A 72,089-nucleotide genomic window follows, 5' to 3' on the forward strand; every position below is an offset into this window, starting at 1 on the left:
ATAATAATAACAATAACAACAACAACAATAATAATAATGGCTTCTCCCAAAACTGTCAGTGTAATTGATCAAATTTTATCTGATTTTTTTTTTCTGTAATAAGCATTTGGGGAGATGTTTTAAAGTCAAGCAAACTGTAGATTTTTTTTTTCTGAGAGGGTAATTTTTAAAACCTTCTGAAATTTTGTTGACTGGGAAAGGAAACCCATCAGCTGTTATCTACTCTACAAAAAAAAAAAAAGAAAGAAAAAAAGACATTTTTTTCATCAATGTTGCTATTAAAGCCAACACTTGTTCCTCCCCCACACAGTTTAAAGGTCAGCATTTTTATGAGGTCTATAGCGCCTGAATCCTTTCTGGTTTGTGTGAAAGAAACCAGCTCAAACTCATTCATGGGAGAAAAGTGGCTCATTTCCCCCAAGAAATCAGAGTTTTGACTTAGAAGGCACAAACGGATCTGCACAGCAGTAAAATAGCTTGTCTTTGCCCCACGTAGTTCCATCAGGAAACCTGGCTTTCCCTTTCAGAGCTAGCTTAGGAAGGAAGTCCTGCTCTCAGCCAATCACAGGAGCAGACACAGAGTCTCACCCCCTAACCAAGAGGCTATTATACAATTGATACCTGAAGCACACCATGATTTAAATGTTCAGGAGGATGAATCCTCTTCGAGGATTCAGCCCAAGACAGGAAAAGCAGTAGAAAGAACGGTCAGGGACTTAGAATCCAAAGAGCGAGTGGGAAATTGCAAATCATTCTTTCAAGGGCAAACATTAGGAAAGCAAAAACTATTTAACTATTTAACGGGGACTGCCTATACGAGGACCCAGAAACTCATACAGGATGTTTGAAATGACGAAGGCAACGAACTCTAGACTTAAAGCAAGGAGGGGGCGTGTCACCATGAGTTAGATAATTCTAAACCCAAGAGAAAGACAGATTTGAGAGCGAGAAAACGCATGTAGATGTATTTTGAAATATATTAGGACAAATAAACTATCGGATTACTAGCAATTGCTCATATGTCTGCTTTTCCCACTTGGTTATCCACAACTCAAGAGTAGCACCAGTTAGTTTATCTCAGTTGCTCTTGGGAAGTTAACAAAGCAATGGAAAGAACTGGAGAGCCATTTATGAAATGAGTAAAATATTTTATTAAGTTAGGTCTCAAGAGAGAAGATAACACTGAGAATTCTGTTTCTGAAAACTGTCGCGAAACCATTCATGTTGATTCAGGTTGAGAAGCTTGAGAGTTGAAATCGATTGCTCCGGATCCAGTGTGAGATGCTGAAAGCAGAAATCGATTGCTCCGGAGCCAATTTGAGATGCTGAGAATTGAAATAGATGGCTCTCCATCCAGTAGGAGCTGTTGAAAGCTGAAATCAATTGTCCTGGAGCCTCCTAGAAAGAAGTTTTGCCAGTTTGAGGTATATCTTCAGAAAGAATCCTTCCAATTTGGTAGGTTTTCCTCTAGTTTATTTTATCAGACTCATGCCCTATACTGAGCTTTTCTGTCAATGACCAAGACGTGATTGCTTCCTTCATTTCGGACAAATGGTGTGTATTGTAGCCACGCAGCTCTGCCATGGTAGCACAAAAGCAGCTGTAGGGAATTCATAAGCACTGGGGTCTGGGTGTTCCAATAAGACTTTCCGTTTGGGCATTGAAATGTCATGTGTCACAAATAATTGTTTTTCTTTGTTCTTCTGCCAGCCATTTAAAACACACAAAGAATTTCTAGCTCACAGGACACATAAAGACAGGATGACAACAGGCCCAATCCAATCAACAGACCCCGATTTCCCTCTCCACAATCACTGAGAAACCAATTGTGCTACATCAATACCAAACACAAGTAAGCTGTGTTCTAATTACAGACTCACAGCCTAGTGCCATTCCTTTGCCAACTTTTTTTTTTAAGATTATATGCTTTTTTAAAAATCACAATACCATCTTTTTTTTTTTTTTTTACATTTGGAAACAAATATTCACTCCATTTTAACCTTTAAATGTAATGCATTTTAAAAATAAATTATTTATTCTACTGAGATTATAAAATCAAGAACTCAGCCACTTTTTAAATCTTCACACTTTTAATCATGATCTAATTCATTGGTTTGTTTTTTTGTTTTTGTTTTTTGGTTTTGGTTTTTTTTGAAAGAGGGTTTCTCTGTATAGCCCTGGCTGTCCTGGAACTCACTCTGTAGACCAGGCTGGCCTCAAACTCAGAAATCCGCCTGCCTCTGCCTCCCAGAGTGCTGGAATTACAGGCGTGCGCCACCACTGCCCGGCTAATTCATTGCTTTATTATAGTGAATCCTAAAATCTAATTATAGTTGCCTGTGCAGTGACTATGCACGTATTTATACTTATTCGCTCTCTGTTAGTCAACAAGTTATGGTTTCTCTTCTGAGTAAGTAGGTAGGAGGAAAATGTGATTTAGCAATGTGGAAAAGACTTCCTGTCACCAAATGCTTTCTTCTACCCTACCATGGGACAAAAACAGAAATCTATTTGTTTGAATCGTGTCAATGGCCAAGACAGCATGCCATGACCAAGGCAATTTATAAAAGAAAGTGTTTAATTTAGGGCTTGGTTCAGTCCCAGAGTGTAGGAGAGTCCCTGAACCATCACAGCAGGGAGCATGGCAGGAGGCGGGCAGGGTGAACTAACAGCTGAGATCTTAGAGGCTCAAAGAACAACCATGAGGCAGAGAGAGAGAGAGAAAGAGAGAGAGAGAGAGAGAGAGAGAGAGAGAGAGAGAATAAGCAGACTGGGAATGGGCTTTTGACACCTCAATGCCCACCCCCAGTGGCACACCTTTTTCAACACGGCTATACCTCCTCATCCTTCCTAAATAGATCCACCAATTAGGGACCCAGTATTCAAATATATGAGCCTATGGGAGCCACTCTCATTCCAACCACCCAAGCACAAGTGATTGTAATTAATCAAGTATTCATTTCTCTTTGTAAGGCCTTCTCTTTCATTTCCTAATTCTTGATAAAAAAAAAAAATAGTCATCAACTAAAAGGGAAAGGACTCACAATGTGGAAACACGTTTCAGGCCCAGCTGTGTCTACAGGGTAGGAAGAGGGTGGGAAGGTGATTCACAGTGAGTGGAGGACATCGGAAAAACTGTTACAACAGAAGGTAAAACAGAAAAAAGAGATTTCTGAGTTCCCAGTTACGTCCAAGATGATTTCCTTGTGTGAGTCAGAGCATGATGTTTCAATTCTTAAAAATATTGGCCTTCCTTTTATCTGACGCCACCCATTGATAAGATTATGCAGGGAATAAATGGAGTTATTCTTATTTCCTGAGCCTTTTATCCCCTTTCAAAGAGTCAGCGTTCTGCACGATGCTCTTAAATGAACCGTGGTGGGGTTAGTTTGTGGAAGGTTTCACTTGACCCGCAACCTAGCTTTATAAATAATTCTAAGCAGTCAGAAAGCCACTATGCTTGAAAGATAATTGCTCATCGAGGTAGCAAGTAAACTCTGTTTAGGAAACAGAGCTAGAGTATGAAACCCACACGGGAAGCGATCTTCTAAGGTTGTACCTTCTGGCTACAGCCTAAATGCACAAGTTTACGGATTCATTTATTTATTTACTGGTTCATTAGCAAAGAAAAAGGTTACATCTTCATTCAGACATGCCATCTCATTGTATTCTCAGTCACCCCTATCCTTCCTTTCCTTCCTGCTGGTCCCCTCCCCTCCCCTTCCCTCTTCCCTTCCTCCCTTCCCCGCCCCCCTCTGCCAAATAGCATCTCCTGCTGCTTTCAGGGTATGTTTGTCCCCTCCAGTCTTGTTCCCCGCCCCCACCCTCTCTCTCTCTCTCTCTCTCTCTCTCTCTCTCTCTCTCTCTCTCTCTCTCTCCTTAGGCTGCTCCTCCCTGCTCACAGTCACCTTCTGCTTTCATGCTTCACATCTATCTGTACACATATCGATAAATTAGGTGGATAATTTTATTATAGAAATTTGAGACAATTATGTGACTATATAAAGTTTAGAAAGCACTTAATGTATGCTCTTAAAAGAAAAAAATCCCTTAGTTTTTATTAGAGGACTTTTGGATGTTGATGTCATCGTTGTTGTTGTTGTTATTGTTGTTGTTATTGTTGTTGTTGTTGTTGTTGTTGTTGTTGGGACAATGAAGAGAAGGCATAGGGAAGAAACAAGTCAGGGTGCAAATCAAGAAAGATGAGTGCTACATTCCCAGGGAAGCTGAAGAATGCTTGGATGTATATTAACTGAAGGAAGGAATAAAAGCCACAGGACACCATAGCAAATCAAGGTTTTCTGCCCACCTCTGCCCTTGGTTATCAACGAGGTGGCCTTTCTAGTGTCTGTATTCCGTCTATGTTCTTAAAAACCCATTATTAACAACTCCACGCACAAGGCCAGGGGACCTCCAGGAGGTCGGGGTGGAAAGAGCATAGAGCCAGGGTGCTAGTGGATGTGTTTTGAGAATGTGTTACGGACCCTCGACAGTAGTGTCCTAGAACATCCTAATTTTAACAAGTATAACTTGGTAGCCATTGATCAGTTTTTTCCCCCATCTCTCCCTTTCTTATTAGGTTCACAGACGTTACCTTCTCAAGTCATCCACATCTGGCTTGATTCTCTTGCGTGTTAGGTTCTTAGATTACATAACAAGCACTTTCCTTTCTTCTCACGTGCTCTAACCTGCCTCCTAATGGTGTCCTTTTCTAATTCTCTAATGCTCTGATGACATCATCAGTATTGTGCAGGGCATGCACTTGTCAATAGGAATGTCTTAGGTCTTTGAACTTCTTAAGCACTTTAATTTTTCATCATTTTCCCCATTATTTTTCTTATGTTCTGGGGCTACTGTGTCTGAAGATTGTTGACTCCTCCTTCTGAGTTCACCTTTAGCAAGGGCATGAGATTTTTTTTTTCTTCTTGTGAATGTCTCTATGTATTTCAGTCTTGGATATTCTCCATAAGTAATACTAGCCAGGAACAAACTCTCACATGAACTTTGAGACTTGTATGCTTTCAGGCGATTCTGATGATGTAAGAGTCACGTGACAGCATTCCTTTCTAAGTGCAACTCCAGAATCTTACAGGAGAGATTTTTATGTACTTACATTTATATATTTATTTGTGCACATTTCTGCGTTTGTGTGCATGCATGTGTGTGCACACACGTACCAGTATATGCAGTTAAGTTAAAATCAGAAGAAAACTTACAGGTGTCAGTTCTTTTTTTTTTTCCCCATTATGTGACTCCTTGGGATTAAACTCAGGTCACCAAGCTTAATAGCAAGTGACTTTACCTGCTGAACCATCTCACTGACCCTCGAGGAAGGTTTCCCTTCCCGAATCCTACATGGAAACACCAAGCTCTTCTGCTGTATATCGAGATGGATGTATTTTACACACTGTATGTCTCAAAAAGCTGCCACGCGTGTCTAGGATCCAGACTGGGCAATAGCAACTAAATGAACGGAACCCAAAAGGAGAGAACGGATATTGACACCAAGAAACACGTCAGACATCTGAACTCCAGATGCCTTGATCCCAGAACAAAACCACAAACAGCGGCAGCCAAAACAATATGCCTCCACTGGAAGCCAGAAGCCCTCTTGAGATAGGCCCCAAGAAAAGCAACTTAGCTAAAGCACAAGACTTCCAAAATAGTGATTATGAATAAGTTAAAGGCACTTAGAGAGGATATGAATAGTTTAATGAAGCATTCTAAAATAAAAACTGTTGAAAAAACCCTTCAAGACATAATCACTAAGGAAGCAGACATAATAGTTCTTTGTGTATATATTTGTGTATTTTAATATACCTTCTAGGAATGTCTATAGATAACAGTATTGTTGGTCCTGTTTCCCTTAGGAATTCAATTTTCAGTAGTATACTACTTTTACTTTATTCACTGAATGTGTGTGTGTGCATGTACCTACACATCACATGTATGTGTATGTGCATAGACTCACTGAGAAGGCCCAAAGGATCATCCTGGCTCTGTCTCCCCAGTGCTGGATTAGTGGCACATGCGGTCAGGCCTAGCTTCTAGCCTGCCCTGGGAAATAGGGCTTTTATTCTTGCACAGCAATTTCCCCCTGAGCTGTTTTCTCCCTGGTCTCAACTTTTACTTTTGAGGTACATTTTTCTGAATTTTGTATAAAGTTGAGTTTCAGTGTCAACATATTTGAAATCAATGGCATGTTCAGCTGATTTCTTGAAATACAGTATATTTAATTAAAATATATATTTAAATATAGTATATTGTATATATAATACATAATATATAATTATATGGTATATTATATATTTATGTAATATTTATAAATATAACAATATTATATGTGTTATATAATATATGATATAAATATATAAATACTACTATATAATATATTATATAAAAATAATAATATATAAAATACTATATGTAATAAAGTATATATCATGCTGTATATTATATATTAAATATATTATGTATTGTATGTGATACATTGTACATAAATATTATATAATGTATACTATTGATGCATATTCCATATAATTAATATACATTATTATATAATATATAATTATATAATATATAACATAAAACATATATAATATTATATGTCATATATTAATATGATAACATTATTTCTATGGAAAAACATTTTTATCTAAATGTTATAGAAAAATTGTCTACAAGTTTTCTGCAAGTTTCACCAAATCTTCATACTACAAAATCACTAAAAATTTGATTCTGTCCTGTTACCAAATACAATTTTCCCAAGTTAGAACAGGAGTCCTATAAGAGGCATCTTCGTTCCAGGTAGAAAGGTTCTAAAATGTGTTGTAGAATTTAAAAATTATACATTCTGTGTCTGTGCATTGTCACCCCTGAACTTCTTTGAATCCTTGATTGAGTAGAGACAAACTTCAATGTTATTTGGTATGTACTATTTGTTGACAAAAGGATTTGCTAGTGGCTTGAAAACCAAAAGCTCTCCTGTACTCCACTGGTTAAATAATTTTATTAAATTCTTCAAAAAAATAAAAATAAAAATTAGATTACAAAAATCTCAGTTCAGTGCCCATTTAGGAGATTTAGGTTGCTTGAAATGATCCAAAGTTAAAAAAAATCAATTCATAAGCAAAATTATTCACTGTCAAACTAGAATATTCTCTATTAGGTATTAGCTTCCTAATGCAGATTTTAACATTTGGTTACTTCTAAATGTGAAACTCAGCTTTACTGATGGTCAAATACCATTGTTTTCAAATCATTCATCCATAGCTTTCTCAGAGGCTGCCAGCAGAGACTCCAGCCCTGCCTCGCGCTATGTGTCTTGCCAGAGTTTCCTCTCAAATCCTTAGGGGAAACTTCTATGGCTTTACAGCCCTTATATATTAGATGCCTACAAAATCATAATCATATGGAAAATGGCAAGGGAGGGTCCCACCAACTCGAGCAATTAACTGGTGGACCCTCTGATACCACAGATGCACAGTCTGTGTCTCTCGGGGATGGAACATAGGAAAATGGATTTGGAGAAAGTTTCCGGGGTAGCGTTGTTTAGACAGTGCACCTTGAAACTTTGTTCTTAACAGATCTCTGAGGCTGTGATGGGCAGGTCTTGCTGATTTATGCAGTAGCCTCAAGACCTTCTTCTTACTGTCCCAGAACAAAATACTTGCTTCTTTGTTTGTTTGGTCTGTTTTTCTACAAGGTCTGGTCATAACCTTGCAAAATATGAGTTTGTACCATCATACTGGGCTTATCCATTTTGTCCATTTACAAATAAAGTTCCTGTAAGCATTCCTATAAAAAGCACTAATTTCTACTAGCTATGTAGTGGGGGATGTAAGCTGTGCTATAGGGTATTCTAACATTTAGCTTTTTTTCTTAGTGTATCAGTTGTCCACAGAGAGTGTTTTGGTTGACATTCTCCGTAAGTATAAGAGCCATTCCACAGCTCACCAGACCTTACCTGTCAATGAAATCAACCCAGTGGTAAGTCAGCCTATCTCACTGTGACCTGTAGCTCTACGATGACTAGTAATGTGGACGGCGCAGTGGTGGTACACACCTTTAATTCCAGCACTTGGGAGGCAGAGGCAGGTGGATTTCTGAATATGAGGCCAGTCTGGCCTACAGAGTGAGTTTCAGGACAGCCAGGGCTACCTAGAGAAACTCTGTCTCGAAAAACCAAAATAATAATGATAATAATAATAATAATAATGACATCTTTATGCTTTTTGATAGTTTTCTTGTAGACTGTATTTTTAAGAATTTCCCATTTTTAAATTATGCTTCACTCTTCTTGATGATTTGAAGATCTTTTTTATCGATTCCAAACTTTATCTATAAGTCCTATGACTTGCGTTCTAATTGAACCAAGACTGACAGTATCTATGTCATAAATCGCCTATAGATCAGCGATGTTTTCAAAAATCTCTCATTTTGTCGTGTTTATAATTCAGTTATTTTCCTTCCATCACTTATATGTTTTAAAACTATTTTTTCCTGGTCTATCACTTGTCTTTTTGTACTTTTAGTAGTTAACCAATTACTTCCTACGAAATGAATATTCTTCTATCTATATAAGAAAATCTTTAGTCCAAAGTAATAAAGATATCCTATTGTGTTTTAGACGTTGAATTTCTTGCATCTATGGTCCATCTTGAATTAATGCTTATATGTGATTTGAAGTAGTGGTTAAAGTTTATTTTTTAAGAATTTGAAACATGTTCTGCCATTTACTGCAAAGATTACATATGCCCATACTAAGTTATTGTTTTTTTCAGCTCAGACCACCACACACACACACACAGACACACACACACACACACACCTCCAGCTTTCTGCTCCTATGTTGGGGACTATTTTTTTCTACTGTCTTGCTGACTTACTCTTAGATTCCACAAACAAGGGTGGCTAGAAAGAGATTTAAGTGATGGAGACAAAAAGCCGTGCTTCTCCCCCTGATTACTTGTTTGATTCGTGCCTCCACCCCTGCCCCTGCCCCTGCCCCTGCCCCTGCCTCCACCCCTGCCCCTGCCCCTGCCCCTGCCCCTGCCCTTGCCCCCAACTCAGCCCCCATCCCTGACCTGACCCTGGCCCGACCCACCCCTGCTCCTGACTCCACCCCTGCCCATCCAGGGTCTTCTGGATGGATTTCTGTGAGTGGCACTTGAGCAGTTTTGTCCCTAGAGACTCTGTACCGCAGGCCTCCTCCTCTTCCTAGACCATAACTGCAGCCCCAACTAACTCAACCTTAGCCCCGAAGCCTTTTTTCTCACTTTCTCTGTTTTTCTCTTTGATCCCGTAGCCAGCCGCTTTCTGCACTTGCTACACCCTACAGCTCTCTCTTTCCTCCTTTAGTGCCTAGTAACATTTTACTCTGTGCACAGAGGTTTATATTGAATTCCTTGTTCGCTTTACAGTGTGGTTTCCACCTCCTGGCACCATCTGTTCGCTGAGCTGCGGTTGGAATAGCCCTGTGAACAAGGTGACCTCCTATAAATGGCTACGCTTCTGGTGGCGCTTCCATCCTGGGGCTGCTTGTCTGTTCCCATTCCGGTATACTCTGACTTAATTATGCTATTTCTGCACTACGTTACAGCTTCTTTTATGGTAAAGCATGGCCTTGGCTCTTCTAGACATGGAAATTGCCACAGAATTTTAGAATTAGTTCACTGGTTTTTATTACAAAATATGCGGGGGCTTTCAGGGTTTCCTATGACTCTTCAAAACAATTTAAAATGAATGAACATCACGATTTTTTAAAGTATAAAATCAAGGGATATATCCATGGGTATAGCATGTCTACCTCTCTACTCATAATTCATCCATAATATATCATAATTTCATTGAAGTAGTTCATGTTTCATTAATTTAATTGCAGATATGTGATCATTTTGATCTCGCTATGAAATGTTTTACCATTTCCCCCTTACCTGCTGTTGAAACATAAAGTCATTTTTATTGATATTATATGCATTAAACTAATTAATTTTTATTAATTTCGATAGTTACAGTTCCATTTCCTTTTTTCATAAGTACGAGAAGCTATGATTTAAAATGAATTTGCTCTCTTACTCTGGGTTGTCAAATGTTTCCCACAAGGTTCAATAATATCTTCTTATTTGTTCTTTTAGTAGCTGGGGGATCAGTAATGCCCCTCCTCTCATTCCTTATATGAGAACATTACAAATATTTCTTTTCTCTTTTGTCCTGATTGCGAGCTTATAATTTTGCTATTTTTTTCCAAAAACAAAATCAACTTGGGACTGTAGCTATGACTCAGCAGTTAGCAGCAGGTACTTTTCTTTCAAAAGACCTGATTCTGAAATATAGCTCCCATGTCGGGTGGCACAGCTCTCTCTAATGCCAGCTCTAGTGGGATCTGATGCCTCTTCCTTCCACAAGCACCCGCATTCACATGCACATATACATATAGACACTCATATATGCAAAATAAAAATAAAATAATATTATATATATTTAAATTTTTGATTTAATTTCTTGATTTTTTTTCTTAGTAATTTTTTTTAATGTATTCTCTTATCTTGATATTTTTCCTTTCCATTCTTTCAGGAGAGATTTCTGCTGGGTGGTGGCGCTGGCACATGCCTTTAATCCCAGCGTGAGGCAGGTAGAAGTAAGTGGGTCTCTGTATTTGAGCCTAGCCTGGTCTAGAGAGTGAGGATAGCCAAGGCTGCACCGGGGAGCCTTGTCTTGAAAACAACAAAACAAACAAACAAAAATGGAGGCATACCTTTAAGCAATTCCTTCCATTGGAAAAGTAAACCCTTTTTTAAAAGAATAGTTGAATATTCCTTCAATGCATTGATTTAACTGCACCTAATTTCCATATACTTTTCTTTCTATGCAGTTTAAAATGGTTTTAGCCAGTGTAGCTTTCTTGGTACGTCCTAGGACAATAGGAGATCCTGTCTCAAAAGCCATGTTTTAAAGTCATTATTTTCTTAATATAAATTATACTTCCTTTAGAAATTAAAGCTCTAATTATTTATAAGTATTTCTTCTGATAAGCACTATTGAAACAGTGTCTTCTTCCTTAACCAGGAGCTCCTTAGCCCGGGGACTTTTATTTTAGCTCTTCAAGGCTCTCAGCCCCCTTTAACACTGCCCTACCCACTACCATCCCAACCCCACAGATGGTAAGGCCCACACGATGGTCAGAGCAGATGAATTACCCATGCTTGCTGGGGTTAACTCCTCCTTTTCCCAGATGGAGGTCATCGTGTGTCTTGGAATATTTGCCTCATGGCAAGATCTGGCAGACATGTATTGAGTATTGAGAAATAAACAGAAATTGTCAGCCAAAGGTACTGGTCTCAGATTATATTCATTTCACGTGGCCTTCGGTGTATAGGCATGGCTCCTTTGTCGGTTGCTAAAATTTTATATTGTGTCAAGAGGATTTCTACCCATTACCCAAAATCCTACATTTGACTTTGACAAACTGAATGCTGTTTGTAGCCGTTTTTATCCAGAGACAAGAGACTGTTTTGTGATCCCCTATAGTGATAGCAGTAAGTTAGCCTTAATGCAATGTTACAAAATACTTAAAATAATCAACTCACAAAAGTGGAAGACTTATTCTTGCTCGAGTTTTTGGAGGTAGTATCCGTGGCCTGGCTTTAGGGCCTGTGGCAAGGTAGATCAAGTTAGGATGTGTGATTACTGTTTTGAATATTGAAAAATAATTTGACAAATATCGAGAAAATTGAGCCTGATTACTTCATGGTAGAGAATGAGAGAGAGAGAGAGAGAGAAAGACATGGGCATCTTGCAGACCCCTTTGACTATGTATCCCTGGTGATCAGAAGATCTCCCATGAGGCCCCACTTCTTAAAGGTCCCACTACCTCCCACGGACTGGATACTAGGTCTTTAACATATGAGCCATTGGGGGAACAGTTACCCACGCCACAGCAGGTAGCTTCATACAAATTATCTTTGTACCGTGCAGGCTTCAAACAGGGTTTGAAGGAGGAAGGACCAGGGTACGGGGAATGGATGGTGAAGGGATGGAATTCAAGCCCCAGGAATGATGAGTACTGCTTTGCCATCCTAAGAGAAACGTTGAAGACTTTACACTGTAGGCTGCCATGCTTTCTTACACAGGCCCATCTGAGGCAAAGATTCAAGGTGAAGACAGCAAAAGATGATCATTCTGCATCAGCCAGAACAATGCGAGGTAAGTCAGGGCAAGACTACCATATGAGGCTGGAAAAACACAGCTTTATGTTGTTAGAGTTTGTGTCTCCAAGAATCACTCAATCAGTGATCACCCAGCTGCCCAGAACTCCACTCTGAAGTTAGGGCAAGGAGGAAGCCCTGAAATCTGTGAGGTTTTTAAATAGGTTCAACAGTAAGAAAAATGCAAGAATTGGTGGGGGTGTTTCAAGTTAATTGTGTTCTTGTAGGCGGAATACAGGTCCTTCACATATAGGACCCTGAGAGAATGTACAGAATGCAGCAGCAGAGGGAAGCAAAAGACTGAAGAGCAGAAAACCATTTCCAGTTTCTAGGCAACTCCTGAAATGAGCAGTCCTCAGACTCCGCTGCACACTGTTGGATGATAAAAAAAGAAATAGAAAGGAAAGGACATGACCGTTCCTAGGTAGGGTGAAGATACGTCTTTTATGGATAGGCAAGAGAATACAGCCAGAGGCAGACACATCTGGGCGAGTCCAGAGTAGACAGGACCCTGAACCAGACGGGGAGAGGGAGAGAAGGAGAGAAGGGAACCAAGTTCAGCTCCCAGGAGGTCAAAGGCTGCAAAAGCAGCCAAAGGATACAGGTAACCAACCAAAATGTCTGGATTACACAGGGATGAGCATCTGGAGGAAAGGCCGCTCAGACCCTAGGCTGGAGAGTTCAGGGTAAAGGGCGGGGATGCAGGCCACACCCTGTAATAGGTAGAAACTGGGGGGTGCTGGGAAAACCCAGAGCCCACCGCTGCTGTGAAGCAGTAACTAAACACCACAGCTGCTTGTCCTGACTATCACTGTTAGTTACTTCACAATCTCTAGGGACCTACCCAGTCATTGAGGCATTTCCTGTAGAGTACCTAGGTTGAGCTGATATCTACTATAGATATGTCCCGTCTTGTCCCTACCTCCTGGCCCTTTCATTCTCATGGGATGAATAAACACACTGCATAAAGAATTTTAATTATTTTACCGATATTGTACCCCACAAAAGCAAGTAATCCAACATTTAGATGTAATCCATGAGCCTGGGGCAAGAGAAATTTGAATAGCCATTTTCCTTTGCTGATCTTGGGAGTCTCAAAACCATGCATGTCTTTTTTTTGCTTGCTTCTCTTCCCCCCAACTGGATATAACATTCGTCGCTCTTTAATCACCCGCATCAGGACCATTTGACCATAACGATCCTTACTTGTGAGAATAAGCTAGGTGGTAAAGAAAATAAAAGTTCTGCTTTATATCTTTCCAACATTCGGTATTTCCACGATAATTTTAGATTTATTTTTATGGCTGGATGTGTCCCAGAAAAGAAAATTGGCTTTTCTCTCAGAAATTCTTCTATCGAAGGATTTGTAAGATCTTTGGATCTTTTGAGAGTACTTCCCAATGTGGAGATTTTTTTTTTTGAACCACTGAGGGATAATTACCTACGATTTAATAAAAGGAACAGGGGAGTATTGGAGACTTAGCTAGCACCACACAGAGCCAGTCCAGGTCCAATTTATGGACGACAACGCCAGCTTTTAGGCCCATGAGAACCTCATCTTTAATTCAGCAAGCACTGGTCACATGCTAAAGTTCATTATCCTTCATTATACACATTTGACACTATTTTATTTCAGAGTATTTGCTTGCCTTTACTGTGTGTTGTTTTCCCAGTTCTGTACAAAAGTGTTTTCTTTTTCAACTAAAAAGTTTGGTTGTCGATTATTATGCCTTTTGTTTATGAACTAATTAATAATTTCCCTGTCGTTTACAACATTCCAAATTGTTCTCATCCTTGCTTTTGCCAAGAACACTAACCCATGTTCCAAAAATCACAATTTCTTCAGAGAACAGCATGTTCTATTGGAATCACTTGAAATAGTGTCACAAATTACTCTTGGAGGTCCTGCAGGCCAGGTGTGGCGTTCCACTCAGCCAGTTATTGCTCTTGGCTTTGCTGTAAGTGATACTCAGGCTGTATTAAGCAGACGTGACTTATTTAGGTTTTAGCTTGCCAGCAGAGTGGACCATGCCCTCTCTCTGCTCATCCCGGTACATGCTGTTAAACATCAGGGTGACGGCCAGATCCTATCCCTTTCATTTACCATCTTTCCCTCTCGCTGAGTTTCAGTTCCTGGACCCCTGTCTCTGCTCTGTTAGTTTCCACTACTTAGCACACTATCTGGAGGGCAGCCTTGGAATGAGATTCAGAGCAAAGGATTGATCCTTTTCTGGAGGCGTTATTGTCAAAACCCATTTCAAGTTACACAGCTTTGAAGATGAAGCTGTTGATAGCCCTTCACTTGCTTTGAAGTCTAAAGGAGCTTTGCAGTCAAAAACAAAATTTGATGAACATGCTTTTTACAATAATTTAATTGTAATAACTTGTATAATCATGATATTATAGATACTGACACTTTTTAAGAGCTAATCGTACTGTATGTGCTGAACAATTTGTGTATGTTATCTTAGTTAATATTACAGCTCTATAGAGACCTCTCTTCATTCTCAGTTCTTGGGTGAGTCACAGGAACGTGAACGTGTCCAGCATCACTCAGCTGCTGGATGATGGGAACCTTGAGGAATCTGCTTCCAGATTCTGTAGTTGGTGGGCGCCGTCCCTTGTAACACAAGAAGGAGATGGAGGCGATAACTAAACAAGTTCCTCTCATGGAAGGAACACCACATTCTCATCTTCTCTTTGGAGACACATGAAGTGGTTGTAAGTGACATGCCTTATTAACTGTCACTCATGGTCAGGGTCATTTCAAGGGTCTTTTAAAATGTAAAATTTATTTCTTCTTATTTATTCAAAAGATATTGTTTGGGAAAACATCTACTTGCCAAGCTATAATTGGGTAGAACATACCGGTAAGAATGAATGCATTTCTTTTTGCCAAGTGGTCTCCTCAGGTGAAAGACATGGCCTCAGAAACAAGTGTGTATAGTAAGCGTCACAATGGGACACACACAGTAGAAGGTTGGGAGAGGGGACGGCACTCCACTGGATTATGGCTCTCGGTCAACATATCCAGATGTTTGCATAATATCCCTGGCAATTTGGCTTCTCCAGAAAGATTCTTAAACTCAAATTTTAATCAACTCAGCTTTTTTTTTTTCCAGGATATGAATTGAGGCTTGATAATGTACCATGGAACCAGGATACCTGAGTTTGCATCTTGACTCCAGGAAATTTGAATGACTTGCTTAATTTCCCTGCATTTCAATTTTCTCCACTCAACACTGAGACTGGCTTTAGTAAGAGAATTTTTGTGCGGTTGGAACAATCTAGAATTCTTTGAAAGAACATTTTATATATATATATATATATAAATTATATATATTAGTTATTTATTAGTTGTATATAAATAATATACATTAGTTATTTATATTATATGTATTAATTACCTTGTAATTATGTATATATGTACATATATGTGACCTCCCCCAGCCCTTGAGGATATGGCCCATTTCTCTCAAAGAATAGCAGCCCAGCCACCTGAGGCCAGCCTCCTGCAGAACAAGCAAAACCAGTTTCCAGCCTTTTGGGGGAGGATCTGGCCCCGCCTATATTTATATTTGGAGACATTCATTAAAGTTTGAGCTTTGAGCAAGAAACCATGCCCTGACTCCATGTGTTTCCCTTTTCATCTTGTTTTCTATCCCCAGCTCTTCTTCCAGAGAACCCAAGCCATTAGCAGGTAGACGTGGGCAGCTACACATATACATAATATTGTAAGTAAACACTCCAATCTATCTTTAGGGTGAGCATGGCTATCTTCTCTCAGATGGACCAGGTGACAATAATAACTGTATTTACTGATTGAACTGTTAATGTATTCTAGTTACCATGCTAGGATCTGTAATATAAATTTAATTCAGCATCTCAGGAGTCATCAAAATCAAATAATGAAATACGGACAAAAAATTAGCTAAGACATATTAGGACTTGGGTATTTAAATGAAAAACTTAACTTAGTCCTTTTTGGACTCGGAAATGCACCATATAGAAGGCGAGACTCCAGCTAGACCTTAAAGGAACCCAACTGAATGATGTGAAGGTCATAAATAGCGTGGAAGACTGGCAGAGATGAGAACTTGGGAGGTGTACATGGAGAAGAGCCTAGAGAGGAGTGGGGAGCATAGACTGATCAGAATGAAGTGCTTTCTAAGCTGTAGAAGACCATCAACATATCTTAGAACTTGAGCACATAATGACATGGTAACATTTGTATTCTAGACAGGTCACTCCAGTGCCACCAAAGGCAATGGAAAGTTAGAAGGAAGTAAGATATGGAAAACCCCATTGAAAGATTATGACACATAAGCTGGAGAGATGGCCCAGTAGTCACGAGTGATCGCTGCTCTTGCAGAGGACCAGGGTTCAGTTCCCAGCACTTACACCAGACAGCTCACAACTGCCCATAAGAAGTCCAGCTCCAGGGAACACAGGGCCAGTGTTTGTCTTCCATAGGTGCTGACCCACACCCAAAATGGACACGCACATAGATACACACATATACACATAAGTGAATAATAAACCCACATATAGACATACACACACATAAATGAATAATAACGTATTTTAAGAGGGGATTGTTACAATGATTTTACCTCAGGAGAGATCATGGAAAGAAAATAGGACAGTAACAAAGAGAAACACAGAGAAGTGAGAAGATTTGAGAAACTTGTCTAAGTGTTCATTTGAATTTCATGTATCCAAATCAGTGTCATGTATAATCTTAAAACATAATTTAAAAAAAAAAAGAATGCCTATACATCTCTGAATGGAGAAACATTTCCGCTTTAGTTGAAGGAACAGCTTAACGTTTTGTTCTTGCTGTGATTCTTCAGTGAATTATGAAATTTCATATATTTTTAAATATCCTGGTTTGATCTTGAAGCCATGAAGCAAAAGACGGATTTATTTTTAAATCAGAATTCAACATCACTCAGGAAAGGAAAAAGCTGCTTCCTTTATAATCACATTCAGAACCAAAACAAATTTTAAAAGCAAGCAAATTATCCTAAGAAAATAAACATTTTAAAACATTCAAAGCAGAAGTCTGGACACATTTCAGCAGCTGATACACCCAGAGGAATGTCTGGAAATGTTAATATCTTCCTGATAACATTTGTCTCTTGAAGAAGAGAAAACTCAAATGGATTGTGAAGGTCACGAGGTTGTCAGACTCTAGTTTCCCTTGATAGGCGTTTCAGGAGATTGTCTCCAGGTAAGGACTGTCCTTGCTGCTGTTGGTCACAGATGGCTCTCCAGTCACTTCTCTCCGCCCTGCACAGCACCCCTGACACTTGGGACTTGACAGCTTTAGCAGTCAGACAATTGCGTGCACCATACTGTGTGGTAGTTTTCCTAGCCTCCGCCCACCAGATGCCAGTAACACCCTCCTCCACTCGGGATGCTGATAACCAAAAACCATCTCCAGACTTTGACAAATATCCCCTCGGGGGGAAATGGCCCCAATTAAGAACAACTGCTCTCAAGAACTCTCCATCCTAGAAATACCATATTCATTAGCCAAGGGGAGGCAAAAAAAAAAAAAAAAAAAAAAAAAAAAAGGTGAGAAGCTGCACAGCTTCTCACACAGATTCTAACATTTCCCCATTGTTATTTTCACCATGTTTATGCCCTTTTCTCAAAAAGGTGAGCATCGTGTCCTTTCTCAAAATCTGCCATTGCGCCGAGGATCTTTTCCGTTTCCACCTTCAGTTGGGTTTCTCCATTCCCGGCTATGTTTTTGCTTTGTTATGTTTTGGTTTGGTTTTTAATTTTTGGTTTTTCTTTGTAGCCCTGGCTGTCCTGGAACTCACTCTGTAGACCAGGCTGGCCTCGAACTTAGAAATCTGCCTCCGAGTGCTGGGATTAAAGGTGTGTGCCACCCACTGCCCGGACCAGCTATGCTTTTCCTGAGTGGGCGCTGAACTCTCAGACTCTCTTCAAGTCTTGCTCATGAGTGGATTCAGCCAGTGGAGGGATGGTAAAAGAATGGAGTTGATGGAACAGAAGAAGTGATATCAAGCGGCCATGTGACTTCCATGGCTCTTAATCCCGCTGCTTGTCAAATATCCCTCTGCCTGCCGTCCCTCTCTCAAGTCCATATTCCACCACACAACCTGGATCTCAGCGCTATCTCCCTTCTTTGCCCCACGTTTGATAGCAGTGTCCTTCCTGTTGCTAATCTCTGGTTTACCTCTCATTTCCATGGAACTGGAGTTTTCCCACCATCTATGTAACTAATTTCCGCAGAATGAGTCATGCCCCCCTACATACCGTGGTTTTAATTAATGAATTAATCAGTTAATTAATAATTGATTTGCATTCCAAGCACTGCCTTCCTCCAAGTCTCCACTCCCCTTTTCCTCTGAGAGGGTGGGGGCCCTGGGTATCCCCCCACCCTAGTGCATCAAAATCTCTGGATGTGCCTAATCTGGCAGACTTGATCCATTCAGTGTTTTAAGGCTCCAATTCCCATTGTGGAAGTATTTGAATAGGAAGTAACTCATGTTTAATATGGTCATGGGGTAGAACTTTCATTTGACAGCATCATTGTCCTCTAGGAAAAATATACCAGACCACAGGTTCTCTACTTGTCTTGTTTTGTTTTGTTTTTTTTAATCTCCCTTCCTGATGTGAGGACACAGCAAGAAGGAATTGTTTGCAATGCAAAAGCGTCCTCACCAAGAACTGGACCTACCAGCACCTTAGTCTTATATTTTTCAGCTTCCAGAACTCTGAGGAATTTTGCCTTTTAAGCCACTCGATCAGTATTTTGTTACGGCAGCACGCCGTACCCAGTGTATTCATCCATTCCTTGTACTGTGCTTTTATTATTTTAAGGGACTGGAGGACTTCTGTTTTCCTACCAAGCCCGACTAACAAAAGTCTTTATATCACCAAGACAATATAGTATCACATGCCCCAAATTATTCAAAAGAAACTTAATACTCATTTTCTTAACTGTTTTCTTCAAAACCACTATTAGTTGTTTCTTTGTTGTGGGTTTTTTTTTTTTTTTGGTTTATATTTTTAAGTGATTGTCATGGTTTCTCTCATGCTTAGGAGTAAATGAGTTGACCGTTTTTTATCTTGTATGAGAATAAATGATCACCACTACTTTAGATACTATGATGTAAAAAAATAAAGGTTCTGAGTCATTTGGAACCAGTCAGAATTCCCTCATTTACTTGCTGTGTGGCCCTAAATTAGTCTCTCTAGGCCATGCTTTCTGTGATTGAAAACCGGTCTAGTGAGAGTGGACAGGGTAAGAGGGTTGATCTGTGTAAAGTGTTTAGAATATGTTTAGAGACTGAGAAAACACTCAGTAAATGTAGAACTCCTAGCTGTAACTTACCGTGTGCTAGTTCTGTGCTAACCACTATGAGGTAAGGATTTAGACCCAAATAAGAAGCAATGTCCTCAAAGTTTCAGTATACAGCAGGCACAAACAAAACAGTAATTAATTATAAAAAGAGATGGAAATTAATAGGCTAGTATCTTATCAGGAAGCCACCTTGATGAATTTGGGGCGTTGGCAGGTGTCGGTCAAGGTCTGAGTCTCATTTCTGGCAATCACTATGTGAGTCATGGGCAAGTTGCCTAACTTCTCTTAGCCTTGATGGTCTCACCTGGGAAATGGGCACAATCTATTTCATAGGGAAGTGAGACAATAAATACAGAGTCTATTACAGGGTTCATGGCAAATGACACATTTCCACAGAAGAGCTATTACTTTTATCATTTATGGAGGAGAACAAATTAGGGGTATCCAACCTAGCAAGGTAGGGATGCCCCAATTACTTGTTGCCTGACACTTGGAGCAACTTAACAATGACTGTCTCCCATGGTTCTCACCATGCTCAGAGGAGAGGAATGCGTCTATCATACTTTTCTAGTATGAGAATAAATAGTCACAACTACTTTAGAAAATGTCTTGGCAAAACCTATTAACCCTTACTACATGCATATAAGCCAGTTCCACACCTAGATGTACATGTGTGTGTGTGTGTGTGTGTGTGTCTGCATGTGTGCACACACACACACACACACACACACACACACACACAAGAACATTACTATCAGTTTTACTGTAATAGTACGACCAAATAAATGCCCATCAGCAAGAGAATGGGTCAATGCATTGCGGTACATCAATACACAATGGCTTATCACATGACCATGAGAATAAGCTACACACACATGCCACAATATAGATTCCATAAACAAAGAACTGAGAAAGAAAGCCAGAGTGCATTGCTTTTTATTCTACTTAGAGGAAGTGTAGAACAGAAAAAAATGATCTGTGGTCACAGGAGTCAGATCAATTGTTAGGATTTTAAAAATACTAAGTGGACCAGTGTACTGATACTTGTTTCTCTAACTGTGCAAAATAAAAACACTGGCGTGGCTTGCAATGTCCTCAGTGCAAATACTCTCAGCATCCCAGCATCCCAGCATCCCAGCATCCCAGCATCCCAGCATCCAACATCCCAGCATCCCAGCATCCCAGCATCCCAGCATCCCAGCATCCAGCATCCAGCATCCAGCATCCCAGCATCCCAGCATCCCAGCATCCAGCATCCCAGCATACAGCATCCCAGCATCCAGCATCCCAGCATCCCAGCATCCAGCATCCCAGCATCCCAGCATCCAGCATCCCAGCATCCAGCATCCCAGCATCCAGCATCCCAGCATCCAGCATCCCAGCATCCCAGCATCCCAGCATCCAGCATCCCAGCATCCAGCATCCCAGCATCCAGCATCCCAGCATCCCAGCATCCCAGCATCCCAGCATCCCAGCATCCAGCATCCCAGCATCCCAGCATCCAGCATCCAGCATCCCAGCATCCCAGCATCCAGCATCCCAGCATCCCAGCATCCCAGCATCCCAGCATCCAGCATCCCAGCATCCCAGCATCCAGCATCCCAGCATCCCAGCATCCCAGCATCCAGCATCCCAGCATCCCAGCATCCCAGCATCCAGCATCCAGCATCCCAGCATCCCAGCATCCAGCATCTCAGCATCCCAGCATCCCAGCATCCCAGCGTCCCAGCGTCCCAGCGTCCCAGCGTCCCAGCGTCCCAGCATCCCAGCATCCCAGCGTCCCAGCGTCCCAGCATCCAGCATCCCAGCATCCCAGCGTCCCAGCGTCCCAGCGTCCCAGCATCCCAGCATCCCAGCATCCCAGCGTTCCAGCGTCCCAGCATCCCAGCATCCCAGCATCCCAGCGTCCCAGCATCCCAGCATCCCAGCATCCCAGCGTCCCAGCATCCCAGCATCCCAGCATCCTAGCATCCAGCATCCAGCATCCCAGCACCCCAGCATCATGGACTATAGGCTCCAACAGACCTCAGTAAGTAGATTTGCAAAGAGATACAAATGTGAATACTGCTCTAACAGAATTGGGAGGGGCAGTAGAGAGCAATGGCGTGCTAAGACTGTGTTCCTTGGACAGGGCTGACACAGGCACATGTGCAAGCCCAGAGTTCCACACTCATGGGTTATTCATTTTGCTGCACATTATATTTCAGTAGAATGTAAAATTAAAAACATACTTCCACAAACTAGAAGGAAAATGTAGTCTTAACTGTTGTGTCCAGCTGGGCGGCGGTGGCACATGCCTGTAATCCCAGCACTTGGGAGGCAGAGGCAGGTGGATTTCTGAGTTCGAGGCCAGCCTGGTCTACATAGTGAGTTCCAGGACAGCCAGGGCTACACAGAGAAACCCTCTCTCAAAAACACAAATCCAAAAAAACCAAATATATATATATATGCACTTTTTTTTGTGCTTAGAGTACATCTGAAGCAAAACCCAGACACATAAAGGTACAGAAGATTTCTTACAGTATGGTGATTTACACAGCTGGGCCATCCTTAAGTATTCCAACTTTAGACAATCTCATCATCAGCCGCTGATATACCTGATGAAACAGAGCAATGTTTTTGAAAAAAAAAAAAATTCCAGAGTCACTGTCCTAGAGTCTGTGACCTTGTCACTTAGAGACAAGGTTATTCCACTGGGAATCTCCAGGTGAGCATCAACTAGAGACACAGAGCTACTTAGACAACAGCCAGACACGGAAAAAAAGCATCAACACACTTTTTATTGTGAGAAAAAATACACAAAACCATTTTTATCATGTCCTTCACAGTTAAACATGCTGAATACATGTGAAGATGCCTGTCGTCTGCCTAAGACATTTTAATGAGACATTTGCTCCTGATATTTACAGTATTTAAAGTTACAAAGCCGAAACAAAAACTCAAATGGCATTTGCAATGACTAGGTATGTCTGAAGATTCACTTGCTTCCAATCTGGCAGTACAGCACCATGGAAAACACCAAGCCAAGAATCTAGAAAGAAAGCACAGGATTGATATGGAGGTTAAAGTATAATATGGAAAATGAAACTGTCTACTGAACGGGAAATTATTATCCAAGACTGAGATGTCTCTTTCACCCCTCTGTCTGTCTGTCTGTCTGTCTGTCTGTCTGTCTCTGTCTGTGTGTGTGTGTGTGTGTGTGCGCGTGCGTGCGTGCGTGCGTGTGTGTGTGTGTGTGTGTGTGTGTGTGTGTGTGTGTGTAAGTATGTCAGGTTGCCAGTCAATCTCCAATGGCCCTACTTAATTGTGCAGCATCAGCTACAACTCCGGGATGGTTTCCTCTTATGTTACGTACATATCTTTCTGTCAGCATTTCCCTCTGAACTCTGGGACCTGACAGCCTGCAGGAACTAAATATACTTATTGATTCCATTGAGAGACCACGGTCATCTGGTTTTGGATCATCTGCACAGAAATCAAGGAGTCTAAAATTTCTTCCACTAAAGTTTCAGGCAATGCTTACAAGTGAAAAAAAATGAGTAAATTTTTGAAGAACGGGAAAAAAATATGCACTTGTAAACTATGGGTAACAGTTTAACTCTGGAATTTTCTTTTAAAGTCGAAAAACACAGCTGAATATTTAGGGCATGAATCCTATCTCATTAGTTCTTCTGAGGGAAAGGACCCTCAGAACCGGCTCTAATTGGCTCTGAGGTTCGTGACTTAAATGCTTTGGTTCTGATGTATGATAGAAACGACCTGTGTGTACTTAAATGAAGACTGTAACCCTTCCCTGTCTCCTCTGAAAGGGGCGAGGGGGGGAAGGCGACATTTGCCCTGTCATCTTGAATGCCCCTATTGTGCTGACTTCCTCACTAACATCCTCCTAGAAGCATAATTCAAATGAGGACTGCGGTCAACTTTTTCCTGTCTTAAAAGAAAAAAAAAAAAAAAAAAAAAAGAACAACAGCTAGCAGTTCTCTAGAGCAGTTTCTGATTCAGGATGTTCTGAGATGCAGGGCTCAAAAGTGATTTAATTGGTTTGCCTTTTTCCCAAACCTTGTTGTTGGGAAACAAGAAATAAAATGACCAAAATATCGAGCTCCGGCATATACAGTCTTTATTGCCTTGAGATGGATACCTAGCACTCCTTGAGATGGGGCAGGCCTTAGATTGAAGATCTGAATGAAGCACTCTCGTGGGGTTGTTTATATCAGCCTTTTATCACTAATAGCACACCTCTTTCGTGTCTTTCTATCAGGTAAGAACATTTATGTTCAGAAAAACAGAAGAGAAATTAACCATTTTATGACGTATACTAAGATTTACAGCAGACTTGCTGCTAAGTGTGTGTTTATGCACAGACTCCCACATGCTGAAGCTGTTTTTCCAAAAGTGGTAAAATGACAGTTTCTCTGAATGGCTTTGCTCCTGTGAGGTAGACCTTTCTCCTTATAAGTGGTACATAGTCCACACCATTTGATAATTTTTATTTAGTGAATATAAAACCGAAAACTGCTTCACTACTTCTTAATAAGAATAATAATCTGATTATTTAACTCTAGGTAAGAATTCCAAACATCCATAGATGATTTTTTCAGAATCAAGTATACGCATCTCATCTGAATTTCTAGTATGCACTCTGGGAGGAACCCCTCAGGTACAGTCTTAATGAAGCTCCCACCTAAGGCATAAATATGAAACATGATTTTTTTTCTGAGAAGATGTCTGCATAGATTTTCTGCACTAGGTCTATGGGAAATTGAATCTACTTCCTGAAAAATGTTTATGAGCTGATATTTTCTCTCTACACATCTTTGTGTTTCCTTGAAATTGGAAGAAGAGAACATATGTGCTAAGAGGTTCACATAATGATTCTAAGGCTAAAGTTTAATCAGGGCCAGGTTTCTACTAGTTGGATACCAAAGGATCATTTGCAAAGGTCTCTTTGGAATCAGGCACTAAATATTTTTTCTTTTACATCAAACTCTAGAGGGAAGACAGACTTTAAATTGGGAAACCAAATAAGGAAATTATCTAACAATTCTTTCAGTCAGCTCCTCTGCACAGCTACAGATAGTCCAGGCATCTCGATGTAACTAACCCCCTCACTCAAGGCTGGAAGTTATGGCAGTAGACAACAAACTCCACAAGGTAAGCTACTGTGTACAGCGTGTTTATTCAGCGATTTCACTGGAAAGGCATAGAGGAGAATTAAAATTGCCCCTAAGTGTGTGACAAATACAAAGAGTATATCAAATCCATAAAATATTGATATGTGCTGCTCCTCTTTGCAACCGTGTTTCCCACTCGCTCTGTTAAGATACCCGGTAATAACGTTGGCTATGATATGCGAGCCCCCAATCCTTCCAATCAATCATGTCCTTGTGACTTTTGGCTCGGCTCCAACAAACCTCTTAGAAGCGTGCGTGAACTGTATTCTGTCAGAGTCGTCTCTCTAAAATTGACTCGAGCCTGAAATTTAATACTTAACCTCATCTAAGGCCTGTTCTCCCAGTCTTAGTTCTTGGTGATTAAGCCTGGGTCTCTGAGTTTATTAACCTTGTGCTCACCAACAAGCTGTTTCTCGGGCATGATTTAAGTCCAACTCTGTCAAAGCACAAGTGTGTGAGCCCCATATGTTTATATGACAATGGGTATATTCCTCACCTCTATAGCCATTGTCTCTTATTTCTAAATTATCAGGAAGCCAGAATACAAAGGAAAGGAATAAAGGATACAGAACAAACGTCGGAATCTAGAGACAGACCTAATGCAGAGTAGCTTTGACTTAGACTCTCAATCAGATTCAAAGAAATCCATGCTTTACCAACATGGGTATGTTTTAATATTGGCTATGAGAAAGTAATTTTTTTTGATGCTATTAGTACCAATTTTTTTCTGATACTTGGCAGAGAAATGCCACAAGGAACCACTTAGAACATTACATCGCTTTACTCTCAAGGGAAATTCCTACCAAGTGGTGGTGTGACAGGAATTTGTAATCGGCTGAAGCACCCAAAGCGACCAGTGCTCACAGCATTCCATGACAAGGGGGCAAACTTCACTCAGCAGAGATTAGCAGAGAGATTCCGCACAGTGTTCGAATTCTTGCTACTGTGTTGACATAAGCTCATGAGCGAGACCAACTCATTTGATACCTCCATTTCTCAAGATCTGAGATAATTCCATAAGTGCTCCTTTGAAAATGTGTTATTTCATCTTCTTGGCAAATATTGAGGCCCTATAAAAGCCCTCCTTCGGGTCATAAAAAGAAATGCCAAGGAGTCCATCAAGATAAGAATCCGATGGAGAATGTATTTGTCAGCATCAATAATTGAATTTGTGGAGTGGCACACCAACCTCACCCAGAGCTTTCCAGGAGACCTCTCCAAGTCTGCTTATAGTGACAAGGCTGAGAACACTTGAGGAAATGACTTAAGATGTTTAGAAATTCTCGGATTACTCTAGAATGAATTAGAGGAAAAAGCATTTCTTCATGTCTTTGAGTTTAGCTTGTATTTCCTGTTTCGAGATCACAGCTAGAGATGAGCAATCACGGGGTAGTTCCTCTGCTTTGGATTCCCGCTCTCTGCTGAGCTCACTTCAGAGACGTTTAACCATTGTACTAATTTTGATGCAAAGGGGATACCTACCACTAAGAATTGTACAGATTTTTTTTTTCCCTCAAAACAAAAAGACCTTTTAGAAATAGCAGCCTCAGCCCTTCTTGGTTTATAGAAATATAATCCTACCTATTCCAGACTCAAGAATGATTCAAAGAGATGCTGTGACCTAGGCAGTAAATACCTGGTCCTTTGAAAACACTTTCCTTTGGTTCATCATGAGCATATGTTACTGCCGAGGATGAGCCTTGCTTAGGTCCAGGATTCTGAGAGAGGGGGTCTTTGGGAGCAGCAAAAACAAATCATGGGTCCAAGCAGGTAGCTTAGGTTCTCTCTCTCTCTCTCTATCTCTCTCTGTGTGTGTTTGTGTGTGTGTGTCTGTGTGTGTGTTCTGCTCTGCTCTAGACAGCTTTTTTTTGCTATTGTAAAAACTCTGGTTGAGACAGGTAGCTTTCTGCTCTCTCTGCTAGTAAAAATTGTAAAAGCTCTCTAGATAGCTCATGGGTTTTCTGACCAAAGTCAGAAAAGTTGCTATAAATAAATAAATAAATAAATAAATAAATAAATAAATACATTCTTGTATCTTCCAACCAAGTCAGAAATCCTGTTAGGAAATTTTTAAAAATGATTCTTGGGTTCTCTGATCAAAACCAGAAAAGTCATAAAAAAAAAATTCTAAAAGAGCTGTGTTCGATCTTCAGACGGCCTTCTCTGGAAAGCTGCTAGGACAACATCCTAAAAAAGCTGTGTCAGCTCTCTAGGTAAAGCTTGGAATTTCTAACCAAGAGATCCTGTTAGAAAAAAATTCTAAAAGAAATATGTTTGCTCTCCATTGATTTTTCCGATCACAATCAGAAATCCTGTTAGAAAAAAAATTCTTGAAGCACTGTTTTCGCTCTCCAGAGAGCTCCAGAGAGCTCAGCTCTCCATAGAGAAAAATTCTGAAGAACTGCTATCACTTTCTGCTAGCTCATCTCAAGCAGACCAAAAGCTCAGTTTTTTATTTACATATCAATTCGGTTATTTATTCCAGGTTCCCTTTTGGCTATCCTATGACTCAGCATCCAGTCACCCCAGCCCAAGGCAAACACACTTGTTCTTTTAATGCTGCGAGAGATCTGCCTGCCTATCTGTTAAGCAGTGAATTGGCTGGGTGGGGCCCGGTCCTGAAATTACCATTTCTACCACACCTGGACCTAAATTAGCTTTTCCCAGGCTGACCTTGAACTCCGGAATCTGCCTGCATTTGTGTCTGTCTTTGTATCTTTCTGACAGGTTGGCTCATAGCTCAACTGCTTTTGTCTCTTTAGATTCCTGAAGCCCCTCGTAATTCATATTGCACCCTTATATTTTGCCTAGTTGAGAAATTATACATTCTTTGAACCCATGTTTTTAGAGTTCTTTTCTACAGCCTTAAGGGCAGTCCCAAAGGTCCCCTATTTTGCTGAGACATTAACCACACCTTTTCTGTCTCAGATTATTTTGGAGTCCTTATCAGGGAGGACATTCCTCAAAGGAGAAACGTGAAAATATTTACTGTATTGTGTAAACAGGCCTTATTGTCCCAGCAGTAAAGGACACTCCTGGAGGCCCATGCCTGCTGGCCCTGTCTCTGGGGTAGAAACCCTGTCATTCTGTCCCCACCCAGGCCATGCTGGACCCACATGCTATAATGTTACAATTATTACAAATGTGTGCACAGGTGATCACACTATTATACTGTACCTCAACAACTGCCAGTCCAAAAGCAACTCCGATGACAATAATAATGTTCTTTTCAATCAGATCTTTGATTGAAGAAAGACAGGTCTGTTTTAAAAAGAAAAGAAAGCATTGTGTTTAGTAGTAAAATTTTGATTTCCTATTAAGTTGGCATTTCATATTGGTACCAAGGTCAAAAAAGAGGAATTGAATTACTTCTTCTCCCCCTAGCCTTCCATTTTACTCTTACTCAAAGAGCTAAAGAGCATTTGAGCCAATTTTTTTTTTTTTTTTTTTTTTTTTAGCTATGCAGCTCCTGAGTGTTGGGACCAACCAGCACTCCAGTCCAAAACTCACATTCAGGAGTAGCTGACCAACTCATAATGAACCCCACAGGTTTTTTGTGTGCTTTTATTTGGTTACAGTTTGGTAGGGGATTGGGTTGGGGGTTACATTCTTTTCTTAGGGGTTTTGCTGTTGTACTGGATTTTTGTTTGTTTGTTTGTTTGCTTGTTTGTTGCAAAAGAACTTGAAATTGGGAGGGTAGAGTAAGGAGAAAGGTCTGAAAGGACTGGGGGGGGAGGGGGAGAATATGATTAGAATACATTCAAATTAAAAATGTTTTCAGCTGGGCGGTGGTGGCACATGCCTGTAATCCCAGCACTCTGAGAGGCAGAGGCAGGAAGATTTCTGAGTTCGAGGCCAGCCTGGTCTACAGAGTGAGTTCCAGGACAGCCAGGTCTACACAGAGAAACCCTGTCTCAAAAAAAAAAAAATAAATAAATAAAATTAAAAAAATGCTTTCAATATTAAAAATATAGTAAAAATTATTTGGCAAAAATTTCAAAAGAAATTAATAAGTCAATTTGTATTAATTTATCTCCCAACTATAATTTTCATAAACAAATTAATCATGGATTATATGGGTGACCTGCAGCAGGGAAGTCTGTGTTGAGATTCCAGCTGTGTATAGTGCAGATATTCCTCTGACACACAAGGGAATATCAAGTCCTCTAATAATAAATGTGACTTCTACTTTTATCTTTAAAGGTTCCACTATGTGTGCTTTTATGATATTACTTTAAGAAAACTTAGAAAGTCATTTCTCTGATACATTATTTTGAAATGTATTCAAATCAGCCTGGAAATCTAACTTTACAGAATTTCAGACAAATTATAAACATTTCAATAACTGAAAATTATAAGCATTACCTTTTTTAATAGAGAAAAACACTGCACAATGTAATCTGTGTTGTCATGAACTATGTCCTCCCTGTAACACCCACGTATGTATGAAAACTGACCAAAATCATGCTACTTGCTAGAAATAGGAAAAATAAATAAATAAATAAATAAAATTTTAAAAAAATCTCCAAAGCTGGGAAGGTCTTTCCCAAACTTCATCCCTTAATGTAATGAACTTCATTCACTTCCAATCCACAGCAGCAAATGTCTGGGATTTTCATGCCAGTTAGGGCCATGATGGAGATGCTGTGGGTTCTGGGAGTTGAAATCAGGTCCTCTGGAAGAGTAGTCTTAACTTCTGAGGCATTTCTCCAGCCACAGTGTGAAAGCCTTGTAATGAGGAATACGTGTCTTACAAGAGGTAATCAATAAACACGAGAAGTAATCACATATTTTTCATTAAAAAGTACATGAAAAAATAGAAATTTGGTACCTACAACTCAGACACTTTGGATGCATATAGCATATAGAAGATAGAAACTCACCTTTCAAATTGATTTCAGATACTCAAAGCAACTTCTCAATTGCAACAATACGTTAGATAAATTAGCAAGTACATTTAACATTTGGAAGCTGAAGTCCTAAATATCAAATCCTTTATTTCTACTTAAATGGATTCTTGGGGGAAAAAAAGACTAACTTCTGAAAACTAAAGTAAAAATATTAATTTTCCAGAACTTTAATTAATAAAAAAAAAAAAAAAAAGGACAGTAAGTATAGTGACCAAAGACAGAATAAAATAAACTTTTTGGGTTTTGTTGTTTGTTTTTTTTTCCAAGACAGGGTTTCTCTGTGTAGCCCTGGCCAACTTAGAACTTACTCTGTAGACCAGACTGGTCTTGAACTCAGAAATCTGCCTGCCTCTGCCTCCCAAGTGCCGGGATTAAAGGTGTGCGCCACCACTGCCGGGCTCTAAAATAAACTTTTATGTTAGCTTGTACTTGACCTAACTTTGATTCTTGAATGTTAGATTTAAATGATGCTAAGCTTATAGACAAAAGTACTTTCATTTTAAAATGAAAGTATCTTCTTTTATAGTTAATAAAGATTAGCTTTATATTTGAGTAACTGAATATTCTCATATTACAGTTTGCTTTGTGTTTGCTATATTTTAAGTTTTTACAGAGACTGTCATTGTGAAAAGAATAAATCAGAACTATTGGTTCTGCCAAATTGAATCTTATTCTCACCGTTCGATAAACGCTAAATCCGTTATAACTCTCGCAATCAGATCCCGCACATTGGCATGACTCTTCTGCATTTGGAAAATTATTTCCCCAGTCAGAAGCTCCATCCTTCAAGCCACAGCACTTGAACTGTGAAGAGAAAGGCATAAGGAAACTCAGTCAGTAACATAACCAGAAACATCATCAGACATTGGGTTGTTCTTCTAAATGTCTTTATGAAGATGTGTCTTCTGCTAAAATATAAATTTTATTTTATTTCTGTCCGCCATACCCTTTGGCTCTTACAATCTTTCCACCTCTTCTTCTGTAGGATCCCCTGAGCTGAGGGAGGATTTGGTGACGATTAAGGATTTGATAAAGCCTTCCAATTTAGACTCTCCCTCTAGAGTATATTGTATGAAAGAAGAATCTATTTTAAGAAAGAGAGAGGGGGGAGGGAGGGAGGAAGAGAAGGAGGTAAGGAGGGAGGGAGGGAAGAAGGAAGGAAAAGAAAGAGAAAAAACAAAAAAACAAAAAGCAAAACTAAACCATGAAAAATAGGCAAAGAGCTTTCATTTCAATGGCTGTAGTTAGGTAGACATATTATTCATAGTTAGAGCCCATCCTGCCAAAATCTTAGTTGCTAATAATGGGACCTAATATCCAGATTTGTTGCAAGGATAAAGAATAAGAAAATCCCCATGAAGTGATAAGTCTAGTACTCAGCATTTAGAATCTGCTTTCAAATACATCAACTACTATAATTTCCTTTTCACTGTTATATTATTTGTGCTATGCTCTCAGGAGAACACGTTTTTTTCAATATCATCATCAATGATTTAGATAGAAATGGGGAAAGGATGTGTTAGACATTATAGAACAGGAAAGTTGCAAAGAAGATCCACATGATGTGTTTAGCCTAACAGGTTCAACTGAGGCAAAAATAATGACTGGGGCTTTTGTTCAAGGGCTGAGTTGCACAAACACACGACTCAATGTTCTTACGATAAAGAGCTGAGATTTTAGCTAGCTCCAAGGTCAATATCAGCAAGAAGAGTTTCTTCAAACAACCTCCTTGTTCCCATGAGTGAGACAACTAGCTACTCACACTTCCTGATTATTTTAAATAATATGAATCAATGTATACTTGCTGTATAAAATAGAACATAAATCTCATATATGTAAGATCATTCCATATTTGAAATACAACATACCTGATTATTGTTAAAGAGTCACAGAGAGACAAAGGATAAAGGGGAGAAGATAAAAAGGCTAAATAAAGCTTGTTAGGACATCCACTCTCTAGACCTGCAATAGAGCAGTTAAGGAAGTTTTGTCTCAAGAAATTGTAATGTGTACAAACATTGGATGTAAAAAGCCAGAGTTAATGACCCATCACCCTTATGTAAACACTTATAAAGATTTCTAGATGGGCCACATTACACTGCAGGTTAACAGGGAATACATGTGGTAGTTCCCTGAACTTTTCTGTCCATATGCTTATACTATGCTTATAGATGAAACAGAGTTTGGAGTAAGACCTGTTAGCATTTCTTCTAGGTTCTGTGCAGCAGACAGGTAGGAGCCTGGCTTGCTATAAAAGGACTGTTTACTCTCTCTCTCTCTCTCTCTCTCTCTCTCTCTCTCTCCTCTCTCCCTCGATTCCTGTGACCCCTTGACTCCCCTCCCCCACTTCTCTCCACATGTTCCCTGCCTTTCTCTCTCATCTCTCTTTCTGCCCTTGTCTGCCTCTCCTCCCTTCTCATGCTCCAAAATAAAATTTCATTTTATACTAGATTCATACCTCAGTAGGGCATGCCTCAACATGGGCCCACTAAGGCACCCCCTCCCGCTGCATCATGCCACCACATTACAAAACGTATCAGCACCTCTTTCCCAAAGAAATGTAATTAAAACAAAGACAGCTATATGGATGAGCAGACAAAAATCAAGTTCAGGGCGCAATGTGGCCCTAAGCCTTAGGAGCTAAGAGTACCTCAAAACAGTCAACACACAGCATTTGGTAAATCACAGTTGGCACAGGGGACTTAAATCCCTGGAAATAGGCAGTAAAGGTGGCTCAATGCCTGCCCCCGAAATCTCACTGGATCCCTACAGTCTTTAGTCCCAGGACCTCTTGCTGGAGAGGGCCAAGATGCTCTGTGTGCCCACTGCTGTGGGAGGACTGAGGCTGCCCATATACTTCTGTTATCAACTTGAATTAGTCTGGTCTCTCCAATGGGAATCCTGTAGGAGGGGCATGGGCAAGCAGAGGGTCCAGTCATGAGGATGTTAGGGGAACAGCGCCTCTCACAGGGGCTTAGACGGGAACTGGCTCACATCCAATTGCTGTGCTTGAAAACACGTTTTAAGGAGAATTTTAATAAGCTGGAATCTGTCCAAATAGGAACTGATAAATAATCAGGGAAACAGCGCCATAGAGTAAATAGCCTAAGAAATCGAGGATGTTTCAGCCTGAAAAACAAACTCTGGGAGTCAAGCAACAGCTGCTTTCAAATAAAAAAGCCATCATGTTTACAGACATCCATAGACCTCTTTTTCATATGAGATTCAGAAATAATTAAGACTAAATAAGATGAATTCTAGAGCAACTTTTTTTTAAATTGAAGAACAAACTGATTACCAGAACAATATATAAGTGGGAAGAGCAAAAATGGGTAAACTTTCAACTCAATATTTAAATGATAGATGATAAATGTACAATATTCCAACTGATGAAAAAAATCAGGTTAGATAACCTATAAAATCCAGCCCTCCTCTAACGTTCTATGACAAGCCCCATCTACAGTGAATACTGTATGTAGTTATTGTAATGAGGTTTCTAAAATCTAAACGTGTGGCTAGGAGACCTCTCACAAAATAAAGTCTAGTCATTCTTGAGAGCACAGGAATTCACAAAGGAAAAGGAATGCAGGAAATGTACCCCAAGGGTGTGGAATGATCTTAAGATAGAAGACAGAGTAGCCCAGGGGACCTTGACCAGACAAACCTGGTCTGACACAGCTTCCTTAAGAAGCTGAACTTAGTAAGGATTAGGAAGAACCCAGATAGTTGGATGTCTTTAGTGCCTCCATAAGTTTTGATTTTTACCTTAAAGACGAAAGAAAGAAGGAAGGAAGGAAAGAAAGAAAGAAGGAAGGAAGGAAGGAAGGAAGGGGAGGAAAGGGGAGGAGGAAAGGAGAGGAGGAGGAGGGGAGAGAGAGGGAGGGATGGAGAGGGAGAGAAAGAGGGAAGGAGGGGGAGAGAGGGAGAGAGAGGGAGAGAAAGAGAAAGAGAGAGAGGAGAGAGAGAGAATATGAAGAAAAAGGGCTAGAGGCCCAAATTTAAAAACATAAAATGTCCTCATGCACGGCATGTACTCATTTATAAGTGGGAATTAGCCATAAAGTCCAGGCTACCCATGGTACAATCCACAGACCCAAAGAAGCCCGACAAGAAGGAAGGCCCAATCAAGGACGCTTGAATCTCACTTAGAAAAGGGAATAAAATAGTCACAGGAGGCAGAGGGAGGGAGGGAGGGAGGGAGGGAGGGAGGGAGGGAAGGAAGGAGGGAAGGAAGGAGGGAGGGAGGGAGGGAATTGGGTGGAAGAGGGGATGCGGAGGGGAATGGAATGGCGTGTTCAGGATCAATGGCGCTTTTGGGGTCCAGTGTGGAGAAAGACAGGAGAGTGTCGGAGGGCTGGGAGGCTGAATGGAAACCAGCAGCAGGCGTGGGTAGAGGGGTGGGGGTGGGGCATCTCTAGCATGGTGGTGACTCTAGCTGAGACTTCTAGCAGTCATACAGATCCTGAAGTGGCCATATCTTACAGCTAGGTATGTCCCAATAAGGACTTCAACCCGCCCACAAAGCTTTCAGCCCCAAAATATGTTCTGTCTACAAGAAGGTCAGGGACAAAGATGGAGCAGAGTCTGGGTGAATGGCCAATCAATAGTGGGCCCAACTTGAGACGCGTCCTGTGGACAAGCACCAAAACCTGACACTATTAGTGATACTCTGTTATGCTCGCAGACAGGAGCCTAGCATAACTGTCCGCTGAGAGGCTCCACCCACCAGCCGATGGAGGTGAAGAGACCCACAGCCAAACATTGGATGGAGCTCAGGGAGTCTTCTGGAAGATTTGGGGGAAGGGCTCTACAGGAAGATCGACATAGTCAACTAACCTGGACCCTAGGGGGCTCTCAGAAACCGAACCACCAACCAAAGAGCATACGCGGGCTGGACCTGGACCTGGACTCCCTGCACATACATAGTAGATGTGCAACTTGGTCTTCATGGGAGGTTTCCCAACAACTGGGGCAGGGTTGTCCTTAAATCTATTGCCTGCCTGTGGGTCCCATTCCCCTGACTGGGCTGCCTTGTCTGACCTCAGTGTGAAAGGATACACCTAGCCCTGCGGAGACAGGGTGGTACCCAAGAGGGGCTCCCACAATGTCAGAGCAGAAAGGAGGAGGGAAGGGACTATGAGAGAGCTCCTGGCAGGAAGGGGCAGCGAGCTGGAGGTGAAGGGAAGGAAGGAAGGAAGGAAGGAAGGAAGGAAGGAAGGAAGGAAGGAAGGAAGGAAGGAAGGAAGGAAAGAAGGAAGGAAGGAAGGAAGGAAGGAAGGTCCTGTAAACGTGAACTCAAATTCCAGCCCTTTCATCTGTTATCTGTCAGCCCTCTCAATAGGGTGCGTGTCAGCATGATGCTACCGGCTGCTTTGGTTTTGAATTCTGAAATCTTTATGAAGTGGGAGCTGCGCCAGAGGGAATCGCTTCTGTGATACCCTTGTGAATGGATTTCTGCGGGCTGTGAAGAGCAGGTGGTTTTGCAGGACTGCATTTGATTGTGAGAGGGGAGCACCCAGGGATCAGGAAAGGATAGGGAAGGTGGTAGGGTGCGTGTGACCTCAAACTAGAGCAGTGCCGAAGGGGGCAGGTGGTAGGAGTGGCGAGAGGATGGGGAGAAGAGTGGAGAATGGGAGGCAACCGCAACTACAACACGACACACCGGAAGCTATCCTTAATACTTTGTATCTTCGTGTGCAATTTTAAAAAATTAAAAATATGAACACTCAAAGCCGACAGTTAAAGAACAGGATCTCTTTCCCCCTGGAATCTTGGTTCATGTCTCCGGCTATCTTGTCCATAGTTTCTTCCATTGCTGTGATGCCCTCCTCTGTGAGGACCTCAGAGAACTGAGCTGATAATTACTCCTCGATCTTCCACCTCTCGAACCATGAGTAAAATCAGCCTCTTTTCTGCTAGTGGTGGTGCACACCTTTAATCTCATTACCCGGGAGGCAGAGGCAGGCAGATGTCTGGGAGTTTAAGGCCAAGCCTGATATATCGAGAGTTGCAGGATAGCCAGAGCTACACAGTGAGACCCTGTCTAAAAGAAATCAACTAGACATGCAAACAAACAAGAACCCCAATTAACAAATAATATGTATTTTATACATAAAAGGCGTTTTGTCATAGCAATAGAAAATAAACAAAAACACTAGTTCAAAAGGTTATAAGGAGCACACTGTTTTAAGAGGGGCAGGTAGACTCCACAGCACTACTGTTTTAGACTGTAAATATTAAAGTAATTATTGGTTTGTCCGATAAAAGCTTAATTTGTTGTATATACACCTTCTTAATTTATGCCCTTAATTTCTTCTAATCCTAAGGGATTAGAATCTGTTCCAAATATTTTTTCTTATTACATTTTGAATTGGCAATTAGTCAAAATCTGCAAAACGGACAATTTCTTTTCATAGAATACAACAATTTAAAAAATTAAATATAGGGCTAAAGATATGGCTTAGTGGTTCAGAGCACTGGCTACAGTTCCAAAGGACCTGGGTTTGATTCTCAGCCCCCAACAGGGCAGCTTACTACCACCTGTGTAACTCCGGTTCCCGGGGATCCAGTGCCCTCTTTGGATTCTGCAGGCATCAGGAATCCATGTGGTACACAGACATACAAGCAGCAAAACACCACACGTATAAAATAACAACAACAACAGCATTTTAAATTTACAATTATACATTAAATAATTATATTCAAATTCCCAAGTGTCTAAAACATTCTATTTACCTCTTTCTGAAACGCAATCATGGCCTTCTGTAATTCTTTTGCCTCATTGGTTGTGTCCGCCAATAGCTTGGCATTTTCAGATAGCGTTTCATTCAGAATGCGGTTAGACTGAAAATTGGGAGAAAAAAAAATATTGCTAAATGATTCGTGCCATAGTGTAGGATTTCAGTGTTTTGGGGCTTTTGTAAGAGTTGTCAAACATCATCTGTGAACGTACCTCAGATTTGAAAGCAGCTCCTAGGATACCTGCCGCCACTTGCAGAATCAGAATCAGGAGCAAGCCGATAAAAAACTGAAAGACAAGACAGGGATGCATTACTCTCAGAGCAGTGGGTAACTTCCAACAGCATATCCGGTGCCGTGTGACCTCTGGAAGCCAGAAGAGCCTCAGAAGTGGAGCACCGGACTCTGTCTACCTTTATTACACTATATATAGTACTGAAGCTACAGATTCACAATCTATTACTTCCCAGAAACATCTGCTTCAAAAATGGATCAAGGAAAGGAGTCGCAATTAAATCTCAGCAGAAACCCTTGTCTATTCCAACCTAAAGGGAAGTAGGTTTGAAAGCCTAGAGGATCTAAGCCTTGTTTCTCCATCCCTGCTGAAATCAAGGTGAAAACTTGCATAAAACGGTCTCCAAACAGTATCGTCACCGTGGAACCCTTTGGAACCTTGTTCCCCGTGCACATCCTGAACTCTGCCCAGAGGATGCAGCCCACATACCAGTCTGTTTGGAAAACAAGATCCTCAAGTAATTCAATTTCCCAAATGGCAAAAGAGGCCTCCTTCCTCAGACAGCAAGAGCAGGAGATGTTACTGGAGTCCTGTTAAGCTTGTCGCTGCCTTCCCTCACAGCAAACCGCGAAGCGCCGTCCATCTCAGACAGGCCCAGCCCTTATTTTACTATAGAAGCAAGTTTGGACCATTCAAATTCATACCCTCAAATATTATTTTCTAATAGTTTTACAAGATCTGCCCATTGCTCGTTAGTGTATACGTTTAAAAGTGAATGCCTACGAGCTATTCCAGCTTAATCTACCCTTCTGGAAGATTCTCACTGACAAATCTGATTATCTCCCCTGCAATGTGGCTGCACAGCATGTTCCTTAAGACTTGGCTGCCTCTGACACAAATACATCTCCCTCCATTACTGAAAACAGCCTCTGCCTCTCCAGCCACACCCAAAACACTCCTGTTTCTCAAACACAGCAGTCCTGGACCCCAGGCTCTCTTCCTGGAGACAACAACACGCCCTCCCCCACACAGATAGATCATTCACTTCCACCTCTGGTTTGAAAGCTCCGTCCTCCAGCCTCACCCTTCTCTTCAGCCACCTTCACTATAGTGTGGTTTCACTAATTCTTCCCACAATGGGGTCTGTCTTAGGATTTTCTCTATCAGCGAACCCAGTGTCTGACGGACAGAAACGTGGTCATGTTGTGTGACTGACTGACTGAAGGAGCGAAGGCATGACTCACTAAACTATATCTTCCTTTAGACTCTAAAGTTCAGAGTAAACTCAGATTTAAGCCGATGGGTTGGCGTACCCTGTGTGAAATTGTGTCTCTGCCCTTCCTCACCTACCTAAGGCACTCTCTGATTGGCTTTAATGAAAATCTGATGACCAATTAGCTGGGCAGGAAGTGGAAGGTGGGACTTCCTGGAAGGGAAAAAGGAACTCTGGGAAGGAGAAGGAGGAAAGGCCTTTTGTCCGGAGACATGGGAAGAGACGTTCTGATAGCAGATTTGCAAAGTATAGCTATCCGTGTGGCTGAATGAGGCTAGTAGGTTGGGTTAATTTAGATGAGTTAGTTGAGGTTAAGGAGATGAGTTAGTTGAGGGTCTGCCCAGCTAAGGCTTTGAAATATTAAAAGGTTTCTGTGTGGTTATTTGGGGGGGAAAACTGGTTAAGGAATAATTGCAGCCATATTAATTTCCAACATTAATTAATATAAACAGAACATAATGATATTTTAATGTACACTGATGTAATCCAAAACCTATGCCATAGTATTGCCCATAACCAAATTCTCTAAAATAAATTAGGGTTTCATGGAGCATGGCAAGTCCAAGTCTTGTGACCGACGGCGGGTGACCCTTGGGGACCGAGGGGTGATGTTGGCTCACCAAGAGAAGCATGCAACGGCTTTCCTTCACAGCCCCACAGCATCCCAGGAAACCCAGCACCATGATGATGGCCCCAACCGCAATCAAGATATTCACAGCAATGAAGGGGTTCGTGCTTGAGTCTCCAGACATGACGATCTACAGAAAAAATAAGAAAAGAGTGGGTGGATGGATTCCTTCCCTTGATATGTATTTTACTCATTTACCAAATACCCAAATACCCATTGGGTGCCAGGCCCTGTTCTGAGACCCTGAGAAGCTTTTGTGACCTAAACCAGTTAAAAAATAACAATAAAATAATAATAATAATAATAATAATAATCTCTGCCCTGGCACTGCACACATTACATTGAAATGGCACCTTCCTAAGTCCTGTTCCCGGCCTTGAATTGTCCTAGAATGAAGCAGGGCATATTGGAGGAACAATAATGCCCCTTTAAAATTGTTTCTAACAGTTTAAAAGGAACTGTGCTTTTAGTTCTTTAGAGAGGAGGGGTATTTGGTTCACACATTGTATATTTTAAACCTAGAGTAGTGTTATAAAAGCCTTTGTTTTATGATAACCTAATTACTACCTAATTATTTTGACTTGAAACCAACCATCTCAAGTTCTTCAAGTCCACGCTGGTAACAGCATGAATGAAGCTAGGAGCCATGTGTGAAGCTGAAGAAGCTGTATTAAAAAGAACAAATTTGTCTTTGAAAGAACAAATGCCCTAAGAGCCATTCACATGGAGCTGAAGAACAGGCAAAGCTGTGGTGATCAAAACCAAACTGGTTTGCCTTTGAGCAGAGTAGAACAGAAGGCAGGAAGGGGCTGAAAGGCACACCGGGAAAGGGCTCGGGTTAACAAGCATGCTCTTGCATCTTGGTAAGGCTGCAATAAGCCCACTTCCTGCAAGTCCACACCAAATCTCATCGTTTTCAGAAGGACCTAACCCAGAAACTTTAATTTTACCAGACTGTCAAATTATGGGATGTTGAAGAGAATATCTTAGGACTATTTACAGTTAGTGAGTTACCCATCTGGTGTAATTCAGGTTTTCTGCATGCGTCCCAAGTGTACTCTTTTTTTTTTTTTTTTTTGGCTTTTTAAGATTTATTATTATATGTAAGTACACTGGAGCTGTCTTTAGACACACCAGAAGAGGGCATCAGATCTCATTACAGATAGTTGCTGGGATTTGAACTCAGGACCTTCGGAAGAGCAGTCAGTGCTCTTACCTGCTGAGCCATCTCGCCAGCCCCCAGTATACTCTTATACATAAACCTCAGAGCTCCCCAAACCCACAGGCCACTTACTTTCCTTCACGCATTGACATGTGCATCCCTTCAGTGATTGAGAGTCGTCAATCACAGTTAAAGATGGAGATCTGTGCCCGTGTCACCCATGTGTGCTGTATACAGTCCTTGTGCTACCTGCAGCATCCGGGTGCTGGGCTAAGGAAACTCAGGACTCTCTCTTCTCTAACCTACAGAGTGCTCAGGGGTCACGTTTAGCAATCAGTGCAACAGCAAATGGTGCCACTAATAATCCTTTTGTTTTGAAAGCTTTTCATCCTTTCATAACCCATAGGAGATATTTACTCAATGGTCCTTAAGAAGGGCTGTGCTTAAATTATGAAGGCCTAAATGGAAACAGCCATACTCTGCTTGGGATCTGAATATATAACAAGTTCATAACCCCCAAAAAAGTAAGCTATCTGAGCTTTTGGACCCATTTTTAGTTTATAAAGGGGAAATAGGAAAGTTCTGTGATTTCAAATGCCTCCTTTACCTTTAAAAGTATTCATGTACACATAATGCTTTAGGGTTACAAATTTAAAACTTGCTTATGTTCTACTTTGTTTTTCATTGGGGGCGGGGGTGGATTTGTGTTAGGTTCATGGTTAAGACTGGAGCCAGTTCTCTCAGGAGGGAGAACAAGGGCAGACAGACCCCGAAGCTCTTGTGATGGCCCCTCATCCATGAGTACAAGGGCAGCATACACTGGGCTTGGTGAGTTATCACAACAACAGCAAAAGGCAAGACAAGTTATGAGAGGGGTGAGAAGATGACCAGGAGTGAGGGATGAATATAATCAAAAATACCTTGTATGAATGTATGAGATTCACAAAGGATTGATGTTGGGGTTTTGTCTAAGCTCCACCCCACACCTACCTGGCAATAGCCAGGTATGCCCCGCCCCAGAGATCTGGCCCACTATAAGAGGGGCTACTTGCCCCTCCTCTCCCTCTTTGCTCTCTGCTCTCCCACATTCTCACCTCTCTGCCCCTGGGGCTCTTCCCCCCCTCCACGTGGTCATGGCCAGCCTCCACTCCACTCTCTCTATTCTCTCTCTCTCTCTCTCTCTCTCTCTCTCTCTCTCCCCCTCTCTCTCCCTCTCTCTCTCTCTCCCTCTCTCTACCACTAACTCCCATCCCCTACTCTGAATAAACTCTATTCTCTGCTATGCCTGTGTGTGTGTGGTCCCTCAGGGGCAGAGGTGCCCAGGCAAGGGCCCGCCTGGACACCTTCCCCCACGTCGCCGAGCCACACTCCCCTAACCCCCTTTCAATTGATTTTATATATATGTATGTATGTGTATATGTATATTTGCTAAAGCCAGAGAAATCATTGTTGTTAACAAGCAGATGCAAGGTCAGAGACAAAAATAGATGTGCCATCTATTAGAGGTTTCCCGTAGAAAACCTCTACGGGAAGGCAATTCTGTCTGATCCCCAGACCATGCTATTACATCTAAACAGGTGGAAGACTCTAGCGAGGTTATTAGAACTCAGTAGAGAAAGCCCAGACACCGTGGTCACAGATGGACTGTCTTTATAGGGAACTGAAGTAGTGCAGCTAACACCTGCATAAGCAGTAGTAAGGACTATGGTGAGGCTGACCCAACTGGGTCACCCACAGGCAGGGACCAGGCAGAAAGAAAGCCGCATGTTCACCTACTGAGCCGTCACCGTTGCACCCAACAAACGCCTATTCTTCTTGAATAATGAGCTAGAAATCTGAGCCCAATGTTTGTTACAGCTGAAACCCAGCAAGTTTACCAAGGTTGCCCCATAGAAACAGAGTCTGTGTGTTTCTTAAGAAAGGGGGAGAAATCCTAAAGTAGGCCCGGTGAGTCAGAAAGATGAGGATGCTAGCTAGGATCTTCTTTTGATTCAAAGGGATGTCCTAAGACATCTCTTGTTTGGGGCCTTGGGAGCTATTGAGTTTATCCATTAAAAAAACCATCCTCCCAGGACACGTTAGCAGAAAGAGATGTCACCTCCCTGCCGTTCTTGTCTGTGTTTCTGCTCTTGTTAGCCCTTGTAAAACGACTTGTTCCATTTTCCCAGTAATAAAATTTAGCTCTTAGCTCAGTGTTGACTCTTCGCCACTCACTGCAGATAAACAGGAATCAAGCCAACTTCCTGTGAGCCAGGCTGGTTGGTGTTATCCCGGGACTGACTTTTGTTCTGGGTAGGAAGCTGACAGTGCAGAGATCTAAATGGAACTGGCGGTGCTGCCTAGCCCCGCTCCGTCCATTTCACTCCCAGATGTGAACTCACATTCTCTCAAGGACAACAGCCCTCTTTTAATCCGTTCAATGTGTTTTATTTCTTAACAGACTAAACACTTCGTTTGCTTAACAGAAACACCAGGGAGAAAGAAAATGTTGACCACAAATCAAATAATGGTCTAAAATTCAGGCTGTGGATGTATCTTCAAAAGTCTAAAGTACTCTCAAAATAGTGGTTGGGTTGTTAGTCTTTGTTTTTAATTGTGAGCCTCAAAGTCAGGCAGATTGTAGGCACCTTCAAAACCCTCTTCCTCTGCTCAGACACAAGATCCTGGGGCCATCAGGAACTTAGAGCCATGTTTATCAGTATAAATAATAAATGGAATTCTGATGAACTGGGAGGCCAGACTAGCTGCTCCACCCAGCTTCCATGCTCCACCCAGCCTCCTTGCTCCACCCAGCCTCCCCTAGTTTATTCACCGGGTAAAGTACAGACGGAAGAAACACCTAACTGTCTTGGATGCTCTGGACTCACTTGGGATAGAAGAAAGTAAATAAGAGGGAGCCAGAGAAAGAAAGGGAAAGAGGGAAGAGAAGGAGGAGGAGGAAAAGAGAGAGGAAAGGAAAGAGGAGGGGTGTATTTATGGAAAATCTATCTGTACTGGCTGGTTTTGTGTGTCAACTTGACATAGGCTGCAGTTATCACCAAAAAAGGAGTTTCAGTTGGGGAAGTGCCTCCATGAGATCCAGCTGTGGGGCATTTTCTCAATTAGTGATCAAGTGGGGAGGGTCCCTTGTGGGTGGTGCTATCCCTGGGCTGGTGGTCTTGGGTTCTATAAGAGAGCAGGCTGAGCAAGCCAGGGGAAGCAAGCCAGTAAGAAACATCCCTCCATGGCCTCTGCATCAGCTCCTGCTTCCTGACCTGCTTGAGTTCCAGTCCTGACTTCCTTTGGTGATGAACAGCAATGCAGAAGTGTAAGCTGAATCAACCCTTTCCTCCCCAACTCGCTTCTTCATCATGATGTTTGTGCAGGAATAGAAACCCTGACTAAGACACTATCCATATTTTAAAAAGGAAACAAACCAGTTTAGTTTGCTTTTAATCCTTCTTTCCTCTAAACTGTGTCCAAAGGCATCTAGTCGCACCATGATACAATGTGTATAAATCATTTTAAAGCGGTCTCCTCACTTCCAACTTAATAGTATCATTGTAACATTCCATAGGAATCAGAATTCTTCTTAAGGGAGAAAAACCTTTGAAAAGGCTTTAACAATAGAAGATCTGACAAGAGCCTGCCTTCACAACCTTGAGCAAACTGCTCTGTGGGAACTGAGAACAATAAAGCAGGCAGCAGAGGGCTCGAGAGGGGAGAAGAGAGAAAAATTAAGAGCATCAAGAAGGGAAGCCAATGCCTGGTGGTGGTGCTGGCAGCAGTGCACGCCTGTAATCCCAGCACTTGGGAGGCAGAGGCAGGAGGATTTGAGTTTGAGGCCAGCCTGGTCTACAGAGTGAGTTCCAGGACAGCCAGGGCTATACAGAGAAACCCTGTCTCGAAAAATCATTAGGGAAATGCAAATCAAAACAATCCTGAGATTTCACCTCACACCAGTCAGAATGGCTAAGGTCAAAAACTCAGGAGACAGCAGGTGTTGGCGAGGATGTGGAGAAAGAGGAATACTCCTCCACTGCTGGTGGGATTGCAAGATGGTGCAACCACTTTGGAAATCAGTCTGGCGGTTCCTCAGAAAACTGGGCATGACACTTCCTGAGGACCCTGTTATACCTCTCCTGGGCATATATCCAGAGGATTCTTCAGCATGCAATAAGGACACATGCTCCACTATGTTCATAGCAGCCCTATTTGTAGTAGCCAGAAGCTGGAAAGAACCTAGGTGTCCTTCAACGGAGGAATGAATACAAAAAATGTGGTATATTTACACAATGGAGTACTATTCAGCCATTAGAAACAACGAATTCATGAAATTCTTAGACAAATGGATGGAGCTGGAGAATATCATACTAAGTGAGGCAACCCAGTCTCAAAAGATCAATCATGGTATGCACTCACTGATAAGTGGATATTAGCCTAGAAACTTTGAATACCCAAGACATAATCCACAAATTAAATGATGGATGAGTGGCCCCTGGTTCTAGAAAGACTCAGTGCAAGTGTATAGGGGAATTCCAGAAAAGGGAAGTGGGAAGGGGTAGATGGAGGAACAGGGGGAGGGAAGAGGGCTTATGGGACTTGCGGGGAGTGGGGACCCAGAAAAGGGGAAATCATTTGAAATGTAAATAAAAAATATATCAATAAAAAAAAAAGATGCAACAAAAGAAAGAAAGAAAAAACCAAATCCAACACCCCGCTCCCCAAAAAAGAAGGGAATCCAGAGGTGATGCTATTTTGGATAAATCTGGATCAACAACCTGCCCACACCCTCCCTCGTACTATCTTCTCCCTCCTGCATTTGAAACATGGAATAGAAATAGTAAGCCGTTGACTTCAAAGGCTGGGGCTGGAATTGTGCCTACAAACTAAACTTCCAAACCTGGGGACCTGTCCCTAAGAGCGTTGTCCCTGGGGTGAAAAGGTATGTAATGGAAGCAGATGGGTCTTGTTGACTGTTTCCATGGTCAAGAAGCTGGACAGTATCCAGATCCCACTAGTGTGAGTGAGTCACACTAGTGTGAGTGACAGCCTTGGATTAAAATGGTTGCCTCAAGTTCCAGTCGCAAGAGGTAAATGCCACCTGCCCTTGAACTGTGCTGCCCTTGAAATCTGGAGTCACAGTAGTCTCCAAGAAAACATCTTGTCTCCTTCCATTTTGTACCAACCACCCCGGGAATTATCTACATGATAATCAGAATGTGCTAGAGAAGTTGCTCTTGGCAGAGAGGAAAGGTGTTCTGTGTCTCCAATCTGTTCCTTAGGCTGGCCTTTAGTAGTGCAGGAGGCAAGATTCTATGTGAACCCCTTCCCACATCTCCCTGTGTTGAAGTCTTTCTAGTTTGAGAATAATGATGTGAGAATTTGGGAGAGCGCCTCACCTGGGATGGATGACAGACATCACCTGGGAAAGTGAGGTCATTGCTCAGGGTTCTTAGTCTCAGTGATAAAACAGTTTAAGAATGGGCTCAGAAGAAACCTCAAAGATAAGTTTATTTGATCTTACAAGCAAATCTGAGTTATAAATCTTGGCGGCTTCCTGGAGGAGAAAGATGGCTACGAGGAAGAGAGAAAGCCATGCTATTTGATTTGAGCTGGTCTGTTCAGCCACTTGGGTCAGACAAGCAGAAAAAAAAACAACAACAAGCAAACAAACAGGTTGGGGGTGGCATTAGAGTAGACACCATGTCAGGACTACCCTAGACGGTACAGATAAGGGACCCAGAAGAGCAGGCAGGCTTAACCCAGCTGCATGCCCCTGCTCCATTATTGACTACACAGAAGGCTGGGATTCTGCAGAGGCAAAATACATTATCTCATGGAGGATAATAATTCCTCCCATATTTTTAAAACGGCTTAGGGGTAAATCAGCCTTCCTGAGGACTTACCCCTTGGCCAAGTGGTTGACTAACTCGTTTTGGGGTAGCTTGTCATGTTAGATCTCTACCCAGGCCAGAGAAATGGTTTTTCCTTAATGCTCACAGATGTGTCTGTATCCATAGCACATCCTCTTAGCTCTCCAGAAGGACTGCCCCATGCAAGGCACATGGTAAGTAATTTTGGCTTTCTAAAGTAGAAACCCATGTAACCTCATACACGATAAGAGAGGCACTTAAGAAAGATGCTATAGGACATTTACTATCTGTCATTATTGTCATCTTTGCTTCTCATTACGGAGATAGAGTTGCTTTTATCTACATTTACCTCTTTGCCGTCTTTGCTCACTCTCACCCATATGGCCAGTGCTAGGATCAGTGTACCACATAGCTGTAGAAAAGGGAAGGAAATAAAAGAACGTTAGCATACAAAGATACAATGAAATGCTAATTTCATAAACCCCACTTTTATGGCTTCTGGAATAGTTCATCAATACCCAAAACATTATATTCAAAAGTGCCCCATAACAGTATATAAGACTGATGAGAATCACAGTCCATTCATAGCATTACGACAAGAAGAGACCTCTGCTAGGTGGTAGAAGACATTTCCCAGGATTTAATTCCAATCAAGTGGAATTTTTCCTATGGTTTAAAGATAAGACACCCTTAATAATACTTCTGAATTTAATGCTTGGGTTCTATCTTGGACCGAGAAAGAAAGGCATAACTCTCTAACCATCCAATATGCACTCAGGATTTCTGAGGAAGATAGGCATTTGTAAAGACAGACAATAGTAGAACATTTGACAAAATGTGAAAATAAACAATGATAGTATATATTAATTAATATTTTAAAACCCAAATAGACTTTTTAAAAAATTATTGTAGGTAGTAAGGCTTACCTAGAGAAAAGAAACAACGGGTAACAGTATTTAAAGTCCTAAATTCCTTTAATGGCATTTCCAGATTATTTAATTTGGACCATGGCCAACACATAAAATGCGAAACACATTTTACTTTAGTGTAAGAAAAACTCTTGTCATCTCAAGATGCTGCACATATATATATATATGTGTGTGTGTATGTGTGTGTGTGTGTGTCAAAAATTCAAAGATGTATTATTAGATAGATATATTAAGAGCAGCCCCAGTAACATACCAGACATAGTAGGCCTTGGAGGACTTTCTAGATGTTTCTGACTCTCCATACTCTAACAAAGAAATGTCTGAGTTTTCCAAAACCCAGTGACCTTGGACTGGCATTGCTTTTGTGTATGCATGGTTGAACCATATGCCTGGGACCCTTGATCAGAACCTTGAGTACTTTCTCATTAAGTTTTTGGTAGAAATAAGGGCAAAGGGCTTGTTAAAAGAATAAGGAGTACATTGAGCCTCTGAGGAGACATGGAATCTCTCCTGCCTCAAAGACCTTGAAAGTCTTCTAAGTCCAAACTGTTTGCTATGATAAAGTCACTGCACCTATAGATTATTGTCACAAGATTGAAGCTCCAGACTAACTCCTAACCAATCAACCTTTCCTACATGCTTTAACTCCTACAAAAATTGCCCCAATTATTGTAATACAATTTAAAAAAAAAAACTTTGTCCATTAGCCAATAGCCTAAGCAAGTGACTATCTTACACGCCGGCATACATAGATGCTGCACAACTAAATTAATAGAAGTTTAGAGGTGCGAACCTCGGTTCCTCTTCCTCTCACCAGAGCTAATATCGACAAAGATAAGGGCTCAGGTTCACAGGTGCTAGCTAGCCAATCAGAGGGGGAGAATTAATGTCAAATGATAATGAGGCTTTCTGATCGTGATTTTATGATAATCCCATTTTTCTTGCTAATTAATTGATTTCCTTGTTCATATTTTGTTTTTTTCTTCTCCCTTTGCAAGTTTGTTTATACTGATCATCTTTTTAAGTTTTTATTCTTTAAGAATTTAATACATTTTAGGTTTTTTTATCATATTCCTTTTCATCTCCCAACTCACACACCACCCTGCCTCTCTTCCCACCCAATTTCGTGTTCTTTCTCTCTCTTAAAAATAAAAACAGCTGGGCGGTGGTGGTACACACCTTTAATCCCAGCACTTGGGAGGCAGAGGCAGGCGGATTTCTGAGTCTGAGGCCAGCCTGGTCTACAGAGTGAGTTCCAGGACAGCCAGGGCCACATAGAGAAACCCTGTCTCCAAAAACCAAATATAAAATAAAATAAAATAAAATAAAATAAAATAAAATAAAATAAAATAAAATAAAATAAAATAAAATAAAATAAAATAAAATAAAATAAAATAAAATAATAAAATAATAAAAGCAGAAGAAAATCCCACGGAAAAGCATGGCATCTGATTTGTGTTGGCCAACGCCAGCGAGCAGCCTGGACTGCGTCTGCTTTGCTTGATATCTCTCCATTGAAGGAAACTGATATTTCCTCTCTCAGCTGCCATCATTTGTGAAGACCCTCTTGGCTACAGCTGAGAGACTGTGCTCACTTCTCCCTTGTACTGGGATTTTATCCTTCAGATCTCAAACACGCTTTCACTCTCTCTGTAAGTTTATGTGTGTGTGTGTGTGTGTGTGTGTGTGTGTGTGTATACCCTGTCAGATTTATTTCCTTAAAATCACCTGCCACCTCTGGCTCTCAAGATATGTCTACCCTTCCTCATCTGCATAGATCCCTGAGTCTATACTGGAGAGATACAATTTAAAAAAAAAAATCCCATTCAGGGCTAAGCACTCTGAAGTCTCACTCAGCACGTTGCCCAGTTGTTTGTCTCTCTGTTAATTGCCATCTGCTACAAGAGGGAGTGTCTTTGATGAGGGTTGAGGGCTATCCTGATCTATGGGTGTGGTGATATGTCATTAGGAATCATTTTATTGCTACATTCATTTAACAGAATAATCGTTATAGATTTTCCTTGGGGCCCCATGATCTTTCTAGTCTCGGGTTCTTGACCTCCTTAATGGTATCAGGAGTAGGTTCTGCCTCATGGAATCCAATGAAACGGTGGTTGGTTACTCCTGTAACCTTCACACCACTCTTACCCCAGAGCGCATATTTTGCAGGCAGGTTGTTGTTATTACAACTCTGATGGGAGAAACTGATGATACGTTTCTTCTCCCGTAGCATGACTAGCTTTTAGCCAGCAGAAATGAGGCTTTCATTTCCCCCTAGATTTCTCCATGTTTAATAACATGTGATGTCTTAAACAGTAAGGTCTTATCATTAAACGGTATATGGTAGCTTATAGCATTATCAATTGCCTGCAATGTTTGGGGGAGTTTGTGGCACACTTTTAGCCAACAACTGAAAAATACGTAACCCATTCCTGGTACTAGGAGTTTTATTTGGTATATGATGTCTAGTGGGAACATTGTCTTCTCCCTTATATGGTAACTCCACGTATATTCCTTTTCTGTGTGTATAGGCTGCAAGAAGCTTCTATAGGAGTAGGTTTTTATATGGAGTTTCAAAAGGCTTTTAGTGCTACTTATCCTTCTCCATAATTCCTTCTCTGTCCTCACACCCTCATACTGATGATCTTGACAGTTAACTCTGGCCTTAAACTAAAACTAACATTATTTGTGCTAGTAACTATTATGTATCTGGCACTTGGAAAAGAACAGAGAGAGTTATATAGCAGGGTCTGGAGGTGGGAAATGGAAGAGGAAAATGATGTAATTATATTATGATCTCAAATAATAATAATAATGAACACTTATACTTTATCATTACATTATTAATGTATTTACATTTTACTAATTAATTACATTTTTGTAATCACATTTAATTATAGCTATATTACATGTTACCTTATTAATAATAATACTGTATAAATTAAGATACACATCTATATCTTATTTATTTGACCCTCAAACCATATTAGGTTTGCTCAGTCACTGAACATTACCTATAACAACCTTGACAATAAAGAGTATTCAATTATTTCAGAATCAAAGAATGTTTCCTCTAATTTCAGTCCCCACAATTCGACAAAATGCATTTTCAGATATTGAAATTGGCTAAACTCTCACGTCCATTCCTGTCACTAACTCTTTTCTCTGTATACTAGTTTTAAAATGAAAATACACTGTTTAAAACACTTTTCTCATCTCACTGGAGAATTTCATATGTAAAGGTCACAAACTTAACATCATGAGGACGCTTGTAAGTGCTCCAGCTAATCTTAGAAGTAGTTGTGAAATTCAGAGCACTTCCATTCCCATTGCCTTGAGATGGGCCATTGCCCTGAGATGGGCCATCACTATGAGTCCATGAGGTCTCCTGCATCCTTCTCCTTTAGCTCTAAGGATGTGTTAAGTTGTTAAGATATGTCTAGCCATGGATATTTGTGCTTGTAGGACTGGGAAGTGAAAGGCATTAATAAGTTGGCTCTAGGCCTGGCATCAGTGGCCAGGGAGAACTAACTGGCCCATCTTTCCTCTGGTTTCACTTTCAGGAGAATTACTGCGGTTTTTACCCACTTCTCATTTGACATCTTTGGTTTTTACAATTAGGGTGTGGTTGGTCGGAATCAGTATTCTGAGAATGGAGGCAATTTTGATGGTCTGATTCATATTTTCTTAGATTCTCACTTAAGACCTTGTTTTAATGACTTTTAGAAACAGGACTTTTAGGAGATAATTTAAGTTAAATGAGGTCATCAAAAGTAGAATCCTAATCCAGTGAGATTGAGGACCTTACAAGAGAGATCTGTCTCTGACCATTACCTTAACTTCTAGGAAGAAACATGTGACAGAAAGTGAGAAGGCAGAAGGACCCTCTGGACACCCAGTTGTCCCACACCTCAATCTTGGACCTCTCAGCTTTCAGATTGTAAGAAATGAATTTCTGTTGTTTCAACTACCAATCAATGGTAATTTCTTATGGAGGCCTGTACTGGCTGGTTTTGTGTGTCAACTTGACATAAGCTGGAGTTATCACAGGGAAAGGAGCCTCCCTTGAGGAAATGCCTCCATGAGATCAAGCTGTACGGCATTTTCTCAATCTTACAAGCCAACGGTCACAGGAAACAAGCAGGAGTAGCCATTCTAATATCAGATAAAATTGACTTTCAACCTAAAGTCATCAAAAGAGACACAGAAGGACATTTCTTGCTGGTCAAAGGAAAAATCCACCAAGAAGAACTTTCAATTCTGAACATCTATGCGCCAAATGCAAGGGCACCCTCATTCGTAAAAGAAACTTTACTAAAGCTCAAAGCACACATTGCACCTAACACAATAATTGTGGGGGACTTCAACACTCCACTTTCCTCAATGGACCGATCGGGAAAACAGAAACTAAACAGGGACACAGTAAAACTAATTGAAGCTTTGGACCAATTGGATTTGACTGATATTTATAGAACATTTCACCCTAAAGCAAAAGAATATACCTTTTTCTCAGCACCTCATGGTACCTTCTCCAAAATCGACCATATAATTGGACACAAGGCAGACCTCAACAAATATAAGAAGATCGAACTAATCCCATGCCTCCTATCAGATCACTATGGAGTAAAAGTGATCTTCAATAGCAACAAAAACAACAGAAAACCCACATACACGTGGAAACTGAACAATATTCTACTCAATGATACCTTGGTCAAGGAAGAAATAAAGAAAGAAATTAAAGACTTTTTAGAACACAATGAAAATGAAAACACAACATACCCAAACCTATGGGACACAATGAAAGCAGTGCTAAGAGGAAAACTCATAGCCCTGAGTGCCTCCAAAAAGAAAATGGAGAGAGCATACATTACCAGCTTAATGACACACCTGAAAGCCCTGGAACAAAAAGAAGCTATTTCACCCAGGAGGAGTAGAAGGCAGGAAATCATCAAGCTCAGGGCCGAAATCAATCAAGTAGAAACAAAGAGAACCATACAAAAAATCAACAAAACTAGGAGCTGGTTCTTTGAGAAAATCAACAAGATAGATAAACCCTTAGCCAGACTGACCAAAGGGCACAGAGAAAGTATCCAAATTAACAAACTTAGAAATGAAAAGGGAGATATAACAACGGAAACTGAGGAAATCCAAAAAATCATCAGATCCTACTACAAGAGCCTGTACTCAACACAACTGGAGAATCTGGAGGAAATGGACAATTTCCTTGACAGATACCAAATACCAAAATTAAATCAGGACCAACTAGACCATCTAAACAGTCCCATAATGCCTAAAGAAATAGAAGGAGTCATAGAAAGTCTTCCAACCAAAAAAAGCACAGGACCAGATGGTTTCAGTGCAGAATTCTATCAGACCTTCAAAGAAGAGTTAACACCAATACTCTTCAAACTATTCCACAAAATAGAAACAGAAGGAACATTACCCAATTCCTTCTACGAAGCCACAATTACGCTGATACCAAAGCCCCACAAAGATCCAACAAAGAAAGAGAACTTCAGACCAATTTCCCTTATGAACATCGATGCAAAAATACTCAATAAAATTCTTGGCAACCGAATCCAAGAACACATCAAAACGATCATCCACCATGATCAATTAGTGATCTATAGGGGAGGGACCAGCGCATTGTGGGTGGAGCCATCCCTGGGCTGGTAGTCATGAGTTCTATAACAGAGAAAGCTGGGCAAGCCAGGGGAAGCAAGCCAGTAAGTAGCAGCCCTCCATGGCCTCTGCATCAGCTCCTGCCTCCAAGTTCCTGCCCTGTGTGAGTTCTTGTCCTGACTTCCTTTGATGATGAACAGCAATGTGGAAGTATAAGCTGAATTAACCCTTTCTTCCCCAGCTTACTTCTTGGTCATGATGCTTTTTTGTAGGAATACAAAACCCAGACTAAGACAAGACCCAAGCCAACTAAGTCAGAAAATATGCCCATATCAACAAAATGTTAGGAAGAGAATGACAAGATATCATCGGGAACTAACGTCTGATTGAGCTCTGCAGGACTTGACAAAAATTCATATGAGTACCAAGGAAACCAAGCTCAGCTTACAGTCATTAATGTCAGTCTCCAATGGTCATTAGCAGAGAAGAGTCTGTGTAATTTACAGCAACAGGTTTGAAGCCACTTGGGTGGGGATATTTGGAGCCTCGTCTCTCTAGAGTAGAGGCTGGCATCATTGAGGGCTTAGTCCCTTAAGTCCCACAGACTTCTTGCCTTGTAAGAAAGAAGAGCGTAGAATAGGACTAAAATTATGCTTATGTCTTATAGGCCTACTATGCACAAAATAGGATCATCATTTGAGGGGTGAGTTTTTATATTAAAAAACAATATGAGCCATCATTGGGATAAAAATACTATCAATTAAACTACTGCATACCGATCCTTGCTTATAAGTTGTCATAAAGTTTCTTAGTTAATCTTTACAGTTAGTCCTTCTAGGTAAAAGGGCCACCCTCAGTCTGTGCATACAGGAAGTGGAGCAGAGAAGAACCGATGATCATATGTCTGCACACAAAGCAATAGGGTGGGGAGGTTCAGGATGTAAATCACAATTGGCATGAATAAACATTTTTATTCCATTTCTTTAACCATGATAGAAGAATTATTGCCTTATAAATTTTTTCTGTATTAATTTCTCCTCTGTTTCAAATTTCAACATGGAAGAGTATTCGTCACAACAGGAAACAGTTTCATATCTTATTCGTTAAAATGCCTATGAAATGTTGATTTAAACGTCATGTTCATAAGCACCTGCTGTTATCTGAGTCCTTCGCGCATATTAACTCACAGGGATCGATCTAAGGGAGTAGGTTGAACACGGCCATCATTTGTGTAGATGACAAACTGTGAAGTACTGAGAAGCTAGTCCCTCCAAGGAAGGACAGCTGGTGACAGGCACCTATTTGACATAAACTCACTACAACTGGGCCTTTACGCCTTCGCTGTTGCCCTAGTTCTACTGAAGAGCAGTACTAACTGGATGATGACAAACAGCTGCTGTATTAACAATGGCCATAGATTTCAGCCACAGTTAACTGTTTATTGTGGGGCTTTTTGACAGCCGACGGGATAAAATATAATTGTGTCCCATCATTTGTGATGTACCTTTATCTCAGATATGTCTGCTTTGTATCTAAGCTCTTGTAGAGACTGTCTTGTGTATGGATGCATTGCCTGTCAATCAAAAAGCCTATGGCCTATGGCTTAGGCAGGAAATAGTAGGTGGGACATCTGGGAACCAGAAAGAATTCTGGGATAGGGCCAGGTTGGGAAAGATCCATCAGGAAAGATGTGAGGATATGGATATATGGTATCTAAGCACAGGTAACTAGCCGTGTGGTAGAATGCAGATGAAAATAAACGGGGTATTTTAAGTTATGATCTAGTCAGTGAAGAACCTGACTATACGGCCAAGGTATTTGTAAATATATTTTAAGTCTGAGTCTTACTTCTGGAACCATGGGGCTGGGAGGAAGAACTTGGGACCTAACTTCTACAGCTCTTGACGAAGCTGGGCATTCCCAGTGTAGAAAAAGACGAACACTAGATTACTGGTTCCTGGATTTGCTTCCTGTTCACACTACCTTCCAAACAGTTCCATCTTCCTTATGCATTGATCACTTCCGGTGCGAATGCCTTTGGCTGGCTGGCTTAAGCCCCTTCCCTCACTGTGCACATATGAAGATTGGTAATGTGCCTCTGTGCTTTTCCTCATGAGACCTGATGGTCACATGATGCTCTGTGTCTAGATTTTATTATCCTACATCTTCCCATAGAAGGCCCATATTTCTGCTTACCCAGATGCCCAGGAAACCCTAAGCCTCATGAACACGCCCTGGTCTGTCCTATCTAAGAAGGGTGTGAGAAAATTGGGCCATTTCCTGTTTGACTTGTGACTCAAGGAAATAGGTGTTGTATCTGTAACTTGTCTATTACTAATAATACCTCCAATTCTCCAGTTTACAGCAATCTCCAACATGCCTAGGAATGATTTTCAACTCATGTGTTTTCCTTTCATTATCAATTCTATCAACTGAAAACCACCACATATTTGTGTGGCACATCAAGTTCTCCCGGAAGAGAAACTGTATGTTCAGATCAAATGACCATATGCCTATCTCAGAGAAATTTCAACATCTGGCCCCACTTTACCAAAGCCAAGTTTCACAAGTTAAAACCAGAAAGAATGCATTTTTTAAAAATGCAAGGCCGAGGACATCTATGAGAAAACCACATCAATGGGAATGCTAAAAATTTTTGCTTAAGTAAACATTAAGAATGTGACAAATTGCTAATTTCCTACGAAGGATCATAAGTTTCCAACTGAGAGCTCGGTCTGAGGGGAGAGAGGAGAGTGAAGATGGAACGTCCCCTTACCTCAGAAAGAGCACCAGATCCCTACATTTTTATTTAAAATGCTGATGTGACCTGTGGCTAAGAAGTCATCATTGGTCTTCCCAACCATCAACCATCGTTCTCACCAACAGCCTCGGTTCCTTAAGGGGAGATTGCAGGTCCCACCACAGAGAGAGATGAGACAAATCCATGACAGACGTTAGAGCTATCTAACTGAAATCTATGGGGTCAGAAAGATTTTATGCGTGAGCTCAGAGACAGAACAGATTGCAACCATAAAGCAATCAGAGTTCCCCAGGAAACCCGTGACAGAGACGGGAAGCTTAAAGGTGCACAGCAGGGACAGGTAAAGCTGACCTTGAACCTTTATCTTAAACCCATTACACATCCCTTCCTGGATTATCCTTATGTAACATTCTTGATTCAAAATTTGCATCTATTCCAAACTCCTGTTTCTGAATAAGACAAGGGGTTCACAACTTCCATCCGCACTTTGCCTTCTTTGTTCATAAAATAGAGATGTATTTCAACTTTTTCCTAATTTGAAGATTGTTTTGGTTAGTGTATTTTCAGACACATTTTTAACATGTTTTTATTAGTACATTAGTATTTAGTTATCATAAATATATGATATCATACATATCATAGAAATAGAAACAATGGCTGTAGTTCTGTAAAAACATAAAGAAATAAGGACTTTTTAAAGAAACAGGTAGTTCTAACTCTGGTCAAGAAATGAGGAAATGAGCCTAAAGTATCTTGTCTCACTTGATAATAAAGAAGTTAGAAAGGTTATTATAATCTTGCCCAAAAGGATCAGAAGCCAACTTGAAATGCCTCTTGGAAAAAAATCCAGAATAAATTGTAAATAAATGAGGATAAGAACTGTATTGGGCTATATTTTCATTTTATAAGGAAAATATCTTATTGTTAAATGGTATTAGAAAGTTAACTTGTTGTTTGAAAATCTGGTAAAAAAAAAAAAAGTAACAAAGAAGTGCTTGTATCACATTTATATCACCTTCATGATATATAACATATGTGATATATATTCTCTCACAAACACATTATGTATATATGTAGTTTTACATATACACACACACCATGTGTTAAGAAACAAACAACACATTTCTCTTCAACTAACACATGAAGAAACATTGATAGCATTGATCAGCCACTTCAATCACATAAGGAACCCCAAATGAACATCAGCACAAACATGGCGCCACCACAGATTGTCAACTGGCCTAATGCCATTGCTAATTTACAGAAATGCAGAAGACAGAGAAGTATGCAAGGCACACCCTGGGTGTGTGAACATCGAAATTTGAACCATTGAACTGATGATAAGATCAACCTAAATAACTACACAAAATTTCAAAAAGAGGGGAAATGGCAAGGTCTGAGGCAGAAGCTACAGATTAAAATGGCCACACGAGCTGTGTCAACCGACCACGGTCTACAGGCCCATTCTGGATAACAGTTCAAATAGCATGTTTGAAGCAATTAGAAACTTAAACCCTGGCTAATAAATTCTTATTAGATTTTTAAAGTATGAGAATGATATTATAGATAGATTAGTAAATGTAATTTCCTTTCAAGATTCATGCTAACATATTGATAGATGAGTGATAACCCTAATTTTTCCTTCATCATTGCCTGGGCCAGTGACTGAGACTGTGCACCTACAGATTGGTTTCATAGTTCTAGTGGCTGAATAATGGAGTCAATTTTCCAAATTTGTCTTCATTTGTGAATGTTGGAAAGTTTGAAAAAAAAGCCAAAGCACACATTCATTTCTTTGACTCTCTTTATATTCGACTCTCGATGACTTTGATAATCCAAGAGAAGCAATACATTTGCTTCCTTTTTGAAATTTTGTCATATATTCTTGAGTTTCAAAATATTTTTATAGTTTCTAATAATTTCAAAAGCAGCCCCCTTTTCCTTAGGAAAAGAAGAGAAAGTATAAAAAACAAAATGTTTTTATCTTCTCACTTATTCATATAAATAAATACTTATTTAGTGAATATAATTCACCACATGTCAGCTTTATTCATTAGGGCTACTAGCCATTGAGTGGAAAGTCATTTCATACTATAAAGTTATATTAGTTTATTTAAATCATTATTATTTTAATGCAATAGAAGCATGATATTAGAGCTTTCCCTTCAACCCATCCAGTCCAGATCTCTATTAAGCCTTTTACCCAAAGTTAAGAAAGAAAATTAATTTAGTGAACCGATACCAGCCATCTCTCTATTAAAAGGCCAAAAGACTCAGACACAAAACCAGAGCTCCTTATTCTTAATAATGCATAAACTACATTTCAATCCAGAAACAATGTAATTGTTTTCTGTTTGAGCACCCTGGGACATTTCCATTACTTAACTTGTGAACACATTCTGATTGACATAGAACTGAGAATAATTGTCCTTTAATTAAGGGATATTGCAACAATATGAAAACATTCAGGAAATGCTTATCCTCAAAGATCTTGAGTATACTTTTTTTTGAGTCATGTATGTACCATATATGTACATGTGATAAGGTTCTCTCCCCAACATCACATCCCACCCTTTCAAATCACGATACTTGCTTTGTCAAGGTTAAATGATGCTTCCAAAGCATTTGGGGCCATCATCAGACTTAAGCAAAGCACCATTTGCAAGAAACAAACCCTGTTGTTTGAAAGGGTGGGTTGATGACACATCAAAATACTGACTTCAAAATACTAATACAGAGTCACTGGTTTAGCTGAATCTTATGATTAAATACTCTTACTGCTTCTCCAGGGAGTATTTCAAGACTCTTTATTTTTCCTGGGGACTCTGAGAATGATCCTCCCATGTATTTAGGGCCCCGCCGCCCAGTAGTTAGTCACCTGTTTTAAACCCAGATGTCTAAGGGAGGGAACCAGAAGCCATGCTGAATCAAACTGTTTTCCTTGGAGTCTTTAAACCAGAGTGCTGATTGACATAGAACTGAGAATAATTGTCCTTTAATTAAGGGATATTTCTCCCTGTGTTTAGTCTTGCAACAATATGAAAACATTCGAAAACATTCAGGAAATGTTTATCCTCAAAGAACTTGAGTATACTTTTTTTTTTTTTTGAGTCATTGGCTTCTTTTCAGTTTCCCAAACAACCAGCAGCAAACAAATCTAAACATTTCAGTGGAAAAATGTCTTTTCTTCCTCATCCTCTAGATCCTCTAGCTCTATGTAAGAAGTCTGTTCTTGGTTATGATATTTATCTCGAGTCCTCTTTCTTGTACAAAACTGATAATCAAAAGAAAACTACTTACCCAGAACAAGAAGTTGAAGAAAAACATGGAATACTTTAAACAGCTGCTCACACCTGCCATTTCGGAGAAGGGGCAGCCACCCAGTTACAGTAGGTCGAACTAGTCCTTACAAGGCTGTCCTGCGTAGGCTCTGAGGCTCTGTCCTGCAGAGATCCGCGTGCCTGCAGCTTCGGAGCAGAAACAGAGAGCAAAGAAGTAGACGGAAGGAAAGGGAAAAAAAAAGAAAAAAAAACCAACCAGTTATTAAAGTGGATAAAAAATTAACCCACACCTTTAAATATCCCAAGCGTTATCTTCAGGCTAGTACGTTCTTTTTCCTTCTTATGGCTGCTAAGGCATTGGGCCAGGATATTTATGAAGGCTTCTCAAAACCCGCTCCCTCTAGAGTAAACAGATATCAAGTTAAGGGAGTGGCTGGGACAGAGGTGGAGAATGGTACAGCCTGATAGTAGGTGGCTAGGCTGGCTGGCTTCGCTGCCCTCTCTTCTAACCCTGCGGAAATTGCCTTCCAGGCTCGCAAGTAAAAGGGCCTTGTGTCTCACTTCATTTTGCATTTTTTTTTTTTGATAGGAGCACAAAGTTCCTTTCAAATGTAGCAATAGGTATTTGGAAACCTGCAAAGCATCCGGGCTTAGTTACAGTAACTTCTCCTCAACTTCAAACCAACAGTGAAACAACCATTGATCAGCTGCATGTCTTGTTTGTTTGTTATTGTTGTTGTTTTCCATTCAAAGAAACCCCAAGGAGCTCCCTTAAACACCCACCACTTTTAAGAATTAAGGGGGAAGTGGCCTGCCTTTGCCTGTAAGCATTCGGGAATTGTTTTTACCTCTTTGTGCGAAAAGAAAAAAAAAAAAAAAAAAAGGGAAGGAAACTCTGAAGTGCTGCTCCTGACTGCCTCTTTGTGTTTACTTATGAGTCAGTAACCTGGACTGATAGCCTGGTTTGTTTTTTAGGTAGACTCAGGTTTCTTTCTCCTGAGAAATGACCTACAGCAACAGTTCCACTCGGTTTCTGGGTTCTGGGCAGTTGACAAAGACAATTCCTTTGGGAACATGCCCTTGGACCCGAGTGACAGCAGTTCATTCAGCTGTTTCTGGTGCTAAGGGGATGGATGTAGCCTTCACTGGGCAAATGCATGGTTCTGGTTCTGCCATCTGTTTGGGCAGGTTGCTTTGAGGAAACATCCTGGGTCTTGCATCTTTCCTTTTATACCACTCAGAGGTATACCTCCCCTGCCCCCTAAATAAAACAACCGTACACTTCAAGTGTCTGTTAGGAAAACAATTCCCTAAAAATCTTCACTAACTACAATCATAACATGTAACTGGGCTCTTATCCCACACACACACAAAAAAAAATCTTTCTAATTTCCACTAATATATGACTTTACTCTGTAACTATAAAAATGTATTTCAGATGTATTATTAGCAGTAACATTAAGTGTGATAGGTGAAATTTATGATGAGTTCCCCAAGTAATATTGCTCAGTAGGACAATGAGCTTCAGGAATCTGTTTCTGCTCACCGCAGTCAGTCTCACCTGTCTTTTAGTTAGATGCTGGAGAACCAAACCCAGGTCTCCACGTCTCTACCCCAGACACTCTACTGGCTGAGCCCTCATTTCCATGGCCCATGGCCATTATGAGCTGAGTAAACCTCTGTGCCCTGTTGCATTCAGTTCTTAGTGCATCTCTCCTATTTGGCCATTTATGTCTGAAAAAGCAGAGATCCTGGCCCATTTCCCTTATTGGTCATAGCATCTAACATTGGAGATAAAGGGGCATAGACCCACAGCCCAGATCCCCAGAACGTTCAATTAGTGACTCCTTCATTGAGCTTCCTAGAGAACTCTGAGTATGGTATCCCAACATCAATCCCATTTCTATATTTAAAACCTTTCCGGAACCTTTAACTTCCCAATATATCATGGCGATATACGGAAATGCATAAATGCACACAGCCATAGAATATCTTTCCAGGAAGATATCCTGAACCAGTATCACCAATGTGGGCATAGTTTCAGAAACGTGGATCTATAAAAATCCTCAAATTTACTACTTCAACAAAGAATTTACTACTCTGTTTACAAAACCTGGCTTACGACAGAATCCCTTCTAGAAACAAAGCTCTCGATGGCGATCAGATCTGAATTCTGTCCCCCAAGGCTCAACTGCTGAAATGTGAAGTTTGAGTCATTTATCACCTTGATTACTATAGAGTCTGTGCTCTAGTTATCCAGTTATTGTAGCAGGAATAGGGCGGAGTAGAGTGGACAGTGGGGTGCGGTGGGAAGTGTCCCTCATAAATCTTAGAAAAGATCAAACCCGGAAAGAGAGCTAACAACAAGTGGGCTGTTGTAGGGAGATGACACCTGGGTAAAGGGCAGAAACTCACAGTAAATTTCGATAAAGGTGCCCTCGTATTGACCCCCTGCCAAGTCCTGTTAGTCACCAAACTAAACAAAGGAGGGGAGAATTCAAGTCTGACTTATCAAAGAAACCCTCCATAAAGCAGTCAACCACTGAGTCAGGTTTGCTGATAGGATGGAAATCCTGGCAGGGGGCAGATAGAAAAGGCAGGAGTGGGAACATCAGGGCCCTTATATTTAATACAGGGTTTCAGCCAGGCTATCTGATTTCCACTTGGAACCGACTCTGATTTGACTGCATCCCCGAAGGTTCATGTGTTACAACCATAATCTCCAATATCACAGTGTAAGAGGTCTGTAAGAGGTGATCAGGTTATGAGGAATTTATAGTGTTCTGGTGGGTATGGGTTCTTAGCTTATACTCTCTGCTGTAGAGTATTGCACAATGAAGCCACTCATCCAATACAGTAAATGGACTTGATTTTTCTAAGCTGCTAAACTGTAAGAAAGAAACTTCTCTTTTTCAAAACGTATTCACTCTGATATACTCTGTTTTAAAAGCACAAGACACACCTTTAAACTAGAACTAGTTAAAACATTTCTTCTTTTCCATTAATTCCAAACCTTCCAAATACCCTCTCCCCACTTTTTCAAATTCATGGCCTCTCTTTTAATTGATACTGCAATGTATATATGTATTTGTACATACACATACATTTCTAAGTATAACCTGTTCAGTCTGTATTCTGTCACTTGTAGGTATATATCTTAGTCAGGGTTTCTATTCCTGTACAAACATCATGATCAAAAAGCAAGTTGGGGAGGAAAGGGTTTATTCGGCTTACATTTCCACATTGCTGTTCATCGCTAAAGGAAGTCAGGACTGGAACTCAAGCAGGTCAGGAAGCAGGAGCTGATGCAGAGACCATGGAGGGATGTTTCATGGTTTGCTTCCTCTGGCTTGCTCAGCTTGCTTTCTTATAGAACCCAGGACTACCAGACCACGGGATGGTACCACACAAAAGGGCCTCTACCAGCCTTGATCACTAATTGAGAAAATGCCCCACAGCTGGATCTCATGGAGGCACTTCCCCAACTGAAACTCCTTTCTCTGTGATAACTCCAGCCTGTGTCAAACTGACATACAAAACCAGCCAGTACAGTACAAGATGTTCAAAAATGTTCAGCAAATGTAGTTGCTGTTGTGCCATTTGTCACAAAAAACAAACAAAAACAAACAAACAAAAAGCCAAGCTGCCTAATTGAGCAGTTACTTTGTATTCACTCTGCAACAAAGAAAGAAGGTAAGAAAAGATCTGTTTTCAAAGAATGAAATTGCTAAGAAGATCATCTGCTCTTTATATTTATGTTTTCAAAATCCAGTCATCGGAACAATAATTGTCAATGGAGTAGGTATTGCAAAAAACCCTAACGACATGTTTTAGAGAGGTTCTTTTCATTATTATTGTCTACGTTCTCAGATACACATGTATCACACTGTGAAAATTGAATTTATTTTCTCAAAGGTTACTAGCAGTGGCAAGAAAGTGATGTTAGGATGTTGTGAGGACCGGACTCAGAAGTGGACGTGTAATGGGGTCAGCACTCGTCTTAAGCTATTAAAGTGAAAAGGAAGTTCTCTGGTCTCATTTGGAAGCACCACCCCTGTCCTTTCGGGAAAGCAGAAGGGTGGGACTTCCATCCACTTCAGGAGTGCTGATCTAATCCCTGCCTGCCTCTTCCCAGGGTTCTGCACAGACTTCTTTTCCTGTGCATTTACCCAGCCTGCCTCTGAAAACCTTCCTTGTATTCCCATTGGAATGGGTAATCATGTGCTATGAGGACAGTCCCTCTCTCTCCTTTGTACGATGTTATAAACAAGCCATACTTACATTAATTACAACCCAGAAGTAATTGCAGTTGAAAATTACAAATGCCAGTATTTAGTATTCTTCATCCTCTATAAATATTTTTATTTTAAAATACTCATGGTTTGTTCCTGAACAGGAGTTAACCATGCACACGGTGCAAGCAGAAATATAAAAGTGTGTATGAGGAAAATACAATTCACATCACTAAAATCTGGTAGTAAATGATCATAAATAAAAATTGAATCACTATGGTGCAGTGATTACAGGTACCACCAGTCCACAGTAGAATTGAGATGCCTGTAGATTCTCCCCTGGAATCTCTCTAGATCTCTGCATACTCCTTGTATGCAAGTTGAAGAAGAAAGCCAGATGCTGCCTGGGATTCAAAGGCCTTTGCCAGCCCTTAAAGATGAGCTTTCTTAGCCTTTCCTGGGGTAAACTAATTCTTAAGGGATTCCCTGCACTGTTCTCCAGGGAGCTGAAGAGCCATTTTCTTTAGTTTATGATGAGAAATGTACCTACCTATAACAACACAAGACAGTAAATGTTCAGAAAATCTTCTCCCTATAAAAAATAAGCACAGGACCCTAAGCGTAGATGCTGTCTTGGGGTGGATTCAGTAAAGGGATCAGCATGTGTTGCCAGTGTTTGCCAGGCTCCTGAGTCTAGAACTCCTCGAATCTGATCAATGGTCAGACCCTCTAGATGGGGCTCTCAGTGGGCCCAGCATCCTCAGTGAGTATTGCTGTGACCTATCGCCAGTCTTTCTGCTTAAGTATGCCTTCCCTCTGCTCTATCTATTCTGACTGCTAACAATCCCCTGACAAGACATGGGGATATTTATTATTAGGTTTCTATTTGCTGGATTGTCATGATAACTCAATGCCACTTCTTTTTTTTTTTTTTTTTTTTTTGGTTTAGTTTTTGGCTTTTGGCTTTTGGCTTTTGGCTTTTGGCTTTTGGCTTTTGGCTTTTGGTTTTTGGCTTTTGACTTTTGGCTTTTGGCTTTTGGCTTTTGGTTTTTGGTTTTTGGTTTTGGGTTTTTTTTTTTTTTTTTTTTTTTTGGTTGTTTTTTTGGTTGTTTTTGGTTTTTGGTTTTTCAAGACAGGGTTTCTCTGTGTTGACTTGGCTGTCCTGGAACTCACTCCATAGACCAGGCTGGCCTCGAACTCAGAAATCCACCTGCCTCTGCCTCCCAAGTGCTGGGATTAAAGGCGTGCACCACCACTGCCCAGCTTCAATGTCTCTTCTATGGTTGCAAATTAAAAAAAAAAAAATTCCCACATTTACATATGATTGATCTATCTGTTTAAGCCTAAAGACTTTACTACCTGATCTCTTGGAAGTTAATCTTGTTTTGTTTTTCCTTTTCTTCATATTAGCATTCATAACCATGTTCAAACTGCAATGCTCATCAAGAGAATGAGGAATACAGCGCGGGACTTTGAAATAACTGCTTCAGCTTCGCATATATTTGCCTGGTTGATGGCCTTTTAAGTGTAAATGACAGCCTGATTTTCCATGAACTCCCAGAATAAGTCCTTTGTTGATACACTCGAAGGGTTTATGTTAGCCATTGAGCGTGATTAGTTTCTGAGTTAATGGTGATTAAACCCTAGGAAGTGAGTGAAGGTCACCATTGAAAATTTATAAGTAAAGTAATAGTAACGGAAGAGTATTTAAGGCTTATGTCAGGCACCAACCTCTAAAAAACAGAAAGAGCCAACAAAGCACTCACTGAATCCAACACAGGCTTGCCCCATGACCGACCGTGAATAAACAGGCATTTTATTAGTAATACAAATTAGAATCTAACAGGTGACAAATTCCAAGTCAGAAAGATTTGTTCAAGAGAGTAAGAATGTGATGCATGGCCGCCCACTTGCTTCCCAGACAAGAATAAAATAATAGGAATTCCTGGGGACAGCACATTTAGGAAGAAATCCTACAACCTCCACTTTCCAGCTTCATAAAAAGCAACAAAACATATCCCAAATAAATATGGGTCAAAAACAAACAACAGCAACAAAAATAAACAAACAAAAACAAAACACCCACTAGCTTATTTAAGTAGCTCTTTTACCACCAACAGTTCTCTTTTAAGCTTTTCATACGAGACTCAATTGTTGTCTTATTATTAAAAGAAGAAGAAGAAGAAGAAGAAGAAGAAGAAGAAGAAGAAGAAGAAGAAGAAGAAGAAGAAGACATGAAGCAGGGGGGGGGAAGGGCATCCTGAGAAACCTGTGGCTAAACGCTTAAATCATTGTTCCAAAATGAGAAGACAATGCTCTAGCGGTATCACCCTCACCCATCCTGTCTAAATGGGCCATCCCAGTTCCAACCAACTAAAGTGGATTGTTTGAAGAATGGGCTATGTTCCTACATTTATAGTTTTACAGTAGTTACTTCATAAGGGAACAATGTCCCTCCCAGGAACCATAGACTGTTTAACACTAACCCAGCACTAGCACAGGGAGCCTCCTTTTGAGTTGTTGGTCAACGGGTTCCAAAAGTGCCCTAAAACCATATAGACACTTGCTATCATACTTGGTTTCTTACCAGAATATAGAGGTTAGATCTATTCCTGAAGACACCACACACTTTGGTCACATGACGTTGTATAAATGGAACTGATACTGATCTGAAATCCTCCTCCCTAAGCAGGAACTCTCACGGGTATTATGCAAGAAGCCGCGGGAATGAAAGTTAACAGCATTATCTACCCTGCTATAAAGCTTGAGAACCACCACAAGATAGAAACTGGCAAGATATCCCTAGAGGTGTAATAGTGGTACTTGTATTCTGGAGGGGGCGGGGCAAACAACATCTGTTGAATTAGAACCAAAAGGTTGCTCAACTTGAAGTAATTTATATCTGGTCCTGTAAACCTAGCCAAGAACTCTTGGCTGGAGAGGTCATAGGCCCTACAGGAGAACCTACAGCCACCTTGCACTAAAATAATATAGTCTCCAAGTGCCTCCTAAAGATTCCCCCTTAAATACATTGGTAAGTCCCATCCTCATATCTCATCAAAGGTTCTTTTGGAAGGAGAGGGAGATTAGTGTAGAGATTCGCTGGTTAAAATATAAGACGTCAGTGACCATGGGGTGTCCAGGCCCAACCAGTACACCTGTAACATGACCTGAACATGACCTCTAAGCTAAGATTTAGGAAACATTGAAGAAGAAGGGTCAGAAAGACTGGAAGGGCATGAAGACCAGAATGTCTGCTGTGCAGTGGTTCTTTCTGGAAAGGATAGAATGCTGGTCCCATGAACCAACACGATGGGGGCCTGAACAGATCCACGAAGACTGCACCAATCAACATTCGCACATAGATAAAGGAAAAGTTTACAAGTCCCCATTCCTAAATGAATAGCTAGAGGTAGCCAATGGCTGCTGTGAGAGGGAGGACCTGATTTTTTTCTTCTTTTTAATTTACAGGGATGAAATCCCCAAGCTGTTAGCCCTAAACAATTGGGGAAATGCTATTAGGGCTCAGTAGATTGAGGAGTAGTAGGGGTGTGTGTGTGTGTGTGTGTGTGTGTGTGTGTGTGTGTATGTGTGTGCATGTGTGTATGTGCATGTATATTTACATTTGTATGCATGTATGTTTTCTGTATATATTTGTGCTTGTATTTGTATTTGTGTATATTTGTGTGTGTTTGTGTTTGTATATTTTGTGCATGTTTCTGTGTGTGTTATCTGTGTTTGTGTGTATTTTGTGTGTGATTGTATGTATATGTGTGTTTGTGTTTGTATGTATATGTATGTTTGTATTTGTGTTTGTGTATGTTTATACATGTGTATGTTGCATGTGTTTGTGTGTGTTTGTATTTGTGTGTATGTGTGTTTATGTGTGTTTTTATTTATGTATGTGTGTTTTGTGTGTACTTCTGTGTATATGCTTGTTTGTGTGTGTGTGTGTGTGTGTGTGTGTGTGTGAGGTCATGAACTTGAGGGTGTGTGATTGAGTTTGAGCAGAAAGAAGGAGTGGTAGCAAAAAGCCTTAAGAGAATATAATATATTCAAACACAGTCTTTCTAGACACCAGGAAGTGAATTTATGGAGTCTCTCAGAACATCTTTGACTCCCTTTTTCATCTATGATGAGAGCTTACCGTGGCCTTTCCCAGCCTTCTCAGTAACTTATTAACTTCGTGGTTGATTCAGAAATGTCTCTCCATGGACTCACCATGTGAGAGAGTTGAAATGTGTTTTAAAAAGCATTAGTCTTAGGGGTCATTCAAATGCCTGTAGGTCAAGCAAATCCCAGGATTGTTTTGCCCTACACGGTCAGTTGACTTCTACGTTTGTCTACATTAATCATTAAACCTTAAGAAAATACTGCAGAGGAGACCTTCCTGGCTTTGGTCTTACTTTTTGTTGTTGTTGTTTGTCTGTTCCTTTGGCTTTGTTTTGGCTTTTGTTTGTTTAGATTGTGGAATGGACCCAAACTGCACAGTCTTTATTTCTCCCTTGCTCTCCCTCGGTGCTTCAGGCAGCCAGGGAATTTCTTGATCACTCTGAAATCTCCTCTCTTCCTTCACTCTTTAGTGTAAAGAGACACTGTTAAGCCAGACAGACTGGCCAAGCCAGAGCCCTCCCAAAAAGGTGCAAATAATGGGAACACATTCCAGAATCTTCAGCTAAGGCCTGGTGTGTGAGGAGGAACAGGTAGGAGTGTTGAGAGTCCTAGGAACTGTTCTCTCAGCCAATCCCCTCAGGAACTCCAGGATCAAGAAATAGTTCTTTTTTTTTTCTTTTTCTTCTTCTTCTTCTTTTTTTTTTAAAAGATATATTCTTTACTTACATTCAAATGATTTCCCCTTTCCTGGATCCCTCTTCCCTGAGAGTCCCATAAGCCCTCTTCCCTCCCCCCTGTTCCCCCATCCACCCCTTCCCACTTCCCTGTCCTGGTAATCCCCTACCCTGCTGCACTGAGCCTTTTCAGGACCAGGGGCCTCTCCTTCCTTCTTCTTGGGCATCATTTGGTCTGTGAATTGTTTCTTGGGTATTCCGAGCTTCCAGGCTAATGTCCACTTATCAGTGAGTGCATACCATGTGTGTTCTTTTGTGATTGGGTTACCTCACTTAGGATGTTATTTTCCAGTTCTACCCATTTGCCTAAGAATTTCATTAATTCATTGTTTTTAATAGCTGAGTAGTATTCCATAATGTAGATATAGCATACATTTCAGAGTCAAAGACAAACACTACCTCACAGTAAAAGGTTGGAAAACAGTTTTCCAAGCAAATGGTCCCAGGAAACAAGCTGGAGTAGCCACTCTAATATCCAATAAAATAGACTTTCAACCAAAATTTGTCCAAAAAAGACACAGAAGGACACTTTATACTCATCAAAGGAAAAATCTACCAGGAAGAACTCTCAATTCTGAATGTCTATGCCCCAAATACAAGGGCACCCTCATTCGTAAAAGAAACTTTACTAAAGCTTAAAGCACACATCCCCCCCACACAATAACTGTGGGTGACTTCAACATTCCACTCTCCTCAATGGACAGATCAGGGAAACACAAACTAAACAGAGATACAGTGAAACTAACAGAAGTTTTGGACCAAATGGATTTAATAGATATCAATAGAACTTTCCATCCTAAGAAATAGTTCTTAAAGCAATGTCAACTAACCAGATCCCCCAGAGCTCCCAGGGACTAAACCACCAACCAAAAAAGTACACATGGAGGGACCCATGGCTCCAGTTGCACATGTAGCAGAGGATGGCCTTGTCAGGCATCAATGGGAGGAGAGGCCCTCGGTCCTGTGGAGGCTCAATGCCCAAGTGTAAGGGAATGCCAGGGTGGGGAGGTTGGAGTGAGTGAGTGGGTGGGTGGGTGGGGGAGCACCCTCATAGAAGCAGGGGGAGGGATAGGGGGTTTATAGAGAGGAAACCCGGAAAGGGGATAACATTTGAAATGTAAATAAATAAAATATCCAATTAAAAAATAGCAAATGTATGCTGAAAATATTATGTCACCTGAGCTTTAAGCCCTAATAGATTTTCACTGCTATTAAAATAAAATCCACAGCCATACAAGACTGGGTCCCCAGCTGCCTGGGCATCCTCCTCCCCCCCTCCCCCTCTAAGCACCTCAGTGCTCCTTGCTACTTCTGAGACTTGTCAAGCACACTCTTCATTGAGAGCTTCCCTGCCTTCCCACTTCAGAACGCCCCTCTGGCACGTTTCAATGCCACATCTTCTTCCATGGCATTGCGCATTCGTCTGCCTGTTGTTTTATTTTCTGATTCCTTTCTTGAATTTGAATTCATGAAGGGGAAATTTTTCTTATTGTTCAGGAACATAATCTCCGTGTTCTGGGATATAGAAGGCACATAATAATTATTCCCTAAGCCAAACACTGAATAGCAAGCTGCCCAGGTAATCTAATTGTTAATAATAAATTATAAATTATTAATTACTTTCCTTATATGTGTGTAGCGGATTTTTAATCCAGCAATATGGCTTCTCTGTCAAAGGATCCAAAGACCTAGGTCGGTGTGATCTGTCTGAAATGCAGACAGACCACATACCTTTAGTTCTTCTGGAAGGACTACAGACACACCCTTAGTACAACACTTTAATCCCAAACAGTGAAAGTAAAGTTAGTTTGTAAAAGAAAGCAACCATGTTTGAAAGTGACATCGAATAGAGCAGCAGACACAGAGAAAGATTTGACAGAATGAGTCAGAGCCCAGCTCTCAGGAAAGCAGATGGGAGAGAGAGAGAAAGAGAGAGAAAGAGAGAGAGAGAGAGAGAGAGACAGAGAGACAGAGAGAGACAGAGAGAGACAGAGGAGAAAGACAGAGACAGAGACAAAGATAGAGACAGAGAGACAGAGAGAGACAGATGAGAAAGAGACAGAGACAAAGAGAGAGAGACAGAGGAGAAAGAGACAGAGACAAAGACAGAGAGACAGAGGAGAAAGAGAGAGACAGAAACAGAGACAGAGACAAAGACAGAGAGACAGAGAGACAGAGGAGAGAGAGACAGAGAGAAACAGAGACAAAGACAGAAAGACAGAGACAGAGGGGAGAGACAGAGAGAGAGAGAGAGAGAGAGAGAGAAAGAAAGAATGATAGAGACAGAGGGGGAGAGAGAGACAGAGAAAAGGAGAGAGAGAGAGAGAGAGAGAGAGAGAGAGAGAGAGAGAGAGAGAGAGAGAGAACACTGAGGCTAGAGCAATGGTTCATTAGTTAAAACGATTGCCAAAGACCTAAGTTAGCTTTCTAGTACCTGTATCAGGAGGCTTACAGGTACCTATAACTCCAGTTCCAGAAGGAAGCCTCCGGTAGCTTACCGTCACTTGAATAGATGGCTCTACAGACTTTATTTAATAATAACATATCAACAGTGGCTCATCGACTTTAAAATGCATTTATTCTATATCAATGCAAGATGTTTAACAGTTTGGAAAATTATGGAGGGGCTGGGGTTTCGAGTATGTGGAAAATCCTTATTTTCTGCTTAGTTTCTTTCTAAACCAATAACTATTGCTTACCATAAGTATATAACAGATCTTGGTTATTTGAAGGCATAAATCATTTTAATTTGATAGTATTGAGTTTGAGGTCTGGAGAGATGTTATGATATGAGATGACAGAACGAAATTTAATAGTCGGGGGAGAACCGCGTGTCAAAAGCATAAAAGGGGCAGTGCGCAAAAGAACCAATACCGAGAAGAAACGCTACTGGGATGCACACGAAGAACTGAATTTAAAATATTGCTTGTATCTGGCTAATATAACTCCGCAGACACTTACCGGAGCTGGATCGTCAGCCCCAAGGACCAGTCCAGTCGTAAGGGCCTAGCTCTTGTTCCTCGCTATCGTTGTTAGTTTTCAACCTCAGTAGAACCCACAATGTCCTGTTTCCCACAATGTCTTGCCACCCAAAAGAAAATTGTGGCATGTGTCTTTATACATGTAGCTTTTATACTCAGAGAAAACCAGGATCGAAGCCCTCATCCTAGAATGGAGGTCCGGGAGAACGTCTGGGTCTGTGCATGCTCATTCGGCAGCATTTACACAGTCCAGGATTCCTGCTTCTTTCTTGGCTCTCACCGAGCACTGGGTTCTGTTCTTCAGTATGATTTCTAGGTAGCATGGCATTTGAGAGAGATTTCTTCGAGTGCCTCTGTAAGAAGTTACTATCCAAGGAGCCGTGTATTTGTCCTATTTTCTACAGCCTTGTACTTAGCATTGACTGTGTATAAGATTCCCTTAAGGCTTTTTACGGAGCCAATGAAGATTTTAAAGGCCTGTGGCACAGTATTACTTGTATGCACGGTAAGGTACACGTTCCTCTTATGAGAGTTCATCTTCCCACCCCTCTGACGTTTCTAGAGGACTGTGGAATAGATCTATATATCCAGTGCTTCCTTTTGTGGTAAAATTTGAAATGATCACTTAAGACAATTTGATTTGATTTGAATACTGCTTATCCTTTCTTTAGCCCTTTTCCAGTTAAATCACTAAAACTGGTTTTAGTGCACTACGCTCTAAACCACTAAAACTGGTTTAGAGCATAGCAGCGATCTCCGCCCTGCCACCCTGCTCAAACCAGCTACAAGAGTTCTCACCTTACTAAACTTCTCCCTTTACAGCTCTTGGCAACGCCCCCTTCTCTCCTCGAGGCCTTTTTTTTTCCTCTCCTGCTTGCTTCCTGAATTCCACACTGTTGGGCTTCCTCTTAACTCCTTGTGAACCGTTTTGAGTCCAAAGTGTTTACTTCTCCTTTTTGGAATTTTGAATACTATTCTGAGGCAGGAAGCAGGCCAGCGTTCTGTTACCATTCTTCCTTCTTTGTCAGCAACTTTACCTGATCCTTTGCTTCTATGTATTATCCATATCACTTGGATATCATCAGTCATGAAGCGTTTCCTAAACCCTATATTTGTATTTTGAACAGCCCATTTTGGCACCTCTCTTAGGTCACCACAGGCATACACATTCATCAGTCTTGACCAGCCATCAATTTCTCCGGTATAGAGCAATGTATTACATCACTCCATCGCATTAAACGTGTGCTCTTTTATTTTATTTTATTGGATATTTTATTTATTTACATGTCAAATGTTATCCCCTTTCCAGGTTTCCCCTCCCAAAACCCCCTATCCCATCCTCCCTCCCCCTGCTTCTATGAGGGTCCTCACCCACATCCGCACCCACTCCCACCTCACCACCCTATCATTCCCTTACATTGGAGCATAGAGCCTTCACAGCACCAAGGGCCTCTCCTCCCAATTGATGCCAGACAAGGCCATCCTCTGCTACATATGCAGCTGGTGCCATGGGACCCTCCTGTGTACTCTTTGGTTGGTGATTTAGTTCCTGTGAGCTCTGGGGCATCAGGTTGGTTGATATTGTTGTTCTTCCTATAGGGTTGCAAACCCCTTCAGATCCTTCAGTCCTTTCTCTAACCCCTCCCTTTGGGACCCCACGCTGAGTCTGCAGTGCTAACTCTTTTTTAAAAATATTTTTATTTGTCAATTCTTGATTTAGAGCATAAACCATTGGTGTTCTGTCTAAGAAATTTTCCCCTGTGTCCATGTGTTTCAGGCTCTTCCCCACTTTCTTCTCTATAAGTTTCAGTATCTCTGTTTTTATGTGAAAGTCCTTGATCCACTTGGACTTGAGCTTTGTACAAGGAGATAAGAATGGGTGGATTTGCATTTTTCTACGTGCTGACCTCCCG

General features: G+C 40.9%; 1 protein-coding gene across 3 annotated transcripts; it reads right to left on the reverse strand.

Annotated features, from left to right (window-relative positions):
- Window positions 1-22,309: 22,309 nt before the first annotated feature.
- Window positions 22,310-58,646, reverse strand: Tspan8 (tetraspanin 8). 3 transcript variants are annotated; one of them, XM_052165584.1, is made up of 9 exons: window positions 58,443-58,646; window positions 58,136-58,302; window positions 45,873-45,935; window positions 38,499-38,636; window positions 36,585-36,659; window positions 36,368-36,475; window positions 30,311-30,436; window positions 27,900-27,983; window positions 22,310-22,579 (listed from the first exon to the last, which is right to left on the reverse strand). In XM_052165584.1, exons 2-9 carry the CDS (start codon window positions 58,193-58,195, stop codon window positions 22,526-22,528), a joined length of 708 nt encoding a protein of 235 aa, XP_052021544.1. In that variant the 5' UTR covers window positions 58,196-58,302; window positions 58,443-58,646; the 3' UTR covers window positions 22,310-22,525. The 3 variants fall into 3 exon arrangements, with proteins under 3 accessions (XP_052021544.1, XP_052021541.1, XP_052021542.1); XM_052165581.1 differs by having other exon boundaries at window positions 58,407-58,646; XM_052165582.1 differs by lacking the exon at window positions 58,443-58,646 and having other exon boundaries at window positions 58,136-58,386.
- Window positions 58,647-72,089: the final 13,443 nt, after the last annotated feature.

This window comes from Apodemus sylvaticus, chromosome 20 (genome assembly GCF_947179515.1).
Source record: "Apodemus sylvaticus chromosome 20, mApoSyl1.1, whole genome shotgun sequence".
NCBI classification, from domain to species: Eukaryota; Metazoa; Chordata; class Mammalia; order Rodentia; family Muridae; genus Apodemus; species Apodemus sylvaticus.

Excerpts from the sequence above, each read along its gene's own strand:
- Tspan8 (XM_052165584.1), bottom strand. The coding sequence starts at position 58,195 with ATGGCAGGTGTGAGCAGCTGTTTAAAGTATTCCATGTTTTTCTTCAAC. Across the intron at positions 36,476-36,584 it reads GAGCTGCTTTCAAATCTGAG|TCTAACCGCATTCTGAATGA; the intron begins GTACGTTCACAG and ends CCCAATTTTCAG. Across the intron at positions 27,984-30,310 it reads GATTTAGCGTTTATCGAACG|ACCTGTCTTTCTTCAATCAA; the intron begins GTGAGAATAAGA and ends TTTTTAAAACAG.